The sequence below is a fragment of the Podarcis gaigeae genome (genome assembly GCF_964106915.1).
Source record: "Podarcis gaigeae genome assembly, chromosome: W".
Lineage (NCBI taxonomy): Eukaryota > Metazoa > Chordata > Lepidosauria > Squamata > Lacertidae > Podarcis > Podarcis gaigeae.
This window is the reverse complement of record NC_139695.1, coordinates 4,619,499-4,691,587: the sequence shown is the minus strand read 5'-3', so window position 1 is coordinate 4,691,587 and position 72,089 is coordinate 4,619,499. Positions and strand designations below refer to the sequence as shown.

Below are 72,089 nucleotides of genomic sequence, written 5' to 3'. Positions count from 1 at the left end.
CCCGTGAGTAAGGGGAGTTAAACATCGGAAAATTTGGGAATTTGGTTGAAATTCGGCTGAAAACGGGAGGCGAGTAACAGGAAGTCCGTCTCCCGATCTTGCTAACCAGATTAAAGCAATTGCGCAGAAGAGCGCTGAAGCGCCGAAAAGGGACTGTAAAAGTAAAACGAGGGTGTATTTGACAGACTTTGTAGTGAAAAGACAAGCAGGAAATCTTTGTAAAAGTTGTGGATTTTATTTTTGGGACCTTCTTCCTAATTTTGAGCTATGTGGAGTTAAAAGGGACAACCCAGCTATCGGGCTGTCAGTGTGCAAAGGAGAACTGTCAAACTGCTGATACTGTTATTGGAGCTTAACTGATACATAGACTGAGATACTAACGTTTAAACATTGTTGCTGGGACCTTTCTTGACACCTTGTGGCTTTTCTTCAAGACAAAGAAAGCCTGTGGAAACTTCCTTTTGTGCTCTGGAACTATTAAAGACTTAACATAGGGAATATAAGAACTTCAATGGCGGACAAGAGTTCTCTCCTTCCTTGAAACTTTGAAATACCCCCACCTAGAGGATTGTGGAGACATAGAGGCCTGGGAACTGTACTTTATTGTGATTCTCTGTGGTTAAATTGTTTACACTCTGGACTTTGTCTAACTTATGAAACAAAAGAAAATTTGACCTTGAACAGAGGCAGGTGTGGAATGAGTGGCACAGGGAGAACAAGAGCAGCTAAAGCTAAAGAAAAAGAAAAGAAACCAGGGCAACTTGTTCAAACAACCCTATCTCATCAACGAAGATCATCCGTCCCAACTGTGCTGACAGCACAGGAGGTGGAAATTGAAGAGCCTGCTGTAGAGCCTGCTGCAGAAGATATGGCAACTGGAGGATCTGAAATAGTCCTGAAACAAATCTTGGAACAACTTGGAATTTTAAATCAAAAAGTGGACAATCAATCATCAAAAATTGACCAAGCTACATCCTCTATTACTAAATTATCCGAGCAAGTTTCTCATCATACTCAGGCAATTGAAAAATTGCAAGGGGCAACGACTGAAAATTATAAGCTTGCGGTGGAAGCTAGTCAAAAAGCAGAACAGGCGAACAAAAAGGTTGATGAGATTAGGGGGGAAGTAAGGCCTCTGAAAAGACAGGTAGGGGAACAACAAGCCTACCTGTCATTGGTTGAATTGAAAAGTAAGGGAAATAATCTCAGATTAAGGGCTATCCCAGAATTGGAGGAAGGAAATCTACAGGGATTTTTAACACTTTTGTTCTCCAAATTCTGGGGGATAGAGGAAGATAAGGACTTTAAAATTGTGACTGCCTTTAGACTGGGAAAATTGATAAAGAAGGACAAGTCCAGAGACTGTTTGGTTATTTTGAGATCGAGAGAGGAAATAGACAAGATACTAGGCCTACATTTCAAAAAATCTTTGGAGATAGAAGGTAAAAAGGCTGAAATTTACAGAGATATACCTAAACACCTTTTGGATCTTAGGACCACTTATACAGATTTGACCAAATTGTTGAGATACAACACAATCCCTTATAGGTGGGAGTTTCCGCAAGGACTATCATTTACCTACAAAGGAAGGAAAGTAAGAATTAAAACACCGGAGGACCAACAGAAGTTCCTACACGACCACGAGGAGGACCTCCAGAAAGGAGCTGCAGCTTCTTGGCCTCCACCACCACTGGGACCATCTCCAAAGCCTACACCGCCTGGATCTGGACCAACATTACCACCTCCGGGATCGGAGGGAAACCTAGACACCCCATTGTAGACCCACCAATTAGACCAGGATGTCGCTGCAGCTTCTTAGTTGGAATATAAACGGCGGAAATTCTCCGGAAAAAAGAAGAAAAGTATTTCATATTTTGAAAAAAGAACAATTGGACATTATTTGCCTGCAAGAAACACATGTGACAAGGCTCCACAGAAAAGTGCTAATTAATAAAAGACTAGGCCAAGAATTCATCTCTTCGGACAAAGTGAAGAAAAGAGGAGTGGTGATATATGCAAAGGAGAGCCTGTCACCGAAATTCTTATTCAAAGATGAACACGGCAGAATTTTGGCGATTGAAATTCAGACACAAGGAGAAAATTTTCTGATATTAGGAATATACGCCCCAAATGAAGGAAAATCGGAATTTTTCAGGAAGCTGCATGAGATTATGCTGGACTACCTAGACTACAACAACATCATCATGATGGGTGATATGAATGGGGTTGTGTCTGTAAATATGGATAAGTCGCAAAGTGCTAACATAACGAAAGATGGCAGACTACCTAAAACTTTTTTTGAAATGACTGACAATGTGGACTTAATTGACATATGGAGGGTTAAGAATCCCCTAGGAAAAGAAGGGACTTTCTTTTCTGAAGCTCATCTGACATGGACACGAATCGACCAAATATGGATAACTAGAGGACTGGCACCTAAGACTAGAAAGGTGGAAATCTGCCCAAAAACCTGCTCCGACCATAATGCTTTGAAAATGGAACTCAGACTAAATACAACCGGATCCTTCAGATGGAAAATGAATGACACCCTACTAAGGGATGAGAAGATTGTTAAGAAGGCCCAAAAAACTTTAAAGGACTATTTTGAGATAAATTTAAATACCACTGTGGAAAAAAGAATAATCTGGGACGCAAGTAAAGCAGTCATGAGAGGGTTTCTAATACAACAAAACACGATCAAGAAAAAACTCTGGAATGAAAAGAAGGAGAAGATATTGGAAAAAATAAGAGATGGAGAAAAAAAACTAAGATCCAGGCCCAAGTCGAAGGAAGTGCTGAGAGAAGTGAATTTTTTCCAAGCACAATATTTGAAATTGATAAATCAAGAGGTGGAATGGAGAATTAAACAAATGAAACAAAGATCTTTTGAATCAGCAAATAAGTGTGGGAAACTGCTAGCATGGCAGTTGAAAAAGAGACAAAAACTTAATACAGTTACAAATCTAGAGATTGAAGGGAGAATGGTACAGAAACCCGAGGAAATTAGAAAGTGCTTCCAGAGATACTTCAAAGAGCTTTATTCACAAGGGCCACAGAAAGATTCGGAGGTGGACCAATTTCTTAAAACCAACGGATTACAGAAAATACCTCAGGAAATGAGAACAACCCTGAATAGTAATATCACACAGCAAGAAATTGAAAGCGCCATTCAGAACCTCCAATTAGGCAAATCTCCAGGCCCCGACGGACTTACCTCCAAATACTATAAGGTTTTGAAGGACTATTTGATACAACCTTTGTTGGAGGTTTGTAACCAGATTATGGAGGGGAGGAAGGCACCGGAAACGTGGAAAGAAGCCTTCATCACATTGATACCCAAACTAGAAACTGAAAAGACTCAGCTTAAGAACTACCGCCCCATCTCACTCCTAAATGTGGATTACAAAATTTTTGCAGACATTTTGGCAAGTAGGTTTAAAAAAGTGCTTAATGAAGTGATCCATAAGGACCAGGCTGGCTTTCTCCCTGGTAGGCATTTGTTTGGCAACACAAGAAACATTATTGATATTTTGGAGCTTTTACAAACAAAGCTAAACACTAGAGCGGTGCTAATCTTTATTGATGCGGAGAAAGCCTTTGACAATATCTCTTGGATGTTTATGAAGAAAAATTTGGAAGGGATGGGAGTGGGGCGGGGGTTTGAAAATGGAATAGAAGCAATATATTCAGAACAAAAAGCGAAATTGATAGTAAACAATGTGGTGACAGAGGAGTTTAAAATTGAAAAAGGGACACGGCAGGGGTGCACCCTATCCCCCCTATTGTTTATTTCAGTTCTGGAGGTGCTATTGAACATGATTAGAAAGGACCGGTTGGTACAGGGAATTGAGGTCGGAGTGAAACAATATAAATTGAAAGCATTTGCAGATGACCTGGTATTAACATTGCAGGAGCCTGTCTCTAGTACTAAAAGAGTGTTAGAATTAATTTCGGACTTTGGTCGGGTGGCGGGATTTAAGCTGAACAAGCAAAAAACTAAGGTTCTAGCAAAAAATTTGACAAGTACAGAAACAGATGAGTTTGTGAAAGAAACAGAATTAAATGTGGTTAAAAAAGTAAAATACCTAGGGGTGTATCTGACCTCCAAAAATTTGAATCTGTTTAAGGACAACTACGAGAAATGTTGGTCAGAAATCAAAAGAGATTTGGAAACATGGTCAAGATTGAAACTTTCCTTGTTGGGCCGAATAGCAGCTATAAAGATGAATGTATTGCCAAAAATGTTATTTTTGTTTCAGACCCTACAGATCGTGGACAAGGTGGAATGCTTTGGAAGGTGGCAGAAGGATATCTCTAAGTTTGTTTGGCAGGGCAAAAAGCCCCGAATAAAGTTTAAGATATTAACTGATGCGAAAGAAAGAGGGGGATTTGCCCTGCCAGACTTGAGGTTATATTACGAATCCGCAGCCTTCTGCTGGTTGAAAGATTGGATCTTACTGGAAAACATTGATGTCCTAGATCTGGAAGGGTTTGACAACGCCTTTGGGTGGCATGCATATTTGTGGTATGACAAGGTCAAAGCGCACAAACTGTTTAAAAACCACATTGTCAGGAGAGCAATTTTAATGGTCTGGACAAAATATAAAGACTTATTGGAGAGTAAGACTCCGAGGTGGCTCTCACCGGTGGAGGCCAAGGCACGTAAGAGACCTAATATGGAAGCCAATTGGCCTAAATATGAGGAAATTATTGAAAAGATTGGAGACAATTGGAGGTTGCAGAGCTTGGAAAAACTAAAAAACAAGGTGCGAGATTGGTTGCATTATGCACAAATTCAAGAGGTCTTTAAAGTAGACAAGAAGGTTGGATTCCAGGTGGAAAAATCGAAACTAGAGACAGAATTGTTAGAACCAAAAAGTAAACTACTTTCGAGAATGTATAACCTGCTGCTTAAATGGAATACTCAGGATGAGACAGTCAAATCCGCCATGATAAAGTGGGCGCAGGATTTGGGGCATAACATTATGTTTGAAGACTGGGAAAGGTTATGGAACACCGGAATGAAATTTACGGCATGTAGTGCCTTGAAGGAAAACATTATGAAAATGATATACCGGTGGTACATGACCCCAGTCAAGCTTGCTAAGATATATCACCTGTCTGATAATAAATGCTGGAAATGTAAAGAGGCGGAAGGGACATTCTTTCATCTCTGGTGGACCTGCCCGAAAGTGAAGGCCTTTTGGGAAATGATTCATAATGAACTAAAAAAGGTACTTAGATTTACCTTACCTAAGAAACCAGAGGCCTTCCTCCTGGGCATGGTGGACCAGAGAGTGCTTAAGAAGGACAGAACCTTTTTTATGTATGCTACTACAGCAGCAAGGATCCTGATTGCAAAACATTGGAAGACACAAGATTTACCCACACTGGAGGAATGGCACACGCAGTTGATGGACTACATGGAACTGGCCGAAATGACTGGCAGAATCCGAGACTTGGGAGAAGAAACATTCGAGGAGGATTGGAGAAAATTTAAAGACTATTTGGAAAAACATTATAAGTTGTATGAATGTTAAAAAACGCACCTTTTAGGAAATTCTAGCTTCAGTAATGTTAAATTAAAGAAATGGAAATTAAGGTACAAGGAGTCAGAGATAGAATAATGAAACAACTTTATTGTGTTAAAATGAAAACGTACATGATTTGGGCCATAATATATTTGAAATTGGGTAACATGATAAAAAGGAAGATACAATAAGTATTGAAACAAGTTAACAAATTGCAGACGTTATGCATCACAGAGAATGCAGGGTTGGGAGGACGTGGGGAAGTCCAACAGATTTGGAAAAAAGAGTAAGAAAAATTTGTAACTTTCCTTTTCTACTTTTATAATATGCTCTTTATTCTTTTTTCTGTATTTCATAAAACTAATAAAAAATATTATAAAAAAAAAATAAACCTTTTTTTCATATTCTCTTAAAACATTACAACTGGAAACGGTACATGCAGACCTATGTGGACCCATGCCAGTGGCCAGTCTGGGCGGAGCCAAATTTGTGCTCACTTTGACAAATGATTTCTCAAGAAATGGTTGGCTGTTTACACTGAGACACAAGAGTGAGGCTGCACCACTGATCAGAAACTGGATGGCGGCAGTGGAACTGCAATTTTCCACACATGTGCAGAGTTTTCAGAGTGACCGGGGTGGGGAATTAACTGGGTCTGCTTTGTGTTCAACCCTTCCCGGTCACCATACCGGGTAGTCGTTAGAAGCCAATGCCTAAGGCCAATACCTTCAATTCCGTAATCAATAAAGTTGTGGCCTTTTACGCCCATTAAACGAGGTAGTCCATAGCAAAGCCAATTCTAGCTAAACCTGAGGGTGGGTGGGATGGGAAAACCGCTCAGCTGCTGGGTGAGGGGGAAAAGAGGGCGGTCCCTGGGCGTGCCTGGCCTTAAGTAGCCCAGGCCGCGCCTCCCCTCGTCCGCCGATTGGCGGGCTGGGTCGCAAGCATGCCCAGGGATTCCCCAGATCTCGCGGGGGCGAGGGAAGCCCCCGTGAATGTGGGAGGAGCCTGCCCGCAACACCCTCTCCTCTGCAGGCTCGGAAAGGGCTTTGCGTGGCAAGTTATCTCCCCCAGATGAAATGAAGACACAGACACATTGTTTAAGGTTAATGGGCGTAAAAGGCCACAACTTTATTGATTACGGAATTGAAGGTATTGGCCTTAGGCATTGGCTTCTAACGACTACCCGGTATGGTGACCGGGAAGGGTTGAACACAAACCGCAGGAGTCCTGTTGAAGTACGCCAACTAGGATCCCACGGGTGTCACCGCTCGGGGGCGTGCCGGAGGCCCTACCTCTCCAGGCTTCGGACAAGGCCACGCCCCCCCTGGGAGTCCTCTACCGGACTACCCCTTCTCCTTGGGGGAAGGTGATGGCGCTCCCTTCCCCCCCTCCATTTCCTAAAATTTGCCCCATGCCAATGCCTAACCGCCAATACCCGAAAGTTGTGACGATTGCTACGAGGTAGGCGAAAAAACCAAAAGGCAGGAAGTGCGCCAATTTGGAAAAATTCCTACCAGGCCCCTTGCGGCGACCAACCGGAGTCCATAGCAAAGCCAATTCTAGCTAAACCTGAGGGTGGGTGGGATGGGAAAACCGCTCAGCTGCTGGGTGAGGGGGAAAAGAGGGCCATCCCTGTGCGTGCGTGGCCTTAAGTAGCCCAGGCCGCGCCTCCCCTCGTCCGCCGATTGGCGGGCTGGGTCGCAAGCATGCCCAGGGATTCCCCAGATCTCGCGGGGGCGAGGGAAGCCCCCGTGAATGTGGGAGGAGCCTGCCCGCAACACCCTCTCCTCTGCAGGCTCGGAAAGGGCTTTGCGTGGCAAGTTATCTCCCCCAGATGAAATGAAGACACAGACACATTGTTTAAGGTTAATGGGCGTAAAAGGCCACAACTTTATTGATTACGGAATTGAAGGTATTGGCCTTAGGCATTGGCTTCTAACGACTACCCGGCATGGTGACCGGGAAGGGTTGAACACAAACCGCAGGAGTCCTGTTGAAGTACGCCAACTAGGATCCCACGGGTGTCACCGCTCGGGGGCGTGCCGGAGGCCCTACCTCTCCAGGCTTCAGACAAGGCCACGCCCCCCCCTGGGAGTCCTCTACCGGACTACCCCTTCTCCTTGGGGGAAGGTGATGGCGCTCCCTCCCCCCTCCATTTCCTAAAATTTGCCCCATGCCAATGCCTAACCGCCACACGAGCAAAGCTCGCCGCCAATACCTTCAGGCCCGTAACCAACCCCTAATCCCTGCTATGATGTCCCCCAACCAAATGTCATTTCCAGCATCTGAAAGATGCACGCCATCCCATCTGTAGAGGGCCTCATTGCTGTACTGGATGCCTGGGTGGCCGATGACACACCCGCCCAGATCCGCCACTCTACGCGCCACAGCCCGCTCCAAGACCTTTCTAGCTTTATTAATTCCAGCCGGGCTCACGCAATCTCTCCATGTCCTCCTCTCCAGCAGCGAGGACCACAGAATGGCAACGCTTGGATAAACCACCCTCAAATCTGTCAAATCGTCAAAAATGCTCCATCTCAAATCGATAGCATTGCGGTACGCCAAATCGTTTTCGCCCAACTGGATTATCAACGCATCAGGCGGCCCCTCAATAGCAGCTCTCGCCATAACGGCTGGTTTAAATTCGCTCCAGCGCATCCCTCTACGCGCAATCCAAGCCAGCTCGACATTCACAGGCAGATTCAGGTTATGCCCCATTCTGGAACTCACAGCGCGGTTTTTGGCCCAATATACAATGCTGTGGCCCACCAACCAGATGCGCACCTTCTTGGGTTCTGAAAGGAAAGTAGACGGGAAAACGAAGGTCAGGACTATCGCTGCGAGTCACAGGTTTTTTCTAACGTAAGCTTTGTACGCATTAGATTTCCACCTCCCAAGATCCTTGATCCTCTCGGTGGAGAGCCCTAAATGCACTGCGGTGGTCGCAGCTCCGATGTGAAAGGAGTGGGCTGCAAATTCCGCCGCAGGAAAAGCGCAAGCTGCTAGTGCAGTGCGTAGCACCCGCGTGAACTGGTGTCTAGCCAAGAGTGACCCATCCGCATGTATCAGAAGTGGGCCAGGGCCACTGGGCCTCCAATAGAGGAAACGCCGTGTATCCCTTACAGGACAGGGTCCGCTACCTTGCACAGACGCTAGCCGCAGGAGCGCACCCTTACCAAGCTGGTCTGTCTTAGAGCTCCGCACCTGGACAAATAGCTCAGACTCGGACAGGGACAGATCACTTATCAGTATACCCCGTTGGAGGTGAGCCGCTCCGCGCTCGCAGACTACCTCCCCAATGCGGAGAGCGCCAAAGAAAGCGATGGAATAGGCGGCCGAAAACAGGCGCGCCTCGTATTTTGACCAGCAAATTTCCTGTAATTTTTTGTGAATCTGGGTCAAAATGTCAATTGTTATGGGCCTCCTCCTATCCACACTGGGGGGGTGCTGCCGACGCCAACCCTCGAGAGTCTTACGGACGATAAAAGCTGAACATGGGTCTGTTGCGAAGAAGGCTTTGCAAAAATATGAAATCCCTGCGGACTGAATGTTGAGCGTTTTTGGGGCCCTGCCCAGTTCCCGCAGGTGAGCCAAGTAGCGGAGAACCTCCCTCGTTGAAGGAATGGAATATAACCCTGTGTTGGGCCTGCTGCTGCGAAATTTTAAGAAGTCAGCCCAGGCCTTCTTATAAGATCTCATAGTGGACGGGGCCACGGCACCGAATAACCCCTCCATCACTTCTTGCTCCCAATATTCCAGAGGTGCTCCGGGAAAGGCATCGATGATTGCTCTGCGTCTGGCGCTAACGAGCGGAAGCGCTCCATCTGAAAGCGAGATAAAGCATCCGCGATGTCATTGTTAATGCCAGGTACAAATTTGGCCGAAAAGCATATGTTATGCTCTAAACACCGAAGAACAAATGAACGCAGGAGATTACCGACTCTGGTGGAACGCGCAGATTGCCTAGATAGAACCGCTACCACAGCTTGATTATCCGTGTTGAAACACACCCTACAATTACGGAACTGCTCTGACCAAAGGTGTACCGCTACTACAATGGGGAAGAATTCCAAGAATGTGAGATCCCGGGTGATGGGTTGGCCTTGCCACTCTGGAGGCCACCTTTGGGCGCACCACTGTCCCCGGAAGTAAACCCCGAAGCCTAGGGTTCCGGCAGCGTCCGACTGAACTTGGAAATCAGCCTTTAGAGACATAGAATCTTGCGATAAGGATATGCCGTTATAACTGTCGAGGAATTGCAGCCACATGCCCAAATCCGCCTTTACCTCCTTAGAAAGGCGAACTCTATGTTTGGGAGCCCTAAGTACTGCGGCCAATCTAGCTAGGCGAATGCAAAAGGGGCGGCCTGGCGCAACAACTCTACAGGCAAAGTTAAGGTGGCCCAGCAGGGATTGAATTTGTCTAAGGGTGATCTTCTCAAGGGGCAGGAGCTGCTGGATCACCGCTCTAAGGGCGGATAGCTTCTCTTCTGGCAGGCAAGATGTTTGCGCCACTGTGTCCAATTCGATGCCTAAATAAACCAATGAAGTGGATGGGCCCTCGGTTTTTTCGGCAGCAAGGGGGACCCCTATTTCCTCTGACAAGGCTGTGAAAGCCCCCAGAAGGTCGGCGCAGCCCTGCCTACTATCGGCCACTAAGATAAAATCATCGAGGTAATGGGACACACCTGTAGACCTTGTTCTATTTTTTTTTTCTTGACAAACAATAAAACATCTATTGGTCTTAACACTAAAGACCCAAATTCCCGTCTATTCCATATTTCAAGTTCAAATTACTTATTGCCAATACACATTTTTTTCATAATTAAACTTATTCTCAATAAATCTAATTTCTTCTCTCTACCTAGCAACTATTACTGAAGTTCCTCGAATGCTGCAACAGAATTTAAACTACTATATTTATTTTTCAGATATTCTTTGAAAACCTCCCATTTAGAAACAAATTCCTGTTTGGATTTATTCTTTATTTTTTCTGATAAACCATCTAATTCGGCATATTCTGTCAGCTTTTGGATCCAATCTTGTATAGAGGGGATTTCATTACTCTTCCATTTTGCTGCGATCAAAACTCTTGCTGCCGCCGTCGCATATAAAAAGATACCCTTCCTCTTTTGTGGAATATCCAAATCTGTTATTCCCAGAAGGTAGGCCTCTGGTTTTTTATTGAATGAGATCTTTAGCATTTTTTGCAGTTCTGTGTGTATACTCTCCCAGAATACCTGTATTTTCCTACATGTCCACCACATATGGTAGAATGTTCCTGAGTCTCCGCATCTCCAACAATTGCTTGACACATTTTTATACATTTTTGAGAGTTTCCATGGTGTTAGATACCATCGATGTTGCATTTTTTGAAAGTTCTCTCTAATCGTGTAACAATTTGTGAATTTCCAATTGATCTTCCATAAATTTTCCCATTGGGCCATGGTTATTGAATGGCCAAAATCCTGAGACCACCTCACCATTGCCACTGTTACCTCCTCCTCCTTGACTGTCCAGTCAAGGAGGAGTCGGTAAGTTTTGGAAAGAGTTTTTCTTTTAGAATTTACAAGATCAGATTCAAATCGGGAAGTTTCTACTGAGAACCCCTTTTGTTTGTCAGATTTAAATTTTTCAAATAACTGATGGTATTGGAACCAGTCTGAAATGTGTTCTCTTATTTCCTCAATTTTTTTAAATTTTATTTGGTTATCTTCATTTTTTAGAAGTATTTTATATGTTGGCCAGCTTTCCTGAGTATTTTTCCGTTTTACTGCTATGGCTTCTACTGGAGAAGTCCACCACGGGACTTTAGGCTCCATCAGGTTTTTATATTTTTCCCATACAGCAAAGAGTGACTTTCTTATTATATGGTTGGTAAAATTTTTATGAATTTTCGCTTTTCCATATATTAGGTAGGCGTGCCATCCCCAACGGTTGTCAAAACCTTCCAGGTCCAGGAGGTCCGGATCCTGCAACGTGTACCAATCTTTTAACCAGGTGAAACAGGCTGCCTCATAATAAAGTTTTAGGTCGGGTAGGGAAAAGCCTCCTCTCTCTTTTATGTCTATTAAGATCAGGGGTTTAATCCTGGGTTTCTTCCCTTCCGGGACGCAGGTGGCGCTGTGGGTTAAAGCCTCAGCGCCTAGGACTTGCCGATCGAAAGGTCGGCGGTTCGAATCCCTGCAGCGGGGTGCGCTCCCGCTGCTCAGTCCCAGCGCCTGCCAACCTAGCAGTTCGAAAGCACCTCCGGGTGCAAGTAGATAAATAGGGACCGCTTACCAGCGGGAAGGTAAACGGCGGTTCCGTGTGCGGCTCTGGCTCGCCAGAGCAGCGATGTCACGCTGGCCACGTGACCCGGAAGTGTCTCCGGACAGCGCTGGCCCCTGGCCTCTTAAGTGAGATGGGTGCACAACCCCAGAGTCTGTCAAGACTGGCCCGTACGGGCAGGGGTACCTTTACCTTTACCTTTTTCTTCCCTTCCCACAAAAATTTGGAAATTTCTCTTTGCCATATCTTGAGACAACCTGCTTCACCGAGTATCGGAATCATTTGAAATAAAAAGATTAATTTTGGAAGCACATTCATCTTTATAATGGAAATCCTACCGAGAAATGTTAATTTTAGTTTACTCCAGGTTACCAAGTTTTTTCTAATCTCTAGCCAAGTTTTGGTGTAATTATCCTGAAATAAGTTTATGTTCTTGGGGGTGATCCAAATACCCAAGTATTTCGCTTTGGAAGAGATTTTCAAGCCCAATATTTTTTCCAAGTCGTCCTTTTCTTCTGCGGTTACATTTTTAACAAGCATTTTTGTTTTTGTAATATTCAGCTTAAAGCCTGCCACTTCTCCAAATTCTTTAATCAGTTCCAGCACTCTTTTCAGACTTTCTTTAGGGTTTTCAGTCATAACGAGTAGATCGTCCGCGAAAGCTTTAATTTTATATGTTTTGTTTCCCAGAGTGATGCCTTTAACAAGCTGATCCCTTCTTATCTGATTGTTCAAGACTTCCATCACCAAGATAAATATCAGTGGAGACAGTGGGCAGCCCTGTCTGGTTCCCTTGTTTATTTTGCACTCCTCAGTAATTCTTCCGTAGATGATCAATTTTGCATATTGTTCTGAGTAGATGGCATTTCTTCCTTTACAAATATTTTCTCCCAGTCCGATTTCTTCCATTAATTTTTTCATAAACTTCCAGGATACGTTATTAAAAGCTTTTTCAGCATCTACCAACATAATAGCTGCTGGTTTATCAATTTTAATATCCAAATATTCTAATACATTAATCACACATCTAATATTGGATTGTATAAATCGTCCGGGAAGAAATCCGGTTTGATCTTTATGAATTATCTCTTTCAGCACCATTTTTAATCTATTTGCAAGAATGTCTGCAAATATCTTGTAATCATTATTTAGCAGTGCAATGGGTCTGTAATTGGCCATGTTTGAGGCTTCTGTTCCTTGTTTATGGATAAGAGTAATAAAGCTGTCCTTCCAGGTTTTCGGAAGTTTTCCATTTGCCAGAATATTATTCATTAGGTCTTTCATGGGAAGAAATAATGCTTGTTCTAACTTTTTATAGTAATTAGCTGGAAGACCATCTGGGCCCGGTGTCTTTCCTAATTTTGATCTCTGTATAGCTTGTTGCACCTCCATAGCTGTTATTGGTGAGTTCAAAATGTCAGTTTTTTCCTTAGGTATTATTGGTAGTTTATTTTTGCCCAGATAATCAATTATTTTTTCCAGAGTCTCCGGACCTTCATTATATAGATTTCCGAAAAAACTAGCAAAGTTTTTACTAATTTCCTTAGGATCTTGAATCCATTTGTCTTCAATTTTAATTTTATTGATAATTCTATCTTCTTTTTTTTTCTTTAATTGCCAGGCCAGAAGTTTACCAGGTTTATTTGCAAACTCAAAGTTTCTATGTCTCAACCATTTTATCTTCCATTCTATCTCTTCATTTATTATCATGGAGAATTGCGTCTGTAAGATTTTTATACTTTGCTTAATTGGTTCATCATCTGGTTTTTGGAAAAGGATCCTTTCCTTTTTTCTAATTTCCTCCCAGATCTCCATTTTCTTCTTCTCCTTTATTTTCCTTTGGAATGCGTTTTGTTGTATAAAGAAGCCTCTTATGACAGCTTTACCCGCGTCCCAAACCGTCTCTAGATCTACTCCTTGATTTAAATTAAACTTAAAATATTCTTCTAAGATTTGCTTGGCCTTCTGTACAATTTTTTCATCATTTAGCATACTCTCATTAAGTTGCCACCTTTTAACCTTTTCTTCTTTTCCTTTAAAGTTAACCCAGACCGCGCTGTGGTCAGAAATTGTCCTTGGGTGGATTTCTGCTTTTGTAATATTATTTAATAAATCCTTTGTTGTCCAGATCGCGTCGATTCGTCCCGCCGATTTATGTGGCTCTGAGTAATGTGTAAATTCTTTCTCTGTTGGGTTCTTAAACCTCCAAGCGTCGAACAAATTCAGGAGTTCTATTAATTGGAAAAATGTAGTTGGGAGTTTGTTCTGCCTCTTTTCTTTCTTCTTTATTGTCCTGTCCATGTTTGGATTGACTACTCCATTAAAATCTCCTAATAATATAATTTCCCCCCCTATATATTCTATGACTTTTTCTTCCAGGAATTGATAGAATTCGGATTTTCTTTCATTTGGTGCATAGATTCCAATAACTATCACTTTTTCATTATTGATCTTAACCTCTATAATCACTGTTCGGCCTTTTTCATCATTATAAAGCAGTTTTGGCTCCAGCTGAGGTTTTACATAAATTACCACCCCTCTCTTTTTTTCTTTACTTGATGCAATAAACTCAAGCCCCAATCTCTTATTTATTAATACTCTTTTATGTTTTTTCCGCTACATGAGTTTCTTGCAGACAGATTAGATCATATTTTTGCTTAACCAGAATATATTCCACCTTGTTCCTTTTTGATTTTTCATTTAAACCATTTACATTCCAAGTAATAAATTTATAATCCATACTTTATTTCTTATGATATGTCAACAGGTTTAAAAAAATAATAAAAAAATTACACATTCAAGGCCTCAGTATAATTTAATAAATTCCCTTCTTAGATCTGTCTCCTAACTCTCAACTGTTTGTTCAATATCCTCTGATTCTCCCAACAATTGCCGTTTTCCTCCGAGGTCTTTTCGGTACTTTCTCCAGAACTTGTCTGCGTCTAATGCCGACAGGCACCTTCTACGTTTCCCTTTGAAGAAAAAAGAGATGCCTTCCGGGTACTCCCACCTATAGTCCACTGCCTTTGCCTTTAATCCCTCGGCCAGAGGTCTATAAGCTTCTCTCTTTTTTATCAACCGATTTGGAATAATCTTGTGGACGATAATATCATTTCCTTCTGATTGAAATTTCTTCTTGTTACTAGCTTGTAAAATTCTGTTTCTGAAATCCATAGAGTTAAAAGAGACTAAACAATCAGCCGGCCAGTTGTTTACTTTTGCTACATTAGATTTGACTCTGAATGCTTTTTCTATTTTTTGTGCTACTTCTGCTTCTTCTAGGTCTAACCAAGCTGCTAGCTCTTTTGAGATTTTTTTCTCAGTTGTTTCCTCTGCGTCCTCCGTTAGTCCTCTGAATCTTAGGGTATTCTCCCTTCTCTGCATTTGCAACATCGCAATAGAGTCCAAAGTTGAATCCTGCTGTGCTTTCAGATCTGCTGTTTCTTTCCTTATCTTATCGCATTCCTTTTTCAACTCTCTATTTTCATTTTGTAATTTTTTCTGAGCTTCCTCTAGGTTCTGTGTTTTACCTTTAAGGTCTAGCACTATTTTCGTCAGTTCTGAATTTTTTTGTACTAAATTGTTGACCTGAGTTGATAACTCAGCTGCTATTTTCACATTTTCATCTATTTTGGCTCCCATTGAAATAAGTTTTTCTTCTGTTGCTTTTGCCTTTTCATTTACATTATTTTTTAAATCTTGGATATCTTTCTTCAAACTTAAAATTAATTCTCTCATATCTAATGGTTGATCCATGTCAATTACAGAAGTTCTCCTGATTTGTGAGGCTGATACTGCCGCAGAACCTGACACAGTTGTTTTTTTACCATACATCACTAAGAAATTCAATTAGCTCACTAGGTAATTTGTTCTCTTCCCTTCTGTCTTACAGATTGGATATCAATTAAGTTCAATCTTTCTTAATACAATCGTGTCAATATTTCCAATGTGATAATTAATGAATGTCAATTAAGTTCAATCTTTCTTAATACAATTACGACAATTTTACCAGTCTGATTGTGATCTCTGGCCTATGTATCCACTATTTTTTTTTTATATTCCCAGTTTCACTAAATATATTTTAAATTAATTATGAACAATTATCTAATTAGTTACAGCCAAGTATCAATACAGCAATAACACAAATTCATCAGATCAAATAAATATAATAAGTGATTGCAATCCTTGCATTTACTTAATCATTCAGGGTAATAGATCAAATGTATAATTCTTTAAACAGGTTAGCGGTTCAGTTAGTCTGCACCTTGCAACAAAGCTAATGACATCTGATGCTAATATCAGCTGCGTTAGCTACCAATAGATAGCGAAAGGCTAAGCAAACAAAAACAGAAAAAAACAGGGGGAAAAACAGAAAAAAAACAGAAAAAAACAGAAACAAAAAAAAAACACAAGACAAAACGACACAAGTTGAAAACCACACAAAAACGACCAGAAAAACAACAAAAATGAAACAAACAGAGAAACAAAACAAAACAAAAACAAAAAAGAAATACAAAGGAAAGAAACAAAAATAATAATGCAATTTATAATTTGTAAAGAAATAAAGAGGGGGAAGAAAATACGAAAAGTATATTTAAATAATAAGAAAAGAGCTGGGGAGTATTTTGTTTTTTTTTTTATAATAATTTTTATTAAAGTTTTCCAAATTAAAACAAATCAAAACAAATTAAATCCAATCTATAAACTTTTTGCCAATAACTAGGACTTCCCCTCCCTGCCCCCTCTTGTGTTCCAAATCTTCCAAATAAGCAATTAGATTCAACAAGTTCTTATCCCCGAATTACACTCATCATCAATAACCCAATTTATCCAAATTCCCATCCCCTAAGATCGATCTATACCCTTCCACGAGTTTCCCCCTTTCAAACATAGTACAGATGGAAATAAGATAAATATGAATAATAATTTTACAGCCTTTGGATTCCAATTTTCCCTCCCCTCTTTCCCCTTTGCGTTTCACCTATCCCTCCACTTCTAATATCTTCCTGGAGTTCCCACATTACACTGTATCCCTCAGGTTCTTTGCCAGTCTTTAATTACGGATGTCCAATCATAGAAGGAGTCTATCAAATAAGGGCCCATTTCTTCTATCCAGGTTTTTATATCCGGGAGTATTTTGAATTAATAATGTACAATGCAATAATGTTATGTGCTATTAAGTTCTCTCCAGACGTTACTTTTCCAGAGGTAACAGGAATGCTATTCCAGTAATGGGGTATAGGGTCTATAAGAATTTATGAAACCTTGTCTCTTTCAGCAGATTATGATGCAGTGTTTTGGGATCTTCAATAGTTGCAGATCTTGCAAAAATCCCTGTAATTGCTCTTATAAGTCTTATTAGAGGAACGTCTTTTTCAAAAGAGGGCGAGGTTTTATTTCACCAGCTGATGTCGCTGTTTGAATCACTCCCTCTCTGCGATTTTCAACCCCGTTCTCTTTCTATGTCAGTCTAATACAGTTCGTTTCCGTTCCTCAAACCAGGAAAATGTCGGTCTAAGAAAATGTCAGAGCACATGAGTCAGCAGAAGTACTCTTAGCTGTTATTAAGTTGATTTATACTCCGTAGCAGTCCACAGCCGAAGACAAACAGAAATCCCCAGAAAAGGAGAATAGCCACACTTCTTGGTAGAGGAGAGGCGATGTTTATCAGTCTTGTGACAGTTTTATAACTTTGTAATCAATCACTCTCTCACACACTCACCACCGTTCTCTGGGAGTCTCTGGCCCCTTATATTCCTTTTGCCAGCGTGAACAGACAGTTGAAAACTAACTTGTGAACAACAGTTAATTTTATACTGAAGAGTTTGGAGACCCCTTTATATATTTTACCACTTGGGAAAGGTCTTTTTTATTATTTCTTCTTCATGACTTCTTGGTTTATTTCTGTCGCAACACTAATGAAGCCACAGGTAATCTTTATGTTCATAACTCCAGCAGAAAAAAATGGCTAAAACGTCTTAGGTATTAATGGAATAGACGTCTTTTTTGAAAAAAAACCAGTCTGATATAGCTTGTAGGTAAATCTTGGTCAGTTGCGAAAAGCCATTTAAGTTCAAACACTTTATTTTAAGATCAAACACTTTGCTTTTAGTCGTAAATTAGCGAGTTCAGTAGGTAAAATAGGCTAATCGTTTAGGTTTGCTTCAGTTTGTTAGAAGTGTAGCCACAGACATACCCACGGGCTCGAGCTTCTCGTCAGCAGAGGGTTGCAGGAACTAGCACCGAAGAAGTTCTCCCCCTTCTCCCCCTTCTTGCTCAGCTTTTAGGAGCTTGAAAATGGTCTGGGGGTCCTCTTCTTCGTGCTGCAGCAACGCCATATCACCCTGGAATCTCCTTCCAAGGCTTCGGGGTCAGCTTAGCTTTAGCTCCCCCTTCTAGCTCCACTAACGAACGCGTACCTCCCGACCTTGGCAGAGTGGGAGAGACGCATCTGACCGTGAGCAAAGACTACTCGGAAGTCAACATGTTGTGCTTTCAAATCCGTAGACCTTGTTCTAAAGCGGAGGGCCCATTCGAGGAAAGTACTAAACGACTCAAATGCCGCGCAGGCCACAGAGCAGCCCATAGGCATCGATTTGTCAATGAAATACTCCCCTTGGAATTTAAAGCCCAGCCAGCGAAAGTCAGCTGGGTGGACTGGGAGGAGACGAAAAGCTGACTCGATATTGCATTTTGCCAGCAGTGCTCCCTTCCCAAATTGCCGAATCATTTTGACTGCTTGGTCGAAAGAGGAATATTTTACCGAACAAAGCTCCTGGGGGATGGCATCGTTGACAGAGCCTCCCTTCGGGTAAGATAGGTTATGTATCATGCGAAATTCTCCTGGGGACTTTTTTGGGACGATGCCCAAGGGGGATAGGTGAAGCCCTTCGAATGGAGGCACGGAGAAGGGTCCTGCCACCCTGCCTGCCTTAATTTCTTTTTCTATCTTCTTTCTTGCTATATCGGGCCTCTCCCTGACTGACTTCTGATTTTGTGGCTCTCTAGGGGTAGGGGGAACTGCAACGGGTATTCTGAACCCAACAGAGAAACCCTCCCAAAGATATTGCGCGGCCTTTTGGTCTGGGTAATGATCGAGAAGGGCTCTTAGGGGCTGAAGACGGATAGGGGTATAGGCCAAACCGAGCTCCAGATTACTGGCGGTTACTCGGTCCTTGGTGAGAGGGTCCAGGGGCGCCTCTGGCATTGTTGTGGAGGAACCCCCTGCCCCCCCGAAAGGGCTGCTGTTTGTTCTTAAAGCACGAGGAGGCAGGATGGTTTCCCCAGCACCTCTCACATTCGTGGGTATACTTACAAAAGGGGCGAGAACAGACGCCCCGATTGAACTCCCAGCACTGGCGGCGTCTTTTTGCTTCAGTTTTACCGTTTTTTGATGAGTCCAGGTTTTTCTTATCTATGTACGGGTTGACATCTTCTCCCCAGTAATTAGGATCAGTTAGGTCCCAACGTGAGGACGGCAGGAGAGAGGCATTCCTACGAAAATTCTCATCGTACGTCAGAGCTGCGTTTTCTCCTGCGAGTGAGTACGCCCTCCTCACATGGGCCAAGTAGGCCACTAAATCCATGGATCTCCGGGGATACGCAGCACAAATGATCCCCATAAAGACCTGATACCCATCTAACCAATTTTCAAATGTGCGCTCCGCCTTTGGGGTTCTATACCTCCTTTTACCATAGGAGCGCCTCTTTTCGCCCTTTCCTGTTAACTTCGCCGGGGGGAGAAGGGTAAATATATCAACATAGTCTCTGTTGAGGATCTTATTCCTCTTTTTTTGAGACAGATGATTCCCCAGTATGAAATCCGTTGCCTGGTTGGTGGAGATTTTAACATCCTCAACCAACGCCCCATCTTTCCAATCCAGCACCCCATTGAAAGTTTTTCGATGGGAGTTAGCCCACCTCTCGTGAGCCCAGAGCGGAATCCCATGATTGCTCTCACCTAAAACCCAGTACCCATCCATCTGGTCCTCAGAATCTGACCCTGAAGAAGACGTACCTGAGTCGTCCTCCGTCTCAGACTGCTTGCTCCGCTTCCTCTTTGACGACGTATGTTTCTTCTTAGCTTTTCTCTTACCCCCTTGTTTCTCGCTGACTGGTGTGGCCCCAGTGGCCGCCGGCTGAGCACTCGGTGGATCGGGCTGCTCCCCCTCCGAGCCAGAACAAGCGCTGTCTTCAGTTGAACTATGCTGGGCTTGCTGCTCCTGAAAGACACTAGGGATGTCTGCGGCCTGTGAGAGGGTGTTGCTGCTGGTTCTTTTTGCAGGTGCCTTCCCCTTACTAGAACCCTTCGCCTGCGCCTTCCCTTTCCCCGTGTTGACGCCTGTCTTCCTGGCGATGGCCGTCTGGGCACGGGTATTGGGGCGGCTTGTTATCGAGGGCCCGGGATGTGAACTGCCCCCCAAGTTTGTATCCGCACCCTGCTGCCCCTGTTCGTTCGGGGGAGTATCAGGAATCATATCCTGTGATTGCTCGGGTGCCGGAAGAGCCAGCGCTCCTCTAGACCTACATTTTTTGTAGAAGGTTCCAAAAGCCATAAAAAAATTGGGCAAAAGCCTGAGGGTCACATGGCATGGCTGGAAAATGTGTGCCCCCAGGACTGTTGAATGCAGGCTGGGTGCCGGAGGTGGAAGGCTGCTGATCACTCCCTGAAGCCATACCTAATTTAAAGGCCAACTGCCTAAAACTCACAGTCCAAGAGACAGTTCAGTATGGGCTACTCTGGCTGGCTGTATATGGCTTCCCGTTAAACCTTTATTTATTGAGTTTCCTACCCCCCTACCTTTTTTTTTTAAGTTATGTTATTTTATTATATTTACTTATCCGGTTTTTTTATAAATTATTATTATTTTATTTTATTATATATATATATTATTCCTATTGTTATCAATTATTATTAAAATTATCTAACAATTTGTGAAGCTAATCTTATTTAATTAGCTTATTAATTTTATTATTTATTTATTTTTTTAATTTTTATTTATTTTTTATTTTTTTTAATTTATTTTTTTAATCAAGCTCCCAATTTATTAAATTTAATTGTATAATTGTCCCCTTATTCAATCCTGTATTTATTTCCCTATCCGCTTAAAACTTATTATCTGCTGGCGCGTAATTTACTTAAATATAGTGCACCCCTGAAAATTTTATTTTTTATTTCCCGCTAATCGTCTCTTGTAAACAGCCAATAAACCTCAGCTGGACGCTAGTATACTTGAGCTGCGCACAAATTACTTCTGTTGCCCAACAAAATAAAGGGGGTCAAAATTACACTTAATTAAAGGATCGAAAATTAAAACCTCGCAAAGGGGTGTAGTACTACACCTCCTGCCACTAGATGGTGGCGCACACCAGGAGTTTGTGCAAAACCACGCAGCTAAACTAATGTACAACAATTCGCTGCTCAAAATTAGGTAGGAGCTGCAAGTAATTACTAGCAACACAAAAGCAAAGGATAAATAATATAAATTTTGAAAGCTAACAACAGCCAAGGCAAATATTAAAAGACTTCTAAGTTCCGCTTGCCAGCCCCTTTCCCTTAAAGAAAATGGCCGCCTCCTGCTTCGACACGTGGCCTCCCCAAAATGGCGGTCGGAAGGTGGAGGTGGTCGCTGTTCTGCCCTCAGTTAAAATGGCTTCCAAGCCTTCACCACAAGGCTCCTCAAAATGGCGGCCGGAAGGTGGATGAGGTTGCGGGTCTGCCCTTAGCTAAAATGGCTTCTGAGCCTTCACCACGTGATGCCCGCAAGCTTCTATAGCAACCAGCACCGGGAAGTGCACCCCTGCGCGAAGCGCAACCGAACGGCAACCTGAGCTACTGATGAGAATAAATAAACAAGCCCACGCTGCAGAAGGAAGGGGGTAACGGGGGAGAGTGAGCAAGGAAGCTGAAAATAAACCGCTAACACCTAGCAGACACGGTTCCAGCACACAAGGTTTCAATGGTTTTGCTTTTTAAAGGACAAAAGGGGGGGGAGAGGGCTAAAGGAGGGGGAAAAGGACGCATGAAGCGACAGCAGGCGAGGGGAGGAATCCAGAGCACGTTATGAAAAAAAAGGGGGCGAGGGGGAAAAGAGGGCGGTCCCTGGGCGTGCCTGGCCTTAAGTAGCCCAGGCCATGCCTCCCCTCGCCCACTGATTGGCGGGCTGGGTCACAAGCACGCCCAGGGATTCTCCAGATCTCGCGGGGGCGAGGGAAGCCCCCGCAAATGTGGGAGGAGCCTGCCCGCAACACCCACTCCTCTGCAGGCTCGGAAAGGGCTTTGTGGAACGCAGGAACAGAACGCTACAAGAGGCAGCTGAAGCTCTACTGTTTGATGCTGGCCTGCCCCCACTTTTTGGGGGAAGCTTGGAAATAGGCCAACTTCACAATTAATCGCTCTTATAGCTCTGTTGTAGGGGACACGCCCTATTTCCTGCTGCACAGTAAGAAGCACAAGGTGCATTTCTTCTGTGTGTTTGGTTGCGAGGCTTGGGTTCTTGTGCCAAAGGCCCAACGCAAGAAGGGTGACCCAAGGTCTCGGAAAATGAACTTTTGTGGGTATGAGCCTGGGACAAAGGGGTGGAGATTTGCCTATCCAGAAGGCGATCAGTCCATGATTCTAGTCAGCAGGAGTGCTGAGTTCTGTGAGCAGAGTGGGTGGACACGGATCCATGGGAATCCTGACATTCTCTCAGAGAGTCTATCTGATTCTGCTGAGGAGGAAGAGCTAGACGCTGAACCTGATGCTGAGGATCAGGTCTCTGACCAGGAGCAGGAACAGGGAACGGCATCTCCACAGGCTATCAAGAGAGAGCCAAAAAGTGAGCCTTCATCTCCCGTCAGTCAAGTGCAGAAGGCAAAAAGATGCAGTAAGTCAGAGGGGGAGTCTTCTGATGACAAGGACACACTAGCTGGCCCCAGTGGGTCAGAGGAGGCACCTGAGACAGTGCTCAGATGTTCCACACGTGCTACGAAAGGGGTACCTCCTGAGAGGTTCGAGGTCACTAGCATGTGGGTTGGTTTAGCGCAGTGCAAACCAGAGAGTTTTGAGGAAGTTCAACAGTTGCCTGAAACAGAAGCCAGGAAATGGAAGAGGCAATGGGAAAGGAGTTGAACTCAATGAAGTCTTTAGGTGTGTTTTCCACCACGAAGCTGCCAGCAGGCAAGCAGGCCGTGAGCTGTCACTGGGTTTACAGGATTAAGCCCACAGCATCTGTAGGACCACAGTACCAGGCTAGGCTAGTAACCAGAAGGTTCACACAGCAGAAGGGGCTGCATTACACCAAGGTGTATGCTCCTACTTCACGGAGTGAAACTCTGCGCATGCTTTTAGCAGTAGTTGCTCAAAGAGGGCACCAAGTGCACCACTTTGATGTAGATGTGGCTTATTTGAACGCAGATCTGAAGGAGGATCTGTACATGCTTCCTCCTCCAGGGTTTGAGAGCAATGAGCCAAGTGCTTTGTGGAAATTGCACAGCTCCATTTGCGGTTTAAAACAATTGGCCAGAAATTGGAACATGTGTCTGAATGAAGCTTTGGGAAGTTTGGGTTTCCAGAGGAGTCTTGCAGACAGTTGCCTGTACCTGAAGGGGTCAGGAGAGACACAGGAGGTGGTCCTGGTGTTTGTGGACGACCTTCTGTACACGGCACAGACAGGTAGACAGGTGCAAGGTTTTGCCAAAGAGCTTGGTAAGCAGTTTAAGCTCAAAAACCTTGGTCCCGTTCAGGTTTATCTGGGAGTTAAGATATATAGGTCAGAAAAGCAAGATTGAGAAGTTCAGGATGTCTGACTGTGCAGGGGTCAGAACGCCCATGGAGACAAGCTACGTGAAGGACAGTCAGCTTGGGGAGCGTTCTGAGTTCCAAAACCCTGAGGTGTTTCAGTCAGCGCTAGGGAGTCTGTTGTATCTCTCTCAGTGGAGCAGACCGGACATAGCGTTTGCTTTCAATCTGCTCAGCTGGGAAGCTACAAAGCCCAGTGTGAGTGCCTGGCTAGGCCTCAAGAGAGTGTTGAGGTATTTGCAGGATACCAAAGATTTTTGCCTCACGTCAGCTGAAGGTGACGCACGGCTAATGTGCGGACTGACAGCGACTGGGCAAATCTTGGAAACAGGAAATCTGTGTCTGGACTGGTAGTAAAGTTTGGGGAATCTCTGGTTGGGTGGAAGTCCCGGAAGCAAAGTCTTATTGCACTTTCCTCTACTGAAGCTGAGTTCAGTGCGTTGTCTGATTTGTGCTGGGAGTTGGACTTCTTCCGGTGTTTGATACAAGAGATCTGTGGGGATTGTTGCTTGCCCATCACTGTTTGGGAAGACAATCAACCCTGTCTTAAGTTGGCAGAGTCTCGACAGTTTAAGTCCAGAACCAAGCATTTGGACATACGTTTCCAGAATGTGTGTCAGAGTGTCCAGGCAGGTAGGATACGACTCAAGTACTGTTCAAGCCGGGAGAACCTAGCTGATGGGTTTACTAAACCCTTGAGCTTCAAGCGTCATGGGGAGTTCTGTGAAGGGTTGTGTTTATGGTAAAGCCATTTCCGCGCCTCGGGGAGGAGAGGGGGTTGCGGGCTGACCCCTCCCACATTCGCGGGGGTTGGACTTTGGCCCCCGCGAGATCTAGGGAATCCCTGGGCGTGCCTTCGCCCCTGCCCGCCAATTGGCGGGCCGGGGAGGCGTGGCCTAGTGTATTTAAGGCCAGGCACGCCCCGGGACCGCCCTCTTCACTCCTCGGCAGCTGAGAGGTTTTCCCATCCCACCCACCCTCAGGTTAGGTAGACTTGACCTTGCTATGGACTTTGGTTGGTCGCCGCAAGGGGCCTGGTAGGAATTTTTCCAAGTTGGCAAATTTCCAGCCTTTTGGTTTTTTCGCCTACCTCGTAGCAAACGTCACAACTTTCGCGGTATTGGCGGTTAGGCATTGGCAGGGGTCAATTGTTATGCAAATGGACGGGGGAAGGAAACGCCATCACCTTCCCCCAAGGAAAAAGGGTAGTCCGGTAGAGGACTCCGGGGGGCGTTGCCTTGTCCGAGACCTAGTAAGGTAAGGGCCTCTGGCAAGCCCACGAGCGGTGACACCCATGGGGTCCTAGTTGGCGTACTTCAACAGGACCCCCACGGTTTGTGTTTAACCCTTCCCGGTCACCATGCCGGGTAGTTGAAAGGAGCCAATGACTAAGGCCAATACCTTCAATTCTGTAATCAATAAAGTTGTGGCCATTTACGCCCATTAACCTTAAATAACGTGTCCCGTGACTTCATTTCATATGGGGGAGGGAACTTGCCACGCAAGTGGTTGTACATACAGTTTCCCTCAGTATGCGAGACGAGAGGGGGTGTGAGGAGAATCAGAAGTTACAGGGTTAAACAGTTCTGCGTGACGTCTCACATTCTGAGGCGTGGTTTTGTTCCCATCAGGGAATTTTCCTTTGTGTGTGAGTTACTTTCATTTTGGCTGTTGAGTCGAGAAGATGTCCACTCCATCTCCAGGTTGATTTATGATGTTTTTTCTACTCATTAAAGACTGTTTAGATTAGCAAGAAGCCTGTGTACAGTCTTTGATTTATCACCCACACAAGGCACCTTTCTGTTGCTGCGATACTCTGCTCGTTTCTCTCTGGTCGGGGACAGAGGGTGGCGCTTGGGGGGGAACTGTCATCGCACCACTCCTTGGTGTGTGGAGTGGCTCAGGGTGCGATACTCTCCCCGATGCTTTTCAACATCTTTATGCGCCCCCTCGCCCAGCTTGTCTGGAGTTTTGAGCTGGGCTGCCATTAGTAAGCTGATGACACCCAACTCTATCTGTTGATGGATGGCCATCCTGACTCGGCCCCAGACACACTGATCAGATGTTTGGAAGCTGTGGCTGGATGGTTACGTGGGAGCCGGTTGAAGTTAAATCCTTCGAAGACAGAGGTTCTTTGGCTGGGAAGGGATGATATGGGATTGGGGGGGGGCAACTCCCATCTCTTGCGGGGGTGCAATTAGTGCCAGCACTGTCCGTTAAGAGTTTGGGTGTAATTTTTGTTGGTTTCTATTTCCCTCACTGAGCAGCAAATGCATGTCACAAGACATTGTTTACATTCCACAGTCCAAGTTACTGTTGGGTTCCCACGGGAAAGGGAGACTGGATGTGATGTACACTGGTTTCCTGTTTTTCAGTGTTCAGTCGTTTTCTTTGTTAGAGAGTTGAGAGGGTTGCTCTCTGCTCTCACAGAGGCAAGATGTATGTTTGTGTGTTCTCGGTATAGATGAGAAATAAAATTAGCATGTAGCACAATACCTGCTTATCCTTTCGTCTGCGAACTATACTCTGCTGTACCAGCTCCAGATGGGCCGGAGCTGGACAAACTAACATTTTTGGGTTCCGGGCCCAGAAGTCGGATCGGAATGACGAATGGCTGCCGGCAGAGGAACGGAACGGTGTTATCTGCTCTGCATGTCAAGAAGATTGATGACAGGTATCTTGGATAGTTTTATTGCTTTATTGTTCGGCGTCCAGCCACACTTCCCCCTGCGAGCCTCTGCAGGTCGTAAGGCAATTAGCAATTAGCAAAGTTGCACAGCGGTCGTGTGTCGAAAGAGCAGTAAATCAGTCCCAAACGTTTCTTCTGTCCTAAAGTCTCTTTATTGAAAACAAATAGCGTATTTACAATCTCCAACAGTGTTAAGCTGCATCTTCTCTCTCTGCTTGCTGCGTCTTAACTAACTGCTTTCGATTTCCACTCAGCTCACAGCATTCCAAGCTGCTTTCGTCACGTCCTGGCTTACTTCCCTTGTAAGCCCCACCTCTCAGGCTCAAGGCATAGAAGGTTAACCCTTCACTACACCCAACACCCCCTCTTGTCTCGCGCCTGAGGGGAGAATCGACCCTTGGTCGTCCCAAACCCAGACCTTCGCAAAACTCTCCATGTCTTTGGAAGGAGAGTGGCTTCGTGAACCCATCAGCTAGGTTCTTGGCACAGGGACAGTACTTCAGCGCAACTAATCCCTCCTGAACACTCTGGCACACATTCTGTTTTTTTTATAAGAATATTTATTAAAGTTTTCAATAGTAGTACAATAAATCAAAAAGAAAAAAAGAAAAGAAAAATAACAAAAATACAAAAATGAAAAATAATTAAAAGCACACAAAATTTCCATTACTTATTTCCATTAACTTATTTCCCAGACCTCCTCATACCTCCCTTTTTTGTATTCCAATTCAGATTGTTAGTTCAGCAAATCCTTATCAATAAATTTTAACCTGATTCTAAACCTTATTTTCCATATTCTCTTAAAGCATTACAGCTGGAAACCACTTAGTTTCTATCCAACATCATTCTAACATTCATTAATTTTGCAATATTTCTGTAAATAATCTTTAAATTTCTTCCAATCTTCTTCCGCTGACTCTTCTCCCTGGTCTCAGATTCTGCCAGTCATTTCTGCCAATCCCATATAGTCCATCACCTTCATCTGCCATTCTTCCAGAGTGGGTAAGTCCTGTGTCTTCCAGTACTTTGCAATGAGTGTTCTTGCTGCTGTTGTAGCATACATAAAGAAAGTTCTATCCTTCTTTGGCACCAATTGGCCGACCATGCCCAGGAGAAAGGCCTCTGGTTTCTTCAGGAAGGTATATTTAAATACCTTTTTCATTTCATTATATATCATTTCCCAGAAAGCCTTAATCCTTGGGCACGTCCACCAAAGGCGAAAGAATGTACCTTCATTTTCTTTGCATTTCCAACATTTATTATCGGGCAAATGATAAATTTTTGCAAGCTTGACTGGGGTCATGTACCACCTGTAAATCATTTTCATAATATTCTCTCTTAAGGCATTACATGCCGTAAACTTCATACCTGTGGTCCATAACTGTTCCCAGTCAGCAAACATAATGTTATGTCCAACATCTTGTGCCCATTTAATCATAGCAGATTTCACCGTTTCATCCTGCGTGTTCCATTTCAGCAGCAAGTTATACATCTTTGACAAAATCTTAGTTTTAGGTTCTAACAACTCTGTTTCTAATTTTGATTTTTCCACCTAGAAGCCAATTTTATTGTCCAATTTATTTATTTATTTTAAATAATTTTTTATTAATTTACATCAAAAGAAAAAACAAACAAAAAACATATTAATTTCACATCAAAATTTCACAACATATTCCTTTTTAGGACTTCCTCCAGCTTATCCGTAAATCATCCGTAGTTATAATTTAAGTTGCGCATTTCTTAATTTTGTATTGACATTGTTCATATCTTTCTTTCTATTCCCTTTAGACAATATTTCATAGTCTTTCACAGTGCTTCTTTAAATCCTGTTAGCGTTATCTGTCCCTCGCTTATATGTTCCAGATATTCCACAAATTTCCCCCAGTCCTCGATGAACTTTTGGTCTCTTAAGTATCTAATCTTTCCTGTCAATTTGTCCAGCTCCATATAGTCCAACAACTTCATTCTCCATTTCTTGCTGTTTCCATTTCTGGGCCAGTAGCACTCTTGCTGCTGTTACTGCATATTGGAAAAATTTACCATCTCTTCTTTTTATCTCGTTTCCTAATATCCCTAACAGAAAGACTTCTGGTTTCTTTATAAATGTATATTTTAGAATCTTCTTCAATTCATTATATATTTTTTCCCAGAAGTTCTTCACTTTCTTACATTCCCACCACATATGATAAAAAGAACCTTCTTTATCTTTGCACTTCCAACACTTATTACATGTCTTATACATTTTTGTTAATTTTACGGGTGCCATATACCACCTATAAAACATTTTCATAACATTTTCTTTTAACGTCATACATGCAGTAAATTTTAAGCCTTCCTTCCATAGTTTTTCCCAGTCCTCAAATTGTATGTATTAATTTTCTTTACACTCAAAACTTCTAGAGGGGATAACCAGTGTGGCACTCTAGGTTCTAATAGGTTTTTATACCTATCCCATATTTCAATTAAGGGACCTCGGAAGATGTGGTTCTCGAAGCCTTTATGGACTTTCTTTTTCTCGTACCATAAATACGCATGCCATCCAAACCTATTGTCGAACCCCTCTAAGTCAAGCAGTTCGTTATTTTCTAATTTAACCCAATCTTTCAACCAGCAAAGGCATGATGCCTCATAATACAATTTCAAATCTGGCAGGGCAAAGCCTCCCCTTTCTCTTATATCTGTTAACAACTTGAATTGAATTCTTGGCTTTTTGCCCTGCCAAATATATCTTGAAATCGCTCTTTGCCACTCTTTAAAAACTCTGTTCCCCTTAATTATGGGGATAGTCTGAAATAAAAGTAACATTTTTGGTAGCACATTCATCTTAATTGTAGAAATCCTTCCCCAAAATGACAATTTCATTCTTCCCCACACCTCCAGGTCCTTTCTTATTTCTTTCCACACTGGCTCGTAGTTATTCTTATATAAATCTATATTTTTAGGAGTCACCCATATTCCAAGATATTTGACCTTTTTAACCACCTCTATCTGTGATTGTTGTTGCATTATTTCTATAGCACTTTGATCCATATTCTTCGCAATCATTTTCGTTTTCTTCTTATTTAGTTTAAAACCTGCCACTCCTCCAAATACTTCTTTTACTGTAGTTATTGGCTCTTCGATCATTATTACCAAGTCATCTGCGAACGCTTTAATCTTATATTCATTTTGGCCGATTGTCACTCCTTTTATTTTCTTATTTTGTCTAATCGAATTCAAAAGGACTTCTAACACCGTTATAAATAATAGTGGTGAAAGTGGGCATCCCTGTCTTGTTCCTTTCTGTATCTTTATTTCTTCTGTAACTACATTATTTATAATCAGTTTAGCTTTTTGTTCTGTATAGATTTCCCTTATTCCATTAAGAAATTCTTTGCCGACTTCCATATGTTCCAAATTTTTCAACATAAAGTCCCATGCTACATTGTCGAAAGCCTTCTCTGCATCCACAAACATCATTATGGCCTGTTTATCATTCCTGGCAGACAGATATTCCATCATATTAATTATATTTCTTATATTATCTTTCATCTGCCTGCCCGGAAGGAAACCTGCCTGATCCTTATGGATAATTTCTAGTAATATATTCTTCATCCTCTTTGCAAGGATTCCTGCAAATATTTTGTAGTCTGTGTTTAGCAGTGAGATCGGCCTATAATTTTTGACTTGGGTTAGATCTGAGTCCTGTTTTGGAATAAATGTAATATATGCCTCTTTCCATGTTTCCGGAATTTCTCCTTCTCTTAAAATGTTGTTCATCACTTCTTTTAATGGCGTCATCAAAACAGATTTCATTTCTTTGTAGTAGCACGCGGTGAATCCATCTGGCCCTGGAGCCTTCCCCCTTTTTAAATCTTTTATTGCTTCTTTTATCTCTTCTATTTCAATTGGGGTATTCAGTTGATCTTTTTTATCTTTTTTATCTGTCGGGATCTTCCGCACCTTTTTATCTTTCAAAAATCTTTCTATTTTCCTCAAATTGTTCCTTTCTTTATTTTTATATAACCTTCTATAATAGTCCAAGAACCCCTTTCTAATTTCTTTCGGGTTGGTTATCTCTTCTCCTTCCCATGTAATTTGATTTATTGTACTCTGTTCCTTTCTTTTTTTAATTTGCCATGCAAGCCATTTTCCTGATTTGTTCGAAAATTCAAAATTTCTTTGTCTCAGTTTTTTGATATTCCATTCCACTTCTCTATTTATTATGGTTGGGAACTGAGCTTGTAGGGCTTTAATATTTTCTTTTATTTTCGAGCTGTTTGGTTTCTTAATTAGTTTTTGTTCGTTATCCATTATCTGCTTCAGGATTTCTTATTTACCTTTTTTCTCTATTCTTATTTTTTATTGTATTCTGCTGTATGAAGAATCCTCTCATTACTGCCTTGCTTGCATCCCATACCACTTTTGTCTTTGTACCTTTGTTACAGTTGTCAACAAAATATTCTGTTAGCCTCTTTTGTGCTTTTTCCACAATTTTCTGGTCATCCAAGAGATAATCTTTCAGTCTCCATCTGAAAGTTCTTTCCTCAAAGCTTTTCAATTCAAGTTCTATTGGACTATGATCGGAAATTACTTTCGGTTGAATTTCTATTTGTTGGGTTCTTGGAATCAGTTCGCTCGAAATCCAAATCTGATCTATCCTTGACATTGACTGATTCGGTTCGGTGTAGTAAGTGAATTGTTTGTCCAACGGATGTCTAAGACGCCAAATATCTGTCAAATTACAATTTTTTATCAATGAAAAGAAAGATTTTGGTAATTTTCCTTCTTTGCTTGTTCCTTCTCTAAGTCTATCCATTTCCAGCGAAACCACTCCATTCATATCACCCATTAATATAATTTTCTGATCCATGTATTCAAATAGTTTTTCTTCTAGGGTTTTGTAGAATTCAGTCTTATTACCATTTGGTGCGTAGATCCCGACAATAATAAAATTTTCTCCTTGTCATTTGATTCGAACCGCGATTATCCTCCCCTCTTCATCTTTGAAAATTTGTTGAGCTTCAATTTTGTTTTTAATATACAAAACCACTCCTCTTTTTTCTCCTTATCTGAAGATGCAAATTCATTTCCCAGTCTTTTATTGATTAATATTTTTTTGTGTTTTCTTGCCACGTGTGTTTCTTGTAAACAAATGATGTCCAAATTTTTCTTTTTTAAAAAATGTTCAATTTTGTTCCTCTTCTTTTTTTCATTCATCCCATTAATGTTCCAATTCCAAATTTTTAACGCCATGATGTCCAGATTTTAAATAAATTTTATTTTTATTTCTATAATTTAACTGATTCTTCTTCTTCCTCCTCTTCTTCTTCGTCTGTATGCTTTCCGTTCTCTCCCTCTTCTTCCTTTGGTTTTAATTCTCCTGGTGCTCTTCCCTCTGCTCCTTTGGTTTCCTCCACATCTGATCTTAATTCCTTGTATTTTCTCAAAAATTTCCCAGTTTCTTCTGGGTTTGTCAGTCTGTGCCTCTTGCTTCTATACATAAATGAGATTCCTTCCGGGAACTCCCATCTGAATTCGATGTTATTTTTCTTCAATGTCTGTACCAGTGATTTATAGGGATATCTTCGTTTAAGTAGTCTAATTGGTATGTCTTTGAAAATAATTATGAAATTCCCATCTATATTCAATCTCTTTTCTCTGTTCTTCTGTAAAATCATATTTCTCATTTCTCTATCTTTAAATGTGATCAGACAGTCCCCTGTGAATCTTTTTGCTTTTGTTGTTTTCACTCGCATTCTGAATGCATTCTGCACAGTTTTGGCCATTTCTTCTACTGGTAGTTCCATCCATTGCGCTAATTCCGCTATCAATTTCTCTTTAATATTTTCTCCTTGTGTCTCCGGCACGGCTCTGAGTCTCAAATTCACTTCCCTTTTCCGAAATTCATTCATAGCTATTACATCCTTCATTTCCTCTTGTGCTTTATTTAATTCCATTATCTCTACTTTTATCTTTTCTTCTTCCCGTTTGACATCCTTCATTTCCAATCTTGTCTTCTTCAGTCCCTCCTCTACAGATTGCGTTCTCCTGAACGCTTCTTTTATTTGCCCTTTCAGTTCATTGACTGTTTCATCAATTTTTTTATCCATTTTTCCAATCTTGTTATCCACCTGCTCTAATTTAGACTCTAGGTTCTTTTCACTCTGTTTAATTTCGGCAAACATTCTTAAAATATCTGCCTTGAAATCTGTTTCTTGTTTAGACCCTTTCCTTTCAGCAGGTGTCGCCCCATCAGTCACTTTCTTCGATGGGTTTGACATTTTACTCTAATTTATCCCACCAATACAATAACAACCTTTTGCCAATCCCTCAAGATTTATCAATTTAACACTTTTCCAATTATTCAATTTCAATTTTACAATTATAATTATTTAGTCTTCCAATTTTACCCTCTTAATATTTATGGTCCTTAAATTATATATATATCACCAAATGTCAATACAGGATTCTCACAGTGCCGTCTTCTTGCCTCCACTCAGGCTAATCCACTTTTAGGTATTATTTTCTTGATGGGATCCAACCAAAAAAAAGAGAGAAGATTTTTCAAGTTTGGGAGCAATACATATGATAAACGTCCAAGTAGAAAAAGAGAAGAGGAGATGATTCAAAATCCAATTTCACAGGTAGCAGAAGATAACACAGTTATAAATCCAAGATGTTCTAAGTTCAAATTTGTATCCAATTTGTATCCAATATCCAATATTATATCCAACTTCCAACAGCCATCAAATAGGAAGTAAAAAACAGGTCCCTCCAAAAAAAAAAAAAGAAGAGAGAAAAACAAATTGTACTGTCTTAATCCAACCACTAGAGGTCTCGAAGCCTCATTGGTGTGGCGTTGTTTCAAAAAGAATAAAAGTATGTATATATCTCCAACAGTTCAGTCTCTTATATATCAAGGATTCTGAAAAAACCCAAAAGAAAAACCCAAGAAATTGAAGATAAAAATAGTTCGCAACAACCAATGCAGTTACCAAAGTATGTTTGTTCTTTAATATTATGTCTGTTCGCTGTGCTTAAAAAATCTTAATGGCGTCGAAGCCTTCTCTTCCGTTTCACTGTCCTTTGTTCTTTAGAAGCGAAAGTGGAGAAGCGCTTCCTCCCTCTATTTATGCCCTCCGTTACAGCAAGGACTTTAATTTTGCACAAGTTACTCTTCTGTTCTCCCTTTACTTTAGTAGTGTCTTAAATATATTGTATCCTCCTGAAAAGTTACTTTTTAGAAGAGTTCATAGGGGGGAAAAACAATAGCCACAAAGGCAACTCACTTTCACTTTCCCAGCTCTGCAAGTAGTGCTGCGTCAAAGTTGATTTCGGTTTTCGGCTGAACTCCGCAGACTTCTCTTTCCTCAGAAAGAGACTTCCTTGTTGTTAAACTCTCCTCCACAGACTTCCTTGTTGTTAAAGCTTCAAAGTTACGATTAATTTAGAACCGGATTCCTTTAATTTGAGAACGTAGCGCGTCCTCAGCAAGCTCGGGGCTTCGCTATTCGGAGGTAGATAATGGCTTCCCTCGACCCGCAGATCCGCTCCGCCGTTCTCTTCGCTTCTTTCGAAGCTACCTGACGGCCGGGCTGACCGCTTCTGGTCCCGCCGGGAACCTAACCTTCTGGACACCCACCAGAGGTATTTTGGGGGGCCACCGCGCCCTGTAGCACCCTTAATCCTCCAAAATAGCCCAGGATTTCCCTCACAGCAAAATCCCCGCTTGCGACGAGATCGTGCTGCACCGGAAGTCCAATTTTCTTGTCCAATTTATATGCCTCCACTATCTGGTAATAATGAAGCCAATCTCACACTTTGTTTTTTAATTTCTCAAAACTCTGCAGTTTCAATCTATCTCCTTCTTGTTCCAAAATTTCCCAATACTTCGGCCATTTGGCCTCCATATTGAGCTTTTTCTGAGCTTTTGCTTCCATTGGTGACAACCACCCTGGGGTTTTATTTTCCAATAAATCCTTATATCTTATCCAAACATTAAACAATGCTTTCCTGACAATATGATTTTTAAATGCTTTATGTGCTTTAACCTTGTCGTACCACAGATATGCATGCCAACCAAAAACATTATTAAAACCTTCTAGGTCCAGGATGTCTATGTTCTCAAGAAGCAACCATTCTTTCAGCCAACAAAATGCGGCTGATTCATAATAAAGTTTAAAGGTCTGGCAGGGCAAATTCACCTCTTTCTTTTGCATCAGTTAATATCTTAAATTTTATTCTGGGCTTCTTGCCCTGCCAGACAAATCTAGAAATATCTTTCTGCCACTTCTTGAAACAGTCCATCTTGTCCACAATTTGCAGAGTTTGAAACAAAAACAACATTCTAGGCAATACATTCATTTTTATAACTGCAATTCGACCCAACTAGGAAAGCTTCAAATTTGACCAAATTTCTAAATCTTTTTTCACTTCCGTCCAACATTTTTCATAATTATCTTTAAATAAGTTCCCATTTTTAGCTGTCATGTTAATCCCCAGGTATTTCACTTTTTTAACCACAGTCAGACCTGTCTCATTCTGAAACCTCTCTCTTTCAATCGGTGTTAAATTTTTCTCTAAGACCTTAGTTTTTAACTTGTTCAATTTAAAACCTGCCACTTGACCAAATTCTTGAATTAGTTCTAAAACCCTTTTAGTACTAGATTCTGGCTCCTGTAACGTCAATACTAGGTCATCTGCAAATGCTCTCAATTTGTACTGTTTGGCTCCGACCTGTATACCTTTAACCAACCGGTCCCTTCTAATCATGTTCAGCAGGACCTCCAGGACCGATATAAAAAGCAATGGGGAAATTGGGCACCCCTGTCATGTCCCTTTTTCTATCTTAAATTCTTCCGTAACCACATTATTTACAATTAATTTGGCCTTTTGATCAGAGTATATTGCACCTATACCATTTTCAAAACCTTGGCCTACCCCCATCCCCTGTAGGTTCTTTTTCATAAAACTCCAAGAGATGTTGTCAAAAGCTTTCTCCGCATCTACAAATATCAGAACTGCTTTAGTGTTTATATTCACTTCTAGCTTTTCCAAAATGTCGATTATGTTCCTCAAGTTGTCAGACAAATGTCTTCCCGGGAGAAAGCCCGCTTGGTCCTTGTGAATCTCTTCCATCAATACTTTTTTCAATCTCTTGGCCAAAATGTTAGCAAAAATTTTGTAATCCACATTTAATAACGATATGGGACGGTAGTTCTTAAGTTGAGTCTTTTCAGTCTCTGTTTTAGGTATAAGTGTGATATACGCCTCTTTCCACGACTCTGGTGCCCTTTTCCCTTCCAATATTTCATTGCAGACTTCCTTCAAGGGTTGTAATAACCACTCCTTCAAAGATCTATAATATCTGGAAGTCAGCCCATCCGGTCCTGGAGACTTGCCTAGTTGCATGTTTTGGATGGCACCTTCTACTTCCTGTTCAGATATTTTATAATTCAGCATTAATTTACTTTCTTGAGAGATGTTTTGTAATCCATTTGTCTTCAAAAATCGGTCTATATCCATTTCTTTCTGTGGCCCTTGTGAGTATAATTGTTTAAAATACCTCTGGAAGCAATTTCTAATCTCAATTGGATTATGTATTGTCAGAGCTGCCTCTAGGTCCCAGCTCACAGAGGACCAACGCCAGGTTGATGTAATGTACAAAAGTCTTTATTGAAGTTTAGTTTCCATTTCAACGCCAGAGCGTGCAGCCCTACGTCTTAGACCTTAGATCGGCGAAGTCCCGTCTGAATCACCTCCCCTTCCGCACCAGTTTAAGATCCTAGCCCTGCTCCACCTTCTGCGCTGTTCTCTCCTCCTCTGGGTCCTCCTGCCCACCGGGACATTGCCCTTTCTGGACTCCTCCGATGCTGAGTCGCTCAGCTCCTCCCCCTGCCTCCGGCGGGCTTTAGGACCCGGTTCCCAATCCTCATTCTCTGCTGTCCCGCGCTCCTGTACATTTGAACTTGTTTCTCGCGCCAACCCAGTGACCTTTCTCCTAACCGTTACACTGCTTCTATCACTGCTTCCCTCTTCCGTGACACTGGCCGGATCTGACCTCCCCTCCGTTGCCTGACTCTCCGATGGAGGCGTGGTCAGCTCTACCTCGTCTCCTCTCCCTGGTGGGGAAAGCACTGGCCCCGATACCTGGGACTCTTCCCCCCCACTCTGCTCTGGTGGGGAAGCTGGTCCTGATTTCCAACTACTGCTCTGGGAGTCCCTGCTGCCCCCTTGCTCCTGGGGCGTTCCCCTTGGGAACCCCCTGCCCCTGGCCACTGGCGCCCCCTTTTGTGAATCTTCCGATTCGCTGGAGAGGCTCATGGAATCCCTCGGACCACTGTCCCCTCCTACGCTCCCCTCGGATTCCTCCCCCTCGCTCTCCATCTCCCCTCTTCCCTGTGCCTCTGCTCCTGAGCCCCTGACATGTATGTTCTTTCCTTCCACTTGAAAATTTGTAATGGTGCTTAATTTTTGTCTTTTTTTCATTTGCCAAGCCAGCAGTTTCCCACATTTATTCGCTGATTCAAATGTCTTTTGTCTCATTTGGAAAAATTCCTACCAGGCCCCTTGCGGCGACCAACCAGAGTCCATAGCAAGGTCAGATCTAGCTAAACCTAAGGGTGGGTGGGATGGGAAAACCGCTCAGCTGTTGGGCGAGGGGAAAAGAGGGCGGTCCCTGGGCGTGCCTGGCCTTAAATAGCCCCCAGGCCACGCCCCCCGGCCCGCTGATTGGCGGGCTGGGTGGCAGGCACGCCCAGGGATGGCCCCGCGAATGTGGGTGGTCCTGCCCGCAACACCCTCTCCTCTGCAGGCTCGGAAAGGGCTTTGCGTGGCAAGTTCCTCCCCCAAGTGAAATGAAGACTCAGACACATTTGTTTAAGGTTAAATGGGCATAAAAGGCCACAACTTTATTGATTACGGAATTGAAGGTATTGGCCTTAGGCATTGGCTTCTATCGACTACCCGGCATAGTGACCGGGAAGGGTTGAACACAAACCGCAGGAGTCCTGTTGAAGTACGCCAACTAGGATCCCACGGGTGTCACCGCTCGGGGGCGTGCCGGGGGCCCTACCTCTCCAGGCTTCGGACAAGGCCACGCCCCCCCTGGAGTCCTCTACCGGACTACCCCTTCTCCTTGGGGGAAGGTGATGGCGCTCCCTTCCCCCCTCCTTTTTGTTCCTGTAAATTGCCCCATGCCAATGCCTAACCGCCACACGAGCAAAGCTCGCCGCCAATACCTTCAGGCCCGTAACCAACCCCTAATCCCTGCTATGATGTCCCCCAACCAAATGTCATTTCCTGCATCTGACAGATGCACGCCATCCCGTATGTAGAGGGCCTCAATGTTGTACTGGATGCCAGGGTGGCCGATGACGCACCCGCCCAGATCCGCCACTCTACGCGCAACAGCCCGCTCCAAAACCTTTCTGGCTTTATTGATTCCTGCCGGGCTAACACAATCGCTCCATGTCCTCCTCTCCAGCAGCGAGGACCACAAGATGGTAATGTTTGGATAAACCGCCATCAAATCAGCCAAATCGTCAAAAATGTTCCATCTCAAATCAATAGCTTTTCGGTACGCCAAATCATTTCCCCCCAACTGAATTACTAATGCATCAGGCAGCCCGTCCGCGGCAGCTCTCGCCATAACGGCTGGTTTAAGTTCGGACCAGCGCATCCCTCTACGCGCAATCCAAGTCAGCTCGACGTTCGAAGGCAGATTCAAATTATGCCCCATTCCGGAGCTCATAGCACGGTTCCTGGCCCAAAACACTATGCTGTGGCCCACCAACCAGATGCGCACCTTCTTGGATTCTGAAACGAAAATAGACGGAAAAACCAAGGTAAGGATAATTGCTGCAAGTCATAGGTTCTTTCTAACGTAGACTCTGTATGCATTAGATTTCCACCTCCCAAGATCCTTGATCCTCTCAGCGGAGAGCCCTAAATGTGCTGCGGTGGTGGCGGCCCCGATGCGAAAGGAGTGAGCTGCAAATTCCGCCACGGGGAAACCACAAGCTGTTAGTGCAGAGCGAAGTACATGCGTGAACTGGTGTCTGGCTAAGAGTGACCCGTCTGCATGGATCAGCAATGGGCCGGGGCCACTGGGCCTCAAATAGAGAAAACGCTGTGTATCTCTTACTGGACAGGGACTGCTACCCTGCACTGCCGCCAGCCGTAGAAGCGTGCCCTTACCGAGCTGGTCTGTCTTAGAGCTACGCACCTGGACAATCAGCTGTGACTCGGACAGGGATAGATCACTTAATAATATACCTTCCTTCCTGAAACAACCGATTGGCAACATTACCCGTGAGTAAGATCTGCAAACTAAATGGGACTCTAAAAGCAATTTAAGAAAATTCGGCTGAAAACGGGAGAGGTAGAAAATAAGGAAGCCAGCCCTCCCGGAACTGCACGACCGATTGAGCAATGGAAAAACAAGCTATTTTTAAAGGGAACCTTTCTATTTAAGAAACCTTATTGAACTCTTGATATTGGAAGAAATCCCCCCCCCCCCACAGGCAGGTGAAGGGGGGAAGAGGACTGTGTAAATCTAATCTGCCAGAGGACAGGGGGTTGGGGAAAAAAAGTCTTCCGCTGCCGAAGCCTCTGATCAGGCTGCCGGGAAAAAAACAAGCGCCAGGAAAGTGAGCTGTCAGAAAATGAGCTGTCAAAAAGCTGGTGGATACAGAGGCCAAACTTAATTGAAATAAAATAACGGGACTTTAGGTAATTGAACTTATAAGATATTGGATTTGAAACAAATAAGGCTTTTGGCTGGACTTTTGCTTGGTGGAACTTTGCATTGGCTACTTGTTTCCCTGTTTTTTGTGTTGCTATTGTCGCCATTACTTGGATACAATTTCCCCCTCTAGAGGACTAAAAGAGAGAAACAGTTGCACTGTGATAGAGACAAAGAAGTGGGATTTTCCACTTGCAACTTTCCTGTGGGAACGACCTTGAGTTATGAGCACTCCACAGGAGGAAATAACAACAAGAAGCAAATCAAAACAAACTCAAAAGCAGACCCAAAGAAGAGGCTCCACATCAGGAGCTACAGCTGTACAGGAAAAAGGAACAACAGCATCAATGGAATCTATGACACAGGCACTGCTTAGAATAAACAAGTCTTTAGAAGCACTTACCAAGCAGTCCACAGAGAACTCTAGGAAATTGACAGATAATTCTAAGAAATTGACAGAGCTGACAACAAGACTAGACCTGAACACAACGGCAATTGCAAATAACACAGACTCTATAAACCGTCTTGTGCAAGAATCTACGGAAACGAGAAAAATAGCCGAGAGCGCAAGGAGCACAGCCGAGGACACCAGGGGAAAGTTTGTACCCATTGCAAAGAAAGTCAACGAACATGATTCAGCTTTGGCCTTTTTGGAGCTAGAGAGGAAAAATAAGAATTTGAAATTAAGATCAGTACCAGAGGAAGAACAGGGTAACCTGGGAGACTTCCTGACAGATAAATTTCAAGAATTTTGGATTGATGAACTAGGAGGGGAAGAGGAGCAGGAATTTGCAATTACCTCAGCCTTCCGGATTGGCAGAAAACAAGGCAAGAAACCAAGGGATTGTTTAATTACCTTAAGATCCAAAGAAGAAAGGGATAAAATACTGAACCTACATTTTCAGAAGGCCCTGATTGTTAAGAATTCCCAGGTACAGATCTTCAAGGACATTCCTAAGCACTTCCTAGAGGTGAGGTTTCAATTTAAGACTTTAGCAGATTTGCTGAAAAAATATAACATCCCATTTAGGTGGGAATTTCCACAAGGATTGTCCTTCAACTTCAAAGGGAAGAAAATTAAGATCAAAACAACTCAAGATAAAGACCAATTTTTGGAGAAATACTTTGAGGACTTTGAGAAAGGAACTGTAGAAGAGAGGGAAATACCAGATATAGCAAATCTATCATTTGGACTTGCCCCAGCACCTACTGACGAGGAACAAGAACTTGGAGCAGCCGGCGGAAAAGCAGCCCAATAACAGAAATGTCTCTGCAATTTTTGAGTTGGAACTGTCACGGCCTGAACCATCCCCGAAAAAGAGGACAGGTGTTTCACATATTAAAGAAAGAACATCTAGATATAATATGTTTGCAAGAAACCCATATTGCCAGGATAAACAGAAAACTTTTGATAAATAAAAGATTGGGACAAGAATTCATTTCTTCTGACAAAGTTAAGAAAAGGGGAGTTGTGATTTATGTGAAAGAAAAATTAGAACCAAAATTAATTTTCAAGGATGAACAAGGAAGATTTCTGGCAGTGGAAATTCAAATTCAAGGAGAAAAAATTCTGATTGTAGGAGTTTCTGCACCTAATGAAGGGAAGGCCGAGTTCTTTAAGAAGTTGCATGAGACGTTAATGGATTTTATGGACTTTAAAATAATATTTATGGGAGATATGAACGGAGTAGTCTCCACAAACATGGATAAAGCGCAGAGACAAACGATTTCCAAGGATGGGAGACTGCCAAAGACTTTTTTTGAACTGACTGACACCATGGACTTGATTGATATCTGGAGAACAAGGAACCCTCTAGAAAGAGAGGGGACCTTCTTCTCTGAAGCAAAAATGACATGGACCAGGATTGACCAAATATGGATTTCCAGCAATCTGGCACCAAGGGTTAAAAAGACAGAAATCTGCCCAAAAACTTGTTCCGATCACAATGCAGTAAAGATGGAAATGAAGCTGACAACAACTGGAACCTTCAGATGGAGAATGAATGACACCCTGTTTAAAGATGAAACAATCTACAAAAAGGCCCAAAAGACATTGAAGGACTATTTCGAGATAAATTTAAGATCAGAGGTGGAAAGAAGAATAATATGGGATGCAAGCAAGGCCGTGATGCGAGGTTTCCTGATTCAGCAAAACTCCATAAAGAAGAAACAACAGAATGAGAAGAAGGAAAAAATCTGGAATCAAATAAAAGAAGGAGAGAAGAAATTGAGGTCTAAACCTAAATCTCAGGAGATCCTAAGAGAAATAAAGTACTATCAGACTCAATATATGGAACTGGTGAATGAGGAGATAGAATGGAAAATAAGACAAATGAGGCAAAAATCATTTGAATCAGCAGATAAATGTGGGAAATTGCTATCATGGCAACTGAAAAAGAGACAAAAGCTGAACACTGTGACATCCCTAGAAGTGGATGGTAAATTTATCAATAAACCAAATGAGATTAGCAATTGTTTCCAAAGTTATTTCAAAAAGTTATATGCTCAAGGGCCAAAGAAAGAACAAGAGATTGAAGAATTCATTAAAAAATATGGACTCTCAAAGATTTCTGAAAAAAGCAAGAGGACTTTAAATGAGAAAATTACAGACCAAGAAATAGAGGGTGCCATCCAAAAAATGCAACTGGGAAAATCACCAGGACCAGATGGACTGACGGCGAGATACTACAAAGCATTGAAGGAATGGTTAATACAACCATTGAAGGAAGTATGCAACCAAATCTTAGAGGGGAAAAAGGCTCCCGAATCGTGGAAAGAGGCATTCATCTCACTTATACCAAAGACAGAAACTGAGAAACACCAAGTTAAGAACTACCGCCCTATATCACTCTTAAATGTGGATTATAAAATTTTTGCAGAAATTTTAGCAAAAAGATTTTAAAAAGTGTTATCAGAGGAGATTCATAAAGACCAAACAGGCTTTCTCCCAGGGAGATACATGTCAGACAATGTGAGAAATATTATAGATATATTAGAACTCCTGGAGATGGAGATAAACAGAAAAGCAGTGTTGATCTTTGTGGATGCGGAGAAAGCCTTTGACAATATTTCTTGGACCTTTCGAAAGAGGAATCTCCATGGGATGGGGGTAGGCCATAATTTTGAAAATGGTATAAGTGCAATATACTCTGAACAAAAGGCTAAATTAATTGTGAACGGTATGGTTATGGATGAGATTCCAATAGAAAAAGGGACACGACAGGGATGCCCAATATCCCCTCTATTATTTATATCTGTCCTGGAGGTATTATTGAACATGATCAGAAGAGACCAGCTGGTAGGAGGGATAAGACTCGGAACTAAACATTATAAGTTAAGAGCTTTTGCAGATGATCTAGTTTTAACTCTGCAACAACCAGAAGCCAGTACGAAAAGAGCTTTAGAACTTATTGAAATATTTGGTCAAGTGGCAGGTTTTAAATTAAACAAACAAAAGACGAAGGTGCTGGGGAAAAATCTAACGATCGAGGAAAAAGATAGCTTTCAAAGAGAAACCGGTTTAGAAATAACAAAAAAGGTGAAATACCTGGGGGTGAACTTAACATCAAAAAATGTGAACCTATTTAAAGATAACTATGAGAAATGTTGGTTGGAGGTGAAGAAAGATCTCGACATATGGTCTAGGTTAAGACTCTCCTTGTTAGGCCGAATTGCTGTTATTAAGATGAATGTATTGCCGAGAGTGTTGTTTTTATTTCAGACATTACAAATTTTGGACAAAATGGACTGTTTCAAGAAGTGGCAGAAAGATATATCTAATTTTGTCTGGCAGGGCAAAAAGCCCAGAATAAAATTTAAGATTCTAACTGATGCAAAGGATAGAGGGGGCTTTGCCCTGCCGGACTTAAGACTTTATTATGAAGCAGCAGCTTTTTGCTGGCTGAAGCAATGGCTACTTCTTGAGAATACAGACATTTTAGATCTAGAAGGATATGATAACAACTTCGGTTGGCATGCATATTTATGGTATGACAAGGTAAAAGTGCATAGAGGTTTTAAAAACCATATTGTCAGGAAAGCATTGTTTAATGTATGGAATCGTTATAAAGATTTGTTGGAAAATAAAACCCCCAGGTGGTTGTCACCCCTGAAAGCTAAAGCGGTAAAAAAACTTAATATGGATTCAGACTGGCCAAAATACAGTGAAATCTTGGAATATGATGGTGAAAAGCTCAAATTACAGAGCTTGGAGAAATTAAAACCTAAAGTCAGAGACTGGTTACATCACCAGCAGATTAATGAAACATTTAAGCAAGACAGGAAAGTAGGATTTCAGAAGGAGAGGTCAAAGTTAGAAACGGAACTATTGGAGCCCAATACTAAGAATTTGTCTAGAATGTATAATTTGCTGCTGAAATGGAACACCCAAGATGAAACAGTTAAATCAGCAATGATTAAATGGGCACAAGATATTGGTCATGACATTATGTTTGCGGACTGGGAAAGGTTATGGACCACAGGCATTAAATTTACGGCATGCACTGCCTTAAAAGAGAATATAATGAAAATGATCTATAGGTGGTACATGACCCCAGCCAGGCTAGCAAAGATATATCATTTGCCCAATAATAATTGCTGGAAGTGTAATGAATGTGAAGGAACTTTTTACCACCTTTGGTGGACCTGCCCAAAGATTAAGGCCTACTGGGAAATGATCTATAATGAAATGAAGAAAATTCTCAAGCGGACATTTGCTAAAAAACCAGAGGCTTTTCTCTTGGGCATGGTCGACCAAATGGTACTAAAGGAAGACAGAACATTCTTCATGTATGCAACCACAGCAGCAAGAATTCTACTAGCAAAATATTGGAAGAAGCAAGAACTACCCACTCTGGAAGAATGGCAGACCAAGGTGACAGAATTTATGGGATTGGCAGAGATGACCGGCAGAATCCGTGACCAGAGGAGAGAGACGGTGGAAGAGGACTGGAGAAAATTTAAAGTTTATCTTAGGAACTGTTGTAAAATTTCGGAAGGCTAAAATGTCAAGGGATATAAGATAGAGAATTATAGCTGTTAAATCTTAAATTTAAATAAAATATAAAGAGAATCAGTTATGAATTGGAATGAAGGATTGCTAGAAATGCTGTCTTAAAAAAAATATAAGGGTGCAGTGAAGGGAAGGCTTGGGGAAGTCGTGTTATGTATGTTATTGTATGTTATGTCTTAGTATGTTATGTTATGTCATTGTATGTTATGTTATGTTTTTATTTTGTTATATTTGTGAAAATGAATAAAAAATATTTAAAAAAATAATAATATACCTCTCTGTGAGTGAGCCGCCCCACGTTCACAGACTACCTCCCCAATGCGCAAGGCGCCAAAAAATGCAAGGGAATAGGCAGCCGAGAAGAGGCGCGCTTCGTATTTTGACCAACAAATTGCACGCAGCTTCTTATGGATCTGAGTTAAAATGTCCAATGTAATGGGCCTCCTCCTATCAAGACTGGGGGGGGGTGCTGCCGACGCCAGCCCTCAAGAGTCTTACGGACAATAAAGGCTGAACAAGGGTCTGTGGCGAAAAAGGCTTTAGTAAAGTATGAGATTCCTGCGGAATGAATGTTGAGTGTTTTTGGGGCCCTGCCCAATTCCCTCAGGTGAGCCAAATAGCAGAGAACCTCCCTCGTTGAGGGAATGGAATACAGCCCTGCGTTGGACCTGCTGCTGCGAAATTTTAAGAAGTCAGCCCAGGCCCTCTTGTAAGATCTCATTGTGGAAGGAGCCACGGCACCGAATAACCCTTCCATCACTTGCTGCTCCCAATATTCCAGAGATGCTCCGGGAAAGGCATCGATGAACACCAATGTTGAACCTGAAGAAGTGTGCATGGACACGAAAGCTCATACCAAGAACTAACTTAGTTGGTCTTTAAGGTGCTACTGGAAGGATTTTTTTTTTGTTTTGACTATGGCAGACCAAAATGGCTACCTATCTGTAACTGGAACCAATGTTGAAAAAAGAGTAATCTGGGACGCAAGCAAAGCTGTGATGAGAGGGTTTTTGATACAACAGAATGCAATGAAGAAGAGAGGCCAAAATGAGAAAAAAGATGCAAGGGAAGCCCCCGCGAATGTGGGAGGTCCTGCCCGCAACACCCTCTCCTCTGCAGGCTCGGAAAGGGCTTTATAAGATATTTTCTGGAATATTAGCAAAAAGACTAAAAAAGATTCTGCAGGAAGTTATCCATGCAGATCAGGCAGGTTTTCTCCCAGGCAGACAGATGAAAGACAATGTTAGAAATATAATAAATATTTTTGAATATCTGACTGCCAGGAATGAGAAACAAGCTCTATTAATGTTTGTGGATGCAGAGAAGGCCTTTGATAATATTTCATGGGAATTTATGCTAAAAACCTTGGAAATGATGGAAGTTGGAAACGATTTTTACAATGGAATAAGGGCAATATACTCAGAACAAAGAGCTAAATTGATTGTAAATAATATACTTACAGAAGAAGTCAAGATACAAAAAGGTACCAGACAGGGGTGTCCTCTATCACCATTGCTATTTATAACGGTTCTGGAGGTCCTCTTGTGTTCAATTAGGAATAATGAAATAATAAAAGGAGTGACAGTCGGTCAAAACGAATATAAAGTTAAAGCCTTTGCTGACGACCTAGCAATAACGATTGAAGACCCTAAAAATAGTTTAAATGAGGTGTTAAATGAAATTGACCAATTCGGTAGAGTGGCTGGATTTACGCTAAATAAGAGGAAAACCAAAATAATGGTTAAGAATATAGACCAGAGTCTGATAGAAGAAATGCAAAGAGAATCAGGGATTGAAGTGGCTAAAAAGATAAAGTATCTGGGAATTTGGTTGACCCCCAAAAATATTGATTTATATCAGAACAACTATGTACCGGTGTGGAACGGAATTAAGAAAGATTTAGAAACCTGGAGCAGAATGAAACTGTCTTTTTGGGGCAGAATATCAACGATCAAAATGTGTGTGCTTCCAAAGATGTTATTTTTGTTTCAAATGATCCCTATAATCAGGGGAACAAGCGTGTTCAAAGAGTGGCAAAGAATGATTTCAAGATATATCTGGCAGGGCAAAAAGCCAAGAATACAATTTAAGTTATTAACAGATGCTAAGGAAAGAGGCGGTTTTGCCCTGCCAGATCTGAAACTATATTATGAAGCGTCTTGTCTCTGTTGGTTAAGGGAATGGATAAAATTAAAAAATAACAAACTATTAGATCTAGAAGGCTTTGATAATAGATTTGGTTGGCACGCTTACTTATGGTTGGAGAAGAAGAAAACTCACAAGGGTTTTGACAATCATATCTTCAGGAGCTTCATAATAGAAATATGGGATAGGTACAAAAATATACTGGAACCCAAAGTTCCACACTGGTTGTCACCATTAGAGGTAATGAGTGTAAAGAAAATCAATATGAGAGGAAATTGGATAACCTATGGTGAGTTAGTAATGAAAGAGGGGGGGAAATGGAAAATGAAGCCATATGAACAAGTAAAAGAGCATGTCTATGATTGGTTGCATTATCTTCAGGTAAATGAAAGGTTCAAAAAGGACCTTAAAGAGAGGGGGTATACAGAGAAAGAATCGAAATTTCAAACAGAGATAATTGATAATGATGTTAAGACAATGTCAAAAATGTACAAAATACTTTTGGAATGGCAAACAAAAGACGAGGAGATAAAGTTGGTTATGATACACTGGGCCAGAGATTTTGGTTATAATATACAACTGGAGGATTGGGAAAAGGTATGGAATGAAAATATGAAATTTACTGCATGTACGGCGTTAAAGGAGAATATTATGAAAATGGTATATAGATGGTACATTACACCCGTAAAGTTAGCAAAAATGTATAAAACATGTAATAAGTGTTGGAAATGTAAAGAAAAAGAAGGTTCATTTTTTCATATGTGGTGGGAATGTAAGAAGGTAAAGGGTTTCTGGGAAATGTTATATAATGAATTGAAAAAGATGTTTAAATATACGTTTGTTAAAAAAACAGAAGCCTTTTTGTTAGGAATAACAGGAAGAGAGATAAATAGAAGTGATTATAAACTTTTTCAGTACGCAGTAACAGCGGCAAGAACATTAATGGCCCAAAAATGGAAACAAGAGGAATTACCGACTTTGAATGAGTGGAGAACGAAACTTATGGACTATGCAGAACTGGATAAAATGACTGGGAAAATCAGATACCAGAAAGATCACAAATTCATCGAGGACTGGGGAAAGTTTACGGATTATCTGAAAACTATATGTGACGAACAGACAACGCTAGTGGGTTTTAAGGAGGCTTTGTGATAACACAAGGTGTATTGTAAAAAAGAAATAGAGATGGAAGGTTAATAGTAAATTGGCAATATTACATAGAAAATGTGTGAAGATAGGAAAAATGAATGATTGAGGGAGGTGCTGGTGGAAGTTCAAAAATCAGCAAATTTGTAAGCATGGTTGTATGAATAATTTGTAAAAGAAAAACTTAATAAAAATTTATATATATAAAAAAATACAGTCTCTTTGCTTTGATCTATTTACAAGCAGGGAAGGCAGACTTCCTGTTTATACCTTCCCGTTTCGGTGTCGAATTTACTCAATTTTTCTCCAATTAGTTCGATATAGTCCTACTCACGGGTAGTTGCTTTTAAGTCCAATTGTCCCAGGAAAAAGTCAGCACTCTCCGATAATGGCTGTGCGGCTTCACTCCGCGGAAGATGCAGTCGACTCTCAGCACCGCGCCTCACCCCCGTCCTGCCCCGGAGCCCTTAAAAGGATTCCTTTGCAACTTGGGGGGTGCAAATGGTGCCCGCCGAGTCCCCACGTTCGCAGCCTTCCCCCGCCTGCAATTTTTAAAGGGTCCCCGCTTTGCCGCAGCGGTGAGACCCGATCCCGCGGAGCCAGTCCCTCTGAGACTCAGAGGGAATCCACCATGGATTGTTGGCGCTGACCCGGAAGTCTCCACTCTGGCACACATTCTGAAAGCGAATGTCTAGGTGTTTAGTCCTGGCCTTGAATTGACCCGTCTCGGCCAAACGAAGGCATGGTTGATTGTCCTCGAAAACACGTATCGGCAGACAATCCACTCCGCAGAGCTCCTGCAGTAAGCAAGCATAGAACTCTACTTCTCTGCATACCTCTGAAAGAGCACTGAACTCAGCCTCAGTGGATGAGAGCGCTATAAGACTTTGCTTCTTGGACCTCCATCCAACTACTGAGTTTCCAAACCTCACCACTAGGCCAGACACAGACTTGCGATCCTCAAGATTAGCCCAGTCTGAGTCCACAAAACAAGTCAGTTTGACTTCTCCTTGTGCTGGCAACCTAAGACAAAAATCTTTGGTTTCCTGCAAATACCTCAGAACTCTCTTGATGCCACTCCAGGCTTGCACACTAGGGTTTGAAGCTTCCCTGCTGAGCAGATTGACAGCAAACGCTATATCAGGTCTGCTCCACTGGGACAAGTACAGCAAACTCCCTAGGGCTGACTGAATCACTTCAGCATTTTCGAACACAGCGCGTTCTACTTGTTGGCTGTCCTTCACAAAACTAGTCTCCATAGGACTTCTCACTCCTGCACAATCACTCATCCTGAACTTCTGAAGCAGTTGCTCAATTTTACCTCTCTGGCTGAGCAAGAAGCTTCCATCCTGTGCTCGGTCAACACTGATACCTAGATAAGTTTTGACAGCACCAAGCTGCTTAAGCTTGAACCGTTTACCTAGCTCCCTGGCAAACCTCTCTGCCTGTTCACCTGTCTCTGAGAAGTATAACAAATCATCAACCCAAATCTGCAAATACTCTTGTGTTGCACCTGGTCCTCTCAAATAAAGGCAACTATCAGCAACACTTCTTCTGAAACCTAGCTCTTCTAAGGCTTCATTCAGGCACATGTTCCAGTTTCTAGCAGATTGACGCAATCCATAGATGGATTTGTGCAATCTCCACACAACACCCTGCCTCAAGTTCTCAAACCCCGGAGGAGGAATCATGTACAGCTCATCCTGGAGATCTGAGTTTAGGTAGGCAACATCCACATCAAAGTGGTTTACCTTCCAGCCTCTCTGTGCTGCACAAGCTAAAAGCGTTCTCAGAGTCTCCGCTCATGACGTTGGCGAATACACCTCCGTGAAGTGTATTCCCTTTCTCTGAGTGAATCCTCGAGCAACTAAGCTAGCTTTATACCTTGGCTCTCCAGTGTCAGTGGGTTTCAAGCGGTAAACCCACCTGCAACTCACAGCCTGCTTTTCTGGTGGCAACTCTGTGAGTGAGAACACACCTAGATCTTTCATGGACTTCATCTCTTTGTCCATTGCCCTGTGCCACTTGCCTGCTTCTTCCTCAGGTAAACTCTGAATATCCTCGAAGGATTCAGGTTCACACCTGGCTGAACCTACCCAGACGCCTGAAGCGTCGTACCGATCAGGAGGCCTCCTTGTCCTCGCTGATCTCTTCAGTGTGAATCCTGGTGACCCTGCTGTCACGTTTGCAAAGTAAAGGAAGGACTGGACCCTGATTAAAAAACAACACACGAGGCTTTGACCAGCAAGGCTCTTGGAGAAAAGTGCGTAAACCACACCCCTCGCCAGGCCATTTTATTAGCAAAAGAATCTTTTACACAGTGCTCGTAAGAACCAATCATATTTCCTCTGAGCATTTCATCAAATCCCACGTGGGGAAAAAGTTACACTACAACACTAATTAGCATGCATATATTTTGGGGTAAATATGTTGAGAACTACAAAGGGGTAGTAAATAACTTGGGAACTACAAAGGGGTGCATCTGGCAACCACAGAGCTGAGAAATAAACAAGATAAGAAGGATGGCCAGAAAGACCAGACCACTATCACCTTCATGTGAGATCTGTTTCCTGGCTCCAAGATTAAGAAACTACATCAAAGAACTTGCCCACTATCTTTTTATGGCACAGGATACCTGCCCGGCGAAGCAACTGCTGTGTACTGCTGTGTATGTGACATGTGGGGAAGAGAGGAATGGGCAGTAGAGTCAAAAGGGCATGAAAAGGGCATGAATGTAGAATCTTATGGGATTTAACCAGAAATTATCGTCAATATATCAAACCCAGTCAACACAATGCTTTCATCGTGGACACGATGGCTTGATGTATATTTTATAATTCCTCATGGTAATCCCATCTGACCCCTACACCCTGCTGCTTCACTGGGTCCAGCTAAATCATCCTCAACTTCAGTGTATTCCCCCTCTGATCTGCTGCGCCTCTTGGGCTTTACAGCTGGTCCAGCAGGTGAGGAAGGTTCACTCTTTAGCTCAGACTTGACACTTGCCTGAGGAGGTGTTCTAGGTTCCCCCCTCTGAGGGATCCTGAGCTGTCCCTGCCTTGGACTCTGTCCCTGTGGTGGACCCTGTTGCTCTGGACCATGGTCCCCAGCAACAAGTTCCTCTTCCTCCTCAACGTCTGAGTCATAGAACGGCTGTGGAATCACGTCTGGATTAGCGTGCAGACATTTCCACCCGGCTTGCTCACAGAACTCAGTGCTATTGCTGATAACCAACCTAGACTGATTTCCACTTGGGTACGCAAACCGCCAGACCTTTGAGCCAGGCTCATATCCTACAAAGATCATTCTTTTAGATCTTGGCTCACCTTTCTTGCGTAGACCCTTTGGAATAAGCACCCAGGCCTCACAACCAAACACACGAAGGTAGTGTACCTTAGGCTTCTTTCCATGCAGCAAGAAATAAGGTGTATTTCCTACACTAGAGTTGTACACTCTATTCTGCGTATGAACCACAAATCTCCAAGCCTCAGACCAATATTTCTGGGGTAGCCCTGCGTCCCACAGGATCGCAGACACAGCTTCCTCCACCGTCCTGTTCTTTCTCTCTGCCAGCCCATTCTGTTGCGGAGAGTAAGGAGCGGACAGTCTGTAGCTAATCCCCTTCTCCCTGAAGAAATCCTGTAAAGCAGAACCAGTGAATTCAGAACCTCTGTCACTTTGAAAGCCACGCACTTTGGTGAAAAAGGTTACCTCAACAGCGGTGATCCAATCCCTGATCATTTTAGCCGCCTCCCCTTTTTTTCTCCGAGAAAAGGTCCAAGCAGACCTCGAAAAATCATCAACCAAAAGCAGAGAGTACTTTGATCCCCCCCCCAGTGACTCAACTGACATGGGTCCACACAAATCTGCATGAATTAATTCAAAGGGTTGTGTGGTCTGTCTCTCTGACTTTGGATAGGAGCATGTCACAATTTTCACTTGTTTACATGCATTGCAATCTAAAAATTTGTCACAACCATTAAATTTGCACCCTTGTGTCAGTTCTGGTGCTTTCTTAAGATACCCCCAATTCAGATGGGCGAAGCGTCTGTGCGAACAACCATGGTGGGGTGCTACATTCACACATTGCCCCTTCGCATCTTCGGTGTCATCCTGTCCTGTAGGAAAAGGCACATTTACAACAAACAAATTGCCTTTAGACTGCACTGTGTACACATGTTTCCCATCCTTGGAAAATTCACATTTGGTACCTGCAAAAGACACATGATAACCATCAGCGAGTAAATCATGTACACTTAACAAACAGTAAGTTAAACTGGGCACTGCATATGCTTTGACTTCATGCTTAAGAAAAGGACAGAAGAAAAAGCCTGTCTCTGTTAGCCTTCTTCTACTTCCATCCGCGATCGTCACAAATCTATCAGGTTTTACTGTCCTGCAATTCCTTAAAAGACCACTAGATGGCACTAGCGTGTTTGTCGCCCCAGAGTCGATGACGACAGTAAGAAAGTCTTGTTGTTGACATTCCTGGGTCGCCAAGGCAACAATTTCCTCGCTACCCCCCTCCTTGGGGCCTCTGCAGATGTCCTCTTTGGTTGTCATGGCAACAGACTCCCCCCAGCAGGGAGACTTGCCCACGACCTTCACAGCTTCCATAGATGCAACTCTCTCAGTTGCCTTGGAAACCAGACTGCTCCCGGCATTCTCACGCAGCTCCTCCTGATAGCCGCCCGCTATCAGCAAAGTTCCCAGCTGCGCGACCTTCAAGCCTCTAGCTGGATTCAGCTTCGCATGGCTAGGCTCCAGCTCACGTTGTAAACAACTCTTGGCAGCTTTTGGAGAAAGAGGCGTCTCTGAGCTGTTACTGCTCACTGCCCCCCCCACTACTCACAGGGTCTCCAGGACGTTTGCCTGCACCCCCTCTGATGGGTATGGGGCTCCCATCTCTTGGCCTCTCTCCTGGCTCCTCACACAGACACGTTGCAGCATGCAAACAGCTCCCAGGCTCAGCAAAAGCACCAGCAGCATTGCCAGCAACAGCAACAGTGCCTTCGCCCCCCCCCCCCCCCGTGGGGACTCATGGCTCCTCCCAGCTGTGTATTGGCTCTCAAGAATGTGGCCGGCGCCATCTTGCCTCTCCATTTCGGATGCAGCCACGTCTCGGCCCTTGCTTCCCACCCCAGCTCCACAAGCCTCTCGGAGTGATTGCCAAGTGGCCTCTGGCCTTTTTGCACCCAGGACAACTGGCACTAGATGAGCATCCACATTTTCTGCCAAAAAAGCCAGCATACGCTTCTCCACTTCACTTTGCTCTGCAGCCTTTTTAGCCTCCACTTTCCCAGCTGCATGATGTGGGGGCTGGACTACGTCCCAGAGCTACTCCCCCACCAACAAGAGTTCCACTTCAAAACTCCACTGTAGCCAATTTTGACTATTCAGTTTCTTACATGGCAGTTTAAACTCAAAGCCATGTCCATGGGGCTGTGCCATGCCTCCCTTCTCCCTTCTGTGGCGTTTACAGTACTCACTCATTTCTGCCAACTGAGTGTTCCAGAAGGACCTGGCATTGCAGCTCCCTTGCTCCGTCAGCCTCCTCCGATCTGCCCTTTACTTTCTTTGAAGCCTTGGCAGTCGATCAAGCTGACGTTCAGCCTTTTAAAGCTTCAAAGCCCTTTCTCGCACGCTTGGTGTTGATCCATAACCTCTTGGATAGTTTTATTGCTTTATTGTTTGGCGTCCAGCCACACTTCCCCCTGTGAGCCTCTGCAGGTCGTAAAGCAATTAGCAATTAGCAAAGTTGCACAGCAGTTGTGTGTCGAAAGAGCAGTAAATCAGTCCCAAACATTTCTTCTGTCCTAAAGTCTCTTTATTGAAAACAAATAGCGTATTTACAATCTCCAACAGCCATCCGTGTTAAGCTGCATCTTCTCTCTCTGCTTGCAGCATCTTAACTAACTGCTTTCTTTTTTTTAAAATAATTTTTATTAGGTTTCTGTTTAACAATAAAGAACACATAATAACATAACATTTTCCAGTATCCACATTTCATACACTTCCTTGGACTTCCTCACACCTCTTGTTTCTGCTTTCTAAACTCAAAAATTTTAACAGCAAATTATTAACTTATTTTAACTTATATAATAAAGTTTTCCAATATTAAGGTCTCAAAATTTAAAATTTAGCCACTCTCTTATTAGAGCTTAATTATAAAATATTGTTAATCCAAAATTTATCCTTTCTTTCAATTACATTCAAATTTATATTTCTTATTACTAATTTATTGGAGCCATGTTAATATAAATCTTACATCTTTCTTAACATTCATACAATTTGCAATGTTTTTGTAAATAGTCCTTAAATTTCTTCCAGTTCTCCTCCACCAGTTCTTCTCCCAGGTCTCGGATTCTGCCAGTCATCTCAGCCAGTTCCATCTGCCACTCTTCCAGTGTGGGCAAATCTTGAGTTTTCCAGCCTTTAGCGATGAGTATCCTTGCTGCTGTTGTAGCATACATAAAAAAGATTCGATCCTTCTTTTGCACACTCTGGCCGACAATGCCCAAAAGAAAGGCCTCTGGTTTCTTAGGGAAGGTATACTTAAATACCTTTTTCAGCTCATTATATATCATTTCCCAGAAAGCCTTCACTCTGGGGCAAGTCCACCAGAGGTGAAAGAATGTTCCTTCAGCTTCTTTACACTTCCAACATTTATTGTCAGACACATGATATATCTTTGCAAGCTTGACTGGAGTCATGTACCTACCACCTATATATCATTTTCATAATATTTTCTTTCAAGGCATTACATGCCGTAAATCTCAAACCTGTGGTCCATAACTTTTCCCAGTCAGCAAACATGATGTTATACCCGATGTCCTGTGCCCATTTTATCATAGCTGATTTGATTCATCCTGTGTATTCCATTTTAACAGCAAGTTATACATTCTTGAAAGTATCTTAGAGCTGGGTTCTAACAGTTCTGTTTCTAATTTTGATTTTTCCACCTGGAATCCTAATTTTTTATCTAGCTTAAAAACTTCTCTGATCTGAGCATAATGTAACCAATCTCGCACTTTCCCCTTTAGTTTCTCCATACTCTGCAGCCTCCAATTGTCTCCATCTTTTTCTATTATTTCCCAATATTTCGGCCATTTGGCCTCCATATTAAGTCTTTTCGGGGCCTTAGCCTCCATTGGTGATAACCACCTTGGGGTCTTGTTTTCCAATAAGTCCTTATATTTTGACCAGACATTAAACAATGCTTTTCTAACAACATGATTCTTGAAAGCCTTGTGTATTTTGACCCTGTCATACCACAGATATGCATGCCAACCAAAAGCATTATTGAATCCTTCCAAATCTAAAACATCCGTGTTTTCAAGAAGTAGCCAATCTTTCAACCAGCAGAAAGCTGCTGATTCATAATACAACTTTAGGTCTGGCAGGGCAAATCCCCCTCTTTCTTTGGCATCAGTTAATATCTTAAACTTGATTCTGGGCTTTTTGCCCTGCCAGACAAATTTAGAAATATCTTGCTGCCACCTCCCAAAACACTCCATTTTATCCACTATTTGCAAAGTTTGAAACAAAAACAACATTTCTTAACTAACTGCTTTCGATTTCCACTCAGCTCACAGCATTCCAAGCTGCTTTCGTCAAGTCCTGGCTTACTTCCCTTGTAAACCCCACCTCTCAGGCTCGAGGCATAGAAGGTTAACCCTCCACTACACCCAACAAGGTATGTGCTCTTGCCCCGGGAAGCCTGCCAGTTCCTAATTAATGGCTTTAAGGCTGGACTTTGAACTTTTAAGCCAAAGCAGCCGTTTGCTGCGGCAGAGACTTGAGAGGCTTGAAATCGAAAGTGCTTTTGGAATGCAGCTGGTGTAAACAGACACAGCTTGCTTTAAAGCAGCAGAGATGGATAATGCAAGGCTCGCTGATGCTTTTGGAATTCCAAAGCTCAATAAAAAGAATTGCACGGAATGGGTGTTGTATGCAGAAGCACTGCTACGAAAAGAGGGTCTGTTCAATGTCATAACAGACGCCCCCCCCCCCAGCTCCGATGACGGATGAATGGAGAGCTAAGGATTCAAAAGCAAGGGGAACTCTTACGCTGATTGTATCCCCAGAAGAGCTATGTCTATTGCGTGATAAGACCTCAGCCAAAGAAATCTGGGACACTTTAAGAGACACTCATTTGAGAACAGAGGCTGGTGCTTCTTTGTTCTACTATGCCAAGTTGCATGATATGGCACTTGCTGAAGGTGCAGATGTGCGTGCTCATTTGATGGAGATGCAGAATGTCAGACATGGGCTGCAACAGAGAGGAATCACTTTTCCAGAGGCTGTGTATTCCTTCATGATACTACATTCTTTGGGTTCAAGTTGGGAATCCATTGCCACTCAGATTGCTGTTTTGCCAACTGCTCAGCTCATGGTAGCGCATGTTACTGCTGTTGTTCTGAACGAAGCGGACCGGCGTAGTGCTAGCTGCATCGGTAAGGGGGAGTCTTCACAGACGTCATCCCAGTATGCAGTGGAACCACTAGATGGCGCCAAAGCTTTGAAGGCAGAGAAATGCTACTTGTGTGGACGTCTGGGCCATATGAAAAGGGAATGCAAGTATCCCAACAAGGCCAAGACAGAGCAGCGCAGCGAAAGCTCATCGCATGGCAAAGGCAAAGGTCCGGTGTCCAGGACAACGCAACACAATATGGTTTCACGCTTCACTCCAAAGGTTGCAAAGGTACAGAAGACGTCTAGATCTTTCTTCGTCATGGATTCAGGAGCCACCCACCACATTTGCAACGACAAGGGAAGGTGAGATTCACCAGGCGGATGACCACACAATCTCCAGTCAAGGCTACGGAACTGTTGTTCTTCACAGTTTGGACTTGTCGATACATGACGTTCTCTACGTTCCAGACGCTGCACACAATCTACTCAGCGTCGCGCAGCTGAATGAACAGAACATTGACGTTTCCTTCAAGAGCAAGAAGTGCACCATCACAAAGAAAAACGATTATGTATTGCATGCTGAATATGTTGATCGTTTGTATTGTATTATGATGATGTTGTGCAGGATGAGACTTGTTGCATTGCAGGTTCTAACAAGGTTTTGCATGCAGGATGTATTCATGATTTTCACAGAAAATTTGGTCATTTACACTTTGAGGCAGTATCCAAAATGCCTGCCTTGGTTGAAGGTATGACTATTAAACCCTGCAGGTACCACATGAAGTGTAAGGCATGCACAGCAAGCAAGGTGAAAATGGCTGCGAAAGGTAAGGTGTCTACTAGGCAAACTACAGAACCATACCAGGTTATGCATAATGATCTAGGTGGTTCACTATCGCCCTCTTTGGGTGGAAACAGGTACTTCATGGTTCTCATTGATACATTTTGCATATATCATAGAATCATACAATCATAGAGTTGGAAGAGACCACAAGGGCCATCGAGTCCAACCCCCTGCCAAGCAGGAAACACCATCAGAGCACTCCTGACATATGGTTGTCAAGCCTCTGCTTAAAGACCTCCAAAGAAGGAGACTCCACCACACTCCTTGGCAGCAAATTCCACTGTTGAACAGCTCTTACTGTCAGGAAGTTCTTCCTAATGTTTAGGTGGAATCTTCTTTCTTGTAGTTTGGATCCATTGCTCCGTGTCCGCTTCTCTGGAGCAGCAGAAAACAACCTTTCTCCCTCCTCTATGTGACATCCTTTTATATATTTGAACATGGCTATCATATCACCCCTTAACCTCCTCTTCTCCAGGCTAAACATGCCCAGCTCCCTTAGCCGTTCCTCATAAGGCATCGTTTCCAGGCCTTTGACCATTTTGGTTGCCCTCCTCTGGACACGTTCCAGTTTGTCAGTGTCCTTCTTGAACTGTGGTGCCCAGAACTGGACACAGTACTCCAGGTGAGGTCTGACCAGAGCAGAATACAGTGGCACTATTACTTCCCTTGATCTAGATCGGGGGTCGGCAACCTGCGGCTCCAGAGCCGCATGTGGCTCTTTAAAGCCTTTGCTGCGGCTCCGGGGAGGAGGCGATGGGAGGAGGCGAGGAGCGGAGGCGAGGGGAGGAGGCGAGGGGAGGAAGCGAGGGGCGGAGGCGAGGGGAGGAGGCGAGGGGAGGAGGCGAGGGGAGGAGGCGAGGAGTGGAGGCGAGGGGAGGAGGCGAGGGGAGGAGGCGAGGAGTGGAGGCGAGGGGAGGAGGCGAGGGGAGGAGGCGAGGGGAGGAGGCGAGGAGTGGAGGCGAGGGGAGGAGGCGAGGAGTGGAGGCGAGGAGTGGAGGCGAGGGGAGGAGGCGAGGGGAGGAGGCGAGGGGAGGAGGCGAGGAGTGGAGGCGAGGGGGGGAGGCGAGGGGTGGAGGCGAGGGGGGGAGGCGAGGGGTGGAGGCGAGGGGTGGAGGCGAGGGGTGGAGGCGAGGAGTGGAGGCGAGGAGTGGAGGCGAGGGGAGGAGGCGAGGGGAGGAGGCGAGGAGTGGAGGCGAGGAGGCGAGGGGAGGAGGCGAGGGGAGGAGGCGAGGAGTGGAGGTGAGGAGTGGAGGCGAGGGGCGGAGGCGAGGGGCGGAGGCGAGGGGAGGAGGCGAGGAGTGGAGGCGAGGGGAGGAGGCGAGGGGAGGAGGCGAGGAGTGGAGGCGAGGGGAGGAGGCGAGGCGAGGGGAGGAGGCGAGGGGAGGAGGCGGAGGAGTTAGTTGCCTGAAGCCCCTTTTTAAACTTAAGCAGGGGGAAGTTTGGTGAATTGTTCTTTCCTTGGGGAAAGCAGGCTGCATTGAAAGGGGCCGTATACACTGGTCACTGTTTTGAAGGGGAGTGAAGAACACACACTCAAAAAAAGGTAACTTGTTAATTTTATTTCTATGAGGAGGAGTAATTCTGAGGGGTCAAACAAATGAATAATAAAAAGGTATTTTTATAATGACGAATGCCTCATTATTAATTATTATTTACATCAGCCACTGATTATGATTTATGGTACACTGGGGCCCTGATTAATTTTCTATGGCATTTTGGGGCATTGATTATTGGGCATAGCAAGTTGCGGTCGCGTGGAATTTGTGCTTTGTGACTGTTTGAGGTGGGTTTTTTTTCTTGGGAGGCTGGGCGGTGCGAAGAGAGGGAGGCTTGTGGTAGTGTCGGGGCTTGTCTCTAGCAAAGTAAGTCCTCGCCATTTGGTCACATGCGCAGCATTCTAGTTGTGGGGGTTAGGTGGCTTCGGCGCTCCAACGCTTGCTTTGCCGGCTGCTTTCAAAAGCGTCGGAAACAGCTGTGCTGTTGCTGGGTAACCGGATCATCCCAGCAGCCATCTTATCTGCCCATGTGGTCTTCTGAGGCGGCCGCCATCTTACTATAGGAAATTCCACGTGGGAGTTAGTTGCCTGAAGCCCCTTTTTAAACTAAGCAGGGGGAAGTTTGGTGAATAGCTAACACTTTCCTTGGGGAACGTTATGCAACAGCTTATTGCTGGTCTTTCCCGCCTTTGTAAGCAGGCTGCATTGAAAGGGGCCATATACACTGGTCACTGTTTTGAAGGGGAGTGAAGAACACACACTCAAAAAAAAGTAACTTGTTAATTTTATTTCTATGAGGAGGAGTAATTCTGAGGGGTCAAACAAATGAATAATAAAAAGGTATTTTTATAATGACGAATGCCTCATTATTAATTATTATTTACATCAGACACTGATTATGATTTATGGTACACTGGGGCCCTGATTAATTTTCTATGGCATTTTGGGGCATTGATTATTGGGCATAGCAAGTTGCGGTCGCGTGGAATTTGTGCTTTGTGACTGTTTGAGGTGGGGGTTTTTTTTTGGGAGGCTGGGCGGCGCGAAGAGAGGGATTATTTTTATAATGACGAGGATGACATTGGGCCCTCATTATTAATTATTATTTGCATCAGGCACTGATTATGATTTATGGTTTACTGGGGCCCTGGTTAATTTTCTGTGGCATTTTGTGGCATTGATTATTGGGCATAGCAAGTCGCGGTCGCGTGGAATTCCATGTGGAGTTAGTTGCCTGAAGCCCCTTTTTAGTTGCTTGAAGCCCCTTTTTAAACTTAAGCAGGGGAAAGTTTGGTGAAAGTTTGGTGAATTGCTGCCAAGGAGTGTGGTGGAGTCTCCTTCTTTGGAGGTCTTTAAGCAGAGGCTTGACAACCATATCTCAGGAGTGCTCTGATGGTGTTTCCTGCTTGGCAGGGGGTTGGACTCGATGGAGTCCTGTCGATCTTCGGTTCCACATATGTATGTGAGCAGGTCTTCTCCAACATGAACTATATTAAAAACAAACACCGACCACGCCTCACAGATGACAGCTTGCAAGCCTGTGTGAAAATGAAGGTGACGTCTTACAGCCCTGATGTGCAGACACTGAGCACTGAGGTTCAGGAGCAAAAGTCCCATTAACCTGGTTACCTGGTTGTAAATTAAATATTTTAATTAGCTATTTGTCCTTTTTTCTTGAGATTGACTGCTGACTGCACGATCCTGTATATACAGCATTAAGGCAAGAAACAATATATACAGTGTTATATTTGTTTTAAATGTTGCAATGTTTTTGCGGCTCCCAGTTGTTGTTGTTTTTTTGGAAACGGGTCCAAGTGGCTCTTTTTGTCTTAAAGGTTGCAGACCCCTGATCTAGATGCTATACTCCTATTGATGCAGCTCAGAATTGCATTGGCTTTTTTAGCTGCCGCGTCACACTGTTGGCTCATGTCAAGTTTGTGGTCAACCAAGACTCCTAGATCCTTTTCACATGTACTGCTCTCAAGCCAGGTGCCACCCATCTTGTATTTGTGCCTCTCATTTTTTTTGCCCAAGTGCAATACTTTACATTTCTCCCTGTTAAAATTCATCTTGTTTGTTTTGGCCCAGTTCGCTAATCTGTCAAGGTCGTTTTGAAGTGTGATCCTGTCCTTTGGGGTGTTAACCACCCCTCCCAGTTTGGTGTTATCTGCAAATTTGATCAGGATGCCCTTGAGTCCATCATCCAAGTCGTTGATAAAGATGTTGAATAAGACCGGGCCCAAGACAGAACCCTGTGGCACCCCACTAGTCACTCTTCTCCAGGATGAAGAGGAACCATTGATGAGCACCCTTTGGGTTCGGTCAGTCAGCCAGTTACAAATCCACTGAGTGGTAGCATAGTCAAGACCGCATTTTACCAGCTTCTTTACAAGAATATCATGGGGCACCTTGTCAAATGCCTTGCTGAAATCAAGGTAGGCTACATCCACTGCGTTCCCTTCATCTACCAGGCTTGTAATTCTGTCAAAAAACGAGATCAGGTTAGTCTGACATGACTTATTTTTCAGAAATCCATGCTGATTATTGGTGATCACAGCATTCCTTTCTAGGTGCTCACAGACTGTTTGCTTAATGATCTGCTCCAGAATCTTCCCTGGTATTGATGTCAGACTGACTGGGCGGTAATTATTTGGGTCCTCTCTTTTCCCCTTTCTGAAAATAGGGACAACATTTGCCCTCCTCCAGTCTGCCGGGACTTCGCCTGTTCTCCAGGAATTCTCAAAGATGACTGCCAGTGGTTCTGAGATCACATCTGCCAGTTCTTTTAATACTCTTGGATGCAGTTCATCTGGCCCTGGAGACTTGAATACATCTAGACTAGCCAAGTATTCTTGTACTATCTCCTTAGTTATTCTGGGCTGTGTTTCCTCTGCTGAATCATTTGCTCCAAATTCTTCAGGTCGCGCATTGTTTTCTTTATCGGAAAAGACTGAGGCAAAGAAGGCATTGAGGAGTTCAGCCCTTTTTGTGTCCCCTGTTTGCATTTCACCGTCTTCTCCTCTGAGTGACCCCACTGTTTCTTTGTTCTTCCTTTTGCTACGAACATACCCATAAAAGCCTTTTCTGTTGCTTTTAACCTCTCTAGCAAGCCTGAGTTCATTCTGTGCTTTAGCTTTTCTGACTTTGTGTCTACACATGCTCGCTATTTGTTTGAATTCCTCTTTGGTGGTTTCCCCCCTTTTCCATTTTTTGTACACATCCTTTTTAAATCTTAACTCAGTTAAAAGTTCTTTAGATAGCCACCCTGGCTTCTTTAAGCACCTTCCATGTTTCCGTCTCCTTGGTATTGCCTGAAGTTGTGCTTTTACTATCTCCCTCTTAACAAACTCCCAGCCATCATGAACTCCCTTTCCTTTTAGTATTACTGTCCATGGGATCTCACCTAGCACTTCCCTAAGTTTTATGAAGTCGGCTTTCTTAAAGTCAAGAAATTGAGTCCTAGTATGCTTGGCTGCTCCTTTCCGCTGTATAGTAAACTTCAGAAGAGCATGATCACTCACGCCTAATGATCCTTCCACTTCTACCCCACTAACCAGGTCATCAACATTGGTTAGGACCAGATCTAAAATGGCTGTTCCTCTTGTTGCTTCTCCCACTTTCTGGACAACGAAGTTGTGTGCAAGGCCAGTGAGGAATCTGTTTGACCTTATGCTCTTGGCTGAGTTTGACATCCAACAAATATCCGGGTAATTGAAGTCCCCCATTACTACTATCTCCCTTCCTTTTGCATGCTTGGTCATCTGTTCCAGGAAGGCATCATCTATGTCCTCCGTTTGGCTTGGGGATCTATAGTAAACTCCCACAATGAGGTCACTGTTATTCTTCTCTCCCTTAATTTTGACCCAAATGCTCTCACTTTGGCTTTGAGGTTCTAAAACTTGGATCTTTTCACAGGTATACACATCCCTGACATATAACGCCACTCCGCCTCCTTTCTTGTCTGGTCTGTTTCTCTGAAATAGATTGTATCCCTCCATTATTACATTCCAATTGTGGGACTTATCCCACCAGGTTCCAGTGATGTGCGCGCCGCTGCCCTGCAAGCTCTGATAAGCTCCTCCCACAGCTAATCACCTGCCTCAACAGGAACCCTGCCCCCTCTGACCCTTGCACAGGGAGAGCAGTTAGTTAGTTAGTTTGATTTATTACGGCCATTGGCCCATATCTAAAACAATACATCAAAATTTATCCATAAACAATACAATTTAAACAGTTCCAAGTTAAAACACCCATATAAAACCAATTTTACTTCAATTAAGTAAACACTATACACAATAAGCTCCCTCTATGTCAACCGCAATTCAAATCCCTCAGATTTTGGGGGAGAGCAGCTAATCAGCCACAAAGAAACACACACACAATAAAACCCTTTTTGCTCCTTCTTCAGCTGCTGCCCTGCAAGCTCTGATAAGCTCCTCCCACAGCTAATCACCTGCCTCAACAGAAACCCTGCCCCCTCTGACCTTTGCACAGGGAGAGCAGCTAATCAGCCACAAAGAAACACACACACAAGAAAACCCTTTTTGCTCCTTCTTCAGCTGCTGCCCTGCAAGCTCTGATAAGATCCTCCCACAGCTAATCACCTGCCTCAACAGAAACCCTGCCCCCTCTGACCATTGCACAGGGAGAGCAGCTAATCAGCCACAAAGAAACACACACACACAAGAAAACCCTCTTTGCTCCTTCTTCAGCTGCTGCCCTGCAAGCTCATATAACAATATTTATGTGTTCAAGCTCAAGCAGAAATCAGAGGCTTTTCAAAGGTTTAAGGAATTCTGTGCTTGGTTGGAAAATGTGCATGGTAAGAAGATAAATATTTTTTTCACTGATCGTGGGGGGGAATTCACTTCTCAGCAGTTTTAAGCTTTTCTGACTGAGAAAGGAATTCAACACGATTTGTCTAGTCCTCGTTCGCCATGGCAGAATGGACTTTGTGAGAGAGCAAATCAAACATTGCTTCAAGGGTTGAAAACCTTGCTGCATGATGCCAATCTTCCAGAGAGTTATTGGGCAGAATCTTTGAGCTGTTTTGTTTACAGTTATAATCGGAGATTATCATCATTGATTGGTTGTACCCCCTATGAAAAGATGTTTGGCTAGAAACCATACATCAAACACATGAGAATTTTTGGTTCTGACATGTGGGTTCACACACCACAAAGCTCCAAGTTAGGCAAGCGTGGATTGCATGGTATCTTTCTAGGATATCAGAAAGGTTCTTACAGAGTAATGATAACTGACTCTAAGACAATTAGGCTCACTAGAAGTGTTGAGTACAATGCCAAGTGGGGGAAGAATGTGGGAATTTTCCAATGTTATCCTGATAAGAGTGACGAGACCGGGGATAAGCAACAATCACAGCAACAGCCACACCCTACACCAACTGATGAAGGTCCTGATTCTGAATCTGAGACTGAATCGGATGATTCAGAGGATTTCAAGAGCCTCTGAAGGCTCTGATCGAGAATCGGAAGAACCATTGTTCACTATAGGTCACTATTCTCCTAAGAAGGAAGAGGAGAGTGTTGAAGACTTACGGCTAATTCACAGGTCTGAGAGAGCCACTAAAGGTAGACCTCCAAAGAGATTTGCTGATGAATTTGCTAAAACAGCAGTTGCAGCTGTTAAAAGCTCCAAGAAGGTATTTGCACCTTCAAGTTTCCAAGAAATCCAGGCTTTGGATTCAAAGGATGCTGAGCCATGGTTAAATGCCATGAAGGCTGAGCTTGATTTCTTAGAGAGGAACAAAACATGGGGGCTATTTCCAGTAGTTCCAGGAATGAAACTGCTTGGAAGCAAATGGGTCTTCAAAGCAAAGACATATCAAAATGGCAAGATAGTCAGACACAAAGCCAGATTGGTAGCCGGAGGTTTTTCACAGGTACCAGGTGAAGACTATCACGAGACCTACTCACCCACCGTGAGGTATGAGAGCATTAGGCTTATGCTCAAGCTTGCTGCAGAGGAGAATCTTCACGTTTCTCACCATGATGTGAATACAGCATTTTTGTACGGAGCTCTAGGTGAATCACTTTATATGCTTCCACCTGATGGCGTACAGGTAAAACAGGGATTTGTTTGTTCTCTGAAGAAATCCCTTTATGGTCTCAAACAGAGTGCACAATGTTGGCACACTAAACTCACTGAGGTATTGTTTCTAGGTTTTCAGCAAGGGAAAGCTGATCCATGTGTATTTGTCAAAGAGGAAGGGCAAAAGAAGCTGTATTGCTTGTTTTATGTTGATTATATACTTTTCTTTTGGAAAGATGTCAAAATGTACAATAACGCCCTAGCTCAGCTGAAAGAGCACTTTGACATGAAAGATCTTGGTGAGGTAACCAACTACCTATCTCTGGAAATAGAGAGAGATCAAGATGGTAACATTCTAGTACACCAGTCACGGAAAATTGCTGATGTGTTAAGCAAACTAAACCTGATGGATGCTAACCCTGTAGACACACCGATGACAACAGGTTATCAGGTAGATGACACTGAAGGAGCATTTTCTGACACTACACTGTACAGAAGTGTGCTAGGCAAACTAAACTTCATTGCCAGATGTTCAAGACCCGACATTGCTGTTAGCTGTAATTTACTAAGCAGACAAGTCAACAATCCTACTGTTAAGGATTGGAAAGCTCTGAAACGCATAGCACGCTATTTGAAAGGCACTATGCATGAGGGGCCACTAGGGGCGCATCAGAAGATGGCTGACAATAACATCTCTCCGACCCACACGATGTAATTTGGAGGCTGTGATGGGACTCAGAAGGGACTCGTAACGGTGTCTTATATGCCAGGTAATGAAATTCCTGCTGATGTATTGTCCAAGATTGTATCAAGGGATCAACACTGTACCTATGTACGAAATTCAACCAAAGGTACTTTCGGATCATAATGCATTAAAGTTTGTAATGAAAGGATTTGAGGAAAAATCTTTTAGGTGGAGATTAAATGAATATCTTCTTGATGACCAAAAGATTGTGGAGAAAGCCCCCCCAAAAATAACAGACTATTTTGTAAATAATTGTAACAAAGGTACAAAAATGAGTACTGTATGGGATGCAAGCAAAGCTGTAATGAGGGGCTTCTTTATTCAACAGAATTCGATTAAGAATAAATACAGAGAAAAAGGAAAGAAAGAGATTTTAAAACAGATAATGGAAAATGAAAAAAATAATTAAAAGGCCAAACAATGTGAAAATAAAACAAAACATAAAGATTCTACAATCACAATTTGCAATGATAATTAATCAAGAAGTAGAATGGAATATAAAGAGGATGAAACAAAAAAATTTTGAATTTGCAAACAAATCGGGGAAATTGTTGGCCTGGCAGATTAAGAAAAGGAAGGAACAAAACACAATCAATAGGATCATCGTAGAAGGAAAGGAAATGGAGAATCCGAAAGATATCAGAAGAGGATTTGTGGACTTTTACAGGAATTTATACAAAAAAAAAGAAAGAAGAACAACAATAAAAAATGAAGAATTTTTAAGAACGAAAGGGGTGCAGAAGATCCCGACTGATAGAAAAGACCAACTGAACACCCCAATTGAAAACGATGTGATTGATAAAGCAATTAAAGAGTTGAAAAAAGGAAAACCTCCAGGACCAGGTGGACTTACGGCAAGATATTATAAGGAAATGAGACACATCTTACTTGGGCCTTTAAGAGAAGTTATGAACAACATTTTGAAGGAAAGAGAAATCCCTGACACTTGGAAAGATGCTTTTATTACATTCATTCCTAAACAAGACTCAAATTTGACACAAGTTAAAAATTATAGGCCAATATCTTTATTAAACAATGATTATAAAATATTTGCAAGCATATTAGCGAAAAGGTTGGAAAAAATATTGCAAGATTATATTCATAAAGATCAAGCGGGTTTTCTACCTGGCAGACAGATGAAAGATAATATAAGAAATATAATAGACATTGTGGAATATCTGACTGCCAGGAATGATAAACAAGCTATGCTAATATTTGTGGACGCTGAAAAGGCCTTTGACAATATATCTTGGGAATTTATGTTGAAGAATTTAGAGATGATGGATTTAGGTCAAGGGATTTTCAATGGTATCAAAGCAATATATACAGAACAAACAGCAAAGTTGATAGTAAACAATGTGCTAACGGAAAAGATTAAAATAGCTAAAGGCACAAGACAGGATTGTCCTTTGTCACCATTAATTTTCATCATGGTACTGGAGATTCTCCTAAAATCAGTAAGGAAAAATGAAAAAATTAAGGGAGTAACAGTTGGTCGAAATGAATATAAAGTTAAAGCATTTGCTGATAATTTGGTTCTAACAGTGGAGGAACCGTTAAAAAGTGCTAAAGAAGTACTAGAGGAAAGAGAACAATTTGGTAAAATGGCAGGTTTTATTTTGAATAGAAAAAACCTAAAATGATTGTTAAAAATATGGATCAAGATATGATAGAAATAATGCAACAACAGACTGAGATTGAAGTGGGGGAAAAAGTTAAATACTTGGGAATTTGGGTGACCCCCAAAAATATTGATTTATTTCAAAATAATTATATACCAATGTGGTATGGAATTAAAAGAGATCTAGAGGTGTGGGGAAGGATGAAATTAGCATTCTGGGGAAGAATGTCAACGATAAAAATGAGTGTTTTGCCAAAAATGATATTTTTATTCCAGACAATTCCGGTTATAAAAGGGGCAACTATATTTAAGGATTGGCAAAAAATAATTTCAAGGTATATCTGGCAGGGTAAGAAGCCGAGAATACAAATTAAACTGTTGACAGATACGAAAGAAAGAGGAGGCTTCGCCCTGCCGGACTTGAAATTATATTATGAAGCATCTTGCCTCTGTTGGTTAAAGGAGTGGGTGAAATTAGAAAATACGGAACTGTTGGACCTGGAAGGATTTGATAATAGATTTGGATGGCATGCTTATTTATGGTATGATAATGTCAGGGAACTGACATCGGAGCCAGAAGTGGAGGCAGGGCTCCAAAGTGATGCCGGAGAAGGGCTAAGCAGGGAGAGAGGGAACTCATCGGCTGGGGAAGGAAATCAGCGTAACACCAGGGATAAAGGGGGGCGGATGGGGGAATCGGAGAGGGGGCTCCAGGACTCTTTGCCAAAGGCCAGCGGGGAGAGCACAGGTCCTCCGCTACCCACACCCACCCTGCGCAGAAGACTTCCGCGCAGGGAAAGTAGGCGTAGACTTGGAGTCAAAGAACTTCTTTGCTGGAAGAAGTTCAAGAAACGCCCACTGACGGATTCTGCTAGCGACTGAACAGCCACGAACTGAAGGGCTGTCCAGCCAGGAAAGGTTTACCCAGGCTACCTAGCCAGGAGTGGTGGCAACTTACGCACGAGCAACCCCATATAACCATTAAAGCAATCCGTCAGTCCCTGATGTTGCCTGTGCACAGCGACAGGCAGGCAGCACCATGAGCCAAACCGGAGGAGCGGGCGCCAGGGAGCAAGCAGCTGGAGTGCAAAATCTGGTAGAGAGGAACCAAGATTTGGAACAGCATGTGGCGCTGCTGACGGCGCGGCTAGACGAAAGGCGGGCTCAGGATGCACAGGTCAGACCCACCCCCGTCGCAAGGAAGGTACCAGGACTGGTACACAAGTTTGGGGGAAAGCCCCAGGACTATAATGCGTTCCGAACGGAAATAGAGTACGCTTTGGAACTGCAGCATAATGACATTGTTGATGATGGGGAAAGGGTAGCCTATATTGTCGGGCATCTCCAGGATGGGGCCCGGGAATGGATCAGGCCCCTAATGGCGATGCAAAATGCTGCCTTGAAGGACCTTAGGAAAATTTTTGGCACGATGGATGCAATGTATTCCAGTGAAGTGGAGCAAAATGTGACACGACGGGAATTGATGGGGTGCAAGCAGGGGAGCCAATCAGTTAGAGACTACTGGTCACGTTTTGCGATGCTGATCCACCGGCTCTGGTGGGATCTGGACTCTGAACCCATTCAAATGTTGTTTGAGGAGGGGTTGTCCCCAACGGTGAAGGACGAGCTTTCCCACGCGCCCTGCCCGCAGTCGATGGATCAGCTGACCAAGGCTGTGCTTGCGATTGGAGTACGACAGGAAGCGCAGGCTCAGGAGAAGCGCGAAGGGAGAGGGGAGAGTTGCCATGACTACCGCATTCCTGAAATGCCGAGGCAGCCTTCCCAGCCGGCTGAGCCAATGGAAATAGATGGTGCGCGCGTGCGAGGTTTCAAACTCCAGTGAAGGTTGCAAGAAGGAGGGAAAGGATTGGAAAACCACCAAGAAGTGTTTCCTCTGCCAACGGCCAGGACATTTTGCCAGGGTCTGCCCTCAAAGAAAGGCATGGCAAGGGATGGTGGGAGCCCCTGGCTGTGAGGAGGAGGGGGGAAAGGGGCAGGCGCCAACGCTTGGCTGCCAGTCAGCGGGCACAGCAGCCAGGCCAGCAACCAATAGAAGTGCGCCAGCCAGACCCCCCAAGGCAGCTATAGCCATAGAAGTGGTGCTAGAACTCCCAAATGGGCACCCAGTCAAGGTGAAGGGGCTGCTGGATTCAGGCAGCTCCTGCAATTTATTCAGCAAGGACTTCGCTCTGGAGCACCAACTCCACCTGCTGCCCCTGGATTTCCCCTTGCAAGTGACCACCATTGATGGCAGAGAACTTCTGGGAGGGGAAGTGACGCACCAGACCCCACCAATGAGAATGAGGGTTTCCAGGCACACGGAGACCATTGCCTTTCACGTAGCCACACTGGCAGGACCCTCAATAATATTAGGGATGAGCTGGCTGGCACTACATGATCCAGTAGTGGCATGGCATCAGCGGACGGTCACCTTTGGGTCAGCTCACTGCTTGGAACACTGTCTAGGGGAGGAAAACCCAAGGATGACCGTGGCCAGGGTGGCTGGGATGGCTGTGGAGCCAAAAGGGGAGGTGCCACCACAATATGCTGACCTGCAGGAGGTCTTCAGCAAGAAGGAGGCGGATAGACTACCCCCCCCATAGGCCCTTTGACTGCCAAATCAACTTACTCCCAGGGGCTCAGCTGCCGGGGGGTAAACTGTATGCCATGTCGGACCGGGAAATGCAGGAGTTGCGGGAATTTATTGACAAGAACCTGAAAAGAGGTTTCATAGGAGAATCAAAGGCGGTGGGGGGCAGTCCGGTGTTCTTTGTGGACAAAAAGGATACTAATCAGCCCAGGCTCGTTGTGGACTACCGGGCCGTCAACCTGGTGTCAGAACCCGTGACCTTCCCAATGCCCAGGATTGATGACATTTTAACACGGGTGAGGCAGGGGAAATTTTTTACCAAGCTGGACCTCAGGGGAGCGTACAATTTGATTAGGATGAGGGAGGGGGACGAATGGAAAACCACCATGTTCACCCCCCTGGGGGCCTTTGAGTACTTAGTTATGCCATTTGGATTACAGTCGGGCTCTGTCTGCTTTCAAGCTTTCATGCACCACGTATTGGGGTCCCTGCTGTACAAGAACTGCGTCGCCTTTTTGGACCACCTCTTAATTTATTTGGACAATGAGAAGCAACATGTCAGAGACGTCAGGGAAGTGCTAAAGAGACTGCAGAAGCACCAGTTGTGGGTCAAGCTGGAAAAATGCCAATTTCACGCCAGAGAAGTCGTGTTTCTGGGGTACAAGGTGTCAGACAAGGGCCTAGCTATGGACCCCAGCAAGGTGCAGGTGGTGCTGGAATGGAAGGCCCCCAAAACCCGGAAGGACGTGCAGAGGTTCCTAGGGTTCAGCAACTTCTACCGGAAGTTCATCAGGAACTTCGCCCACTTGACAGCGCCCATCACAGATTGTCTCAGTAGCAAAAAGACGTTCGTCTGGGCAGAAAGTGCCCAGCAATCCTTCGAAAGGCTGAAGAAGGCTTTCGCTTCGGAAGAGCAGCTCCTGCACGTGGATTTGCAGAAGCCAATGAGGCTGGAGACCGACGCGTCAGACCGAGCCATCGGAGCGGTACTGTTGCAGCCGGGGGCCCAGCAGAGCTGGAGGCCGTGCGCCTTTTTCTCGAGGAAGCTGAGCAAGTCGGAGCAAAACTACATGGTGTATGACCGCGAACTGCTTGCAATTTATGCAGCATTTCGACGATGGAGACATCTGCTAATAGGGGCGCAGCACAAGATCCAGGTGTGTATGGATCACAAGAACGTGGAATACTGGAGGACTGGAGATACTGGAATACTGGAGGAGTGTTGGTTGGGAAAAGAGAACTAGCCGGGCTTACTAGAAACAACGAATTCGCTCAAAAAAAATCAGGGAACTCCGGGACGGAAGGGAAAACCAGGGAGGGTTTGAGGAAAAGGAAGGGGTACTGTACTACAAGGGAGCGCTGTACGTACCGGGGGAAACCTTGAGGGGAAGGGTACTCAAACAACTCCATGACAACCCAACAGCAGGGCATTTTGGTCAACACAAAACCATGTTGCTTGTCACCAGGCAGTTCTGGTGGCCAAGGGTGAGGGAAGATGTACGGGAATATGTACGGGGGTGCGACCGCTGCCAGAGGGCAAAGGGGGAGAGGGCTGCCCCCGCAGGGTTACTGGAACCCTTACCCACGCCGGGAAGACCCTGGGAGGTGGTATCCATAGATTTTATGACAGATTTGCCCAAGTCAAGGGGGAAGACAGCAGTCATGGTAGTTGTCGATCTGCTAACAAAAATGTGCCATTTCATAGCTTGCTTGCATGCGGTAACGGCAGAGGAAACAGCCAGGTTGTTTGTAGATCACATCTTCAGGCTGCATGGGGCTCCCTCGAGGGTCATCTCGGATCGCGGGAAACAATTTACTTCCCGGTTCTGGAGGAAGCTCATGAGCTTGCTACAGGTCGAGGTGGGCTTCTTGACAGCGAGACACCCGGAAACCAACGGGCAAGCAGAAAGAGCGAACAGTATACTCCAGCAATACCTACGCTGCTACGTCAGCGAGAGACAGAACGATTGGGTAGAGAAACTAGCACTGGCTGTTGAGAGATTGGCTGCTTCTTGAGAACACTGATATTTTGGACTTAGAAGGTTTTAACAATGCTTGTGGTTGGCACCGAGCTTTTAAATACCATATTGTCAGGAAAGCATTATTTAATGTCTGGATAAGGTACAAAGATTTATTGGAAAAGCTATGGACCACCGGTATAAAATTCACGGCATGTAATGCCCTAAGAGAGAATATTATGAAAATGATTTATAGGTGGTACATGACCCCAGTCAAGCTTGCTAAAATTTATCACCTGCCTGATAATAAATGTTGGAAATGCAAAGAGTCTGAGGGTACATTCTTTCACCTATGGTGGACGTGCCCAAAGATTAAGGCTTTCTGGGAAATGATATATAATAAACTGAAAAAGGTATTTAAATATACTTTCCTTAAGAAACCAGAGGCCTTTCTCTTGGGCATAGTCGGACAATTGGTGTTAAAGGAAGATAGAACGTTTTTTATGTACGCGACAACAGCAGCAAGAATACTCATCGCAAAGTATTGGAAGACACAAGATTTGCCCACCTTGGAAGAATGGCAGATGCAAGTGATGGACTATATGGAGTTGGCAGAAATGACTGGCAGAATCCGAGACCTGGGAGAAGAATCAGTGGAAGAGGACTGGAAGAAGTTTAAAGACTATCTGCAGAAACACTGCAAAGTTTATGAATGTTAAAATAATGTTGGATTTGGAAATAATAAGGCATTAGTGTCATAGCTTAAAAAGTATGCAAAATGTAATAGAAAAGGAGGAAAGATTAAAGTGATATTATGTCGAAAGTAAATAATATTATAAAGGTGATTAAGTACGAGGAGAAAAGATTGGTGACATAATAGAATGAACTTAATAATTAGAAATGAGATCTGAAAGAGGGTAAGGATTTGCTGTATGTGATTGGGTAAAGAGGAACACAAAAAAGGGAGGCGTGAGGAAGTCAAGAAAGGAAGTTAATTAAGTATGATCGAAAAAGTTGGAGTTTTTATGTTTTTGTACTTGGTTGGGTGGAATTTTTTCTTTACTGT

General features: G+C 43.4%; 1 long non-coding RNA gene across 1 annotated transcript; it reads right to left on the bottom strand.

Moving 5' to 3' along the window:
• Positions 1-26,403: 26,403 nt before the first annotated feature.
• Positions 26,404-53,226, bottom strand: LOC310835991. Its single transcript, XR_014559811.1, has 3 exons — positions 50,173-53,226; positions 47,968-49,476; positions 26,404-26,801 (listed from the first exon to the last, which is right to left on the bottom strand). It is a non-coding gene; the product is annotated as an uncharacterized lncRNA (long non-coding RNA).
• Between the last annotated feature and the right edge of the window lie 18,863 nt (positions 53,227-72,089).